Source organism: Ziziphus jujuba, chromosome 3 (assembly GCF_031755915.1).
Source record: "Ziziphus jujuba cultivar Dongzao chromosome 3, ASM3175591v1".
NCBI lineage: Eukaryota > Viridiplantae > Streptophyta > Magnoliopsida > Rosales > Rhamnaceae > Ziziphus > Ziziphus jujuba.
Genome location: NC_083381.1, coordinates 2,895,151 through 2,967,239, shown reverse-complemented (window position 1 = coordinate 2,967,239; position 72,089 = coordinate 2,895,151). Strand labels below are relative to the sequence as shown.

The following is a 72,089-nucleotide window of genomic DNA, read 5'->3' as shown; positions in this document are numbered from 1 at the left end:
ATATTTACCAACACATAAATATAAATATGATACGTATCATCCCAGGTCCATGATATTATTAGCAATAATGAATACAACCATAATAATGATGATAACAATTATAATACTAATTCCAATAACATTATCATTACTCAAAACGAACATAAGTACATATATGTGTGTGTGTGTGTGTGTGTGTGTGTGTGTCAATATGTATACAATCCCTTGAAGGTTTTGAATAACCTGCCCGAAGCCTGAAATGTCTACCTAAAGGCTGCATATGAAATATCTGCCCAAAGGATAAAATACCTGCTCAAATGCTAAAATACCTGCCCAAAGCCTTAATAACCTTAAGGATGTAAACCTACTTGTAAGCTAATATGTTCAAATCAAACTTTCACATCTAATACTATGAATCTACTATCCTTACATGATATCAATAGAACCAAAAAACATGCTTATATACATGTGTGTGTGTGTGTGTATAATAGGTATATAACTGAATTTCAAGGAAATGAAAATAAAACAACTAAGGAGCAAGACAAAAATCAAAAATCCTCCCAGTGAGTAAAACTAACATTAATGACAAAATAAAATAATAATAATCAATATAACAATTAATTAAACTTTGGTATCTAAAATCATTTTAAAACATTAATTAAAAACATAAATAAATCTATAAATACAAAACATTGAAATCATAATAAACCCATGTAAAAATATCTATCAAATAAAACTCAAAATCACCTTATGCACCATACTATATACTAGTGCATTGGCCCATAATATCAACAGCCAAAAAGCGTAATCAATACATGTAACCTCCCATATGCATACCACAACCAATACAGTCAAGGGTGAGCACCCTTGCTACCTAACCCGCTAATCCCGTAAGCAACATAAATATACTAATAAACCACTCATAAGCATAATCTATATCCAACTATCTATAGGCATAACCAAATCACTATCAGACTAATGTAAGGTACACCCAATACATAATATATATATATATATATATATTTATATATGTGTGTGTGTGTGTGTGTGTGTGTGTGTGTGTGTGTGCATGTGTGCGCGTGCATGCATGCGTGTGCATGTCAAAAAGAAACTTGATGTACCATACAATATACCAATGATATCAAATGATGTTTAGTGTCTCAGACACTACCTAACAAAAGGGAGGAGAAGAGAGACTTGCACGCTAGCCTTTTAGCATCTCAAATGTACCACTGCTAAATAACCTGCTATTATACGATTAAAGGGAGGACGGCTAATGCTATTACCACAAAGTATTCGTCTACCCTTGCTTACTATAGCTCCCATAGGATAGCTAAATATAACTTGTCATCCTTCGGCCATAAGAAGGATGTTTAATTCAATCACTGCAAAATACCTATCTACTCTTGCTCATCATAGTGTATAAAGGATAACTATGTACAACTTGCATGCTAAATAAAGCATATGTATCGAGAATACTGGTATTATATGCTACATTTAAAACCAAATAATCATGAATAAACATACCAATATCAATACATCGATTTTTCATTTAATTGTTAAATTATAAATGAAAAATCATTACCAAACAAGATATCTTATATAAAAAGAAATCATCCCCATAAACCATTTTCCTCAAAATATGAATCAGCATATAAATAAATAGACAAAAAGAAAATATAATTAAACATAAATAAATAATCTTACCAAATCACAAATATAATCTGGCGATATATATATATATATATATATCATATTAAATTCAAAAACTAGTAATAAAAATATTTTATAATTCCAAAATATGAGACAAAAAAAATAATAATAAACCATCCACATCTAAATATCATATATATATATATATATAAAGATATAGTCCGTCTATGGTGCGGACAGTCCTTATGCGGACCACAGTATTGGTGATGGTTTTTCATAATATTGGTAACGATTTTCTAAGAAACCGTCATTAATACTATGAAAAACCGTCACTAATACTGCGGTCCTCATACGGACCGTCCTCACCATAGAATTTCCGTATAAAGATAATCAAAGAAGGTTACTGAAATATTTTAAAATAAAAATTATATAAAGAATACTCCTTAATTTTCCAAAAGCGGCCTAAATAAATAAATACAGCTATACCCCTCTTCTAAACAAAAGCAGCCACAACTTTATCAAACTAAATTTTAGAGGGAAAAATACAACAATTTATCCAAGTTATCAATTATATTATCTTAGAGCCAAAATTAAACTTAACATTAAAACATAGTTTTAATCGCCAAACTACGATTTCAAATAATATTCCAAAACCACTAAATCAAGTAAATATAACTATCCATATTATACATACACACACATGTTCATATGTGCACACATAAATTCCAAAATCACACATAATAAGATTTAAAGCATAAAATTAATAAGCTAGCAAGCCCAAAACACAAACTACAATTCATTCTATATACCATATTTGAGGTATTCACTCCTGCTCCATAATACGCTGCCTCCTAGCTTAGTATTAAGTGTCTAATATATTATTTGGTTTCCATAAAACATTTAGAAACACAACTAAAATCCTAAGGTCCCAATTTTTATTCCATATCTCAAGAATTACCAAAATTAAACACCAAATTGGACAAATTACATAGTGAACATGTTTGGCCTAAAGCTCAAAATTAGGGATTTTCAATATCTTGACAATTAATTGAAATTAAATCTCTTCATACGAGCGTGAATTGAGCAAACAGAACTTGGAATCGGACTCAGGAGGTCCAAATTAGTGGGAAATGAGCTAATCCAATGATTAGAGCTCATCATCGGTCACTAGTTTTGGCGCGATCCTGGTGGTTTCAGGCAGTTTCATGACAACATAATAGCATGTATGAGTTATATGATTAATGGGCTTTCAAATGGTGGTGGTGGCACGACATAAGGTGATCAAAAAATGGAAAAATTGGCGAGTAGCTGCCAGTGTGCTGCATTTTTTTATTTTTTTATTTATTTTAACAGGGGCGAGGGTCTGTTCATCTGGGAAGAGGAAGGAAAAAAAAAAAAAAGAAAGTGGGAAAGAGAAAGAATTAAAATAAAATAATAAAATATTAATAATATATATATATATATATATAAATATATGTATAGAAACTGTGTTTATGGGTTTTAATTAATCAAGATAATAATAGTTTAGTAGTAAAATAATACAACACTTAAATATACAGGTTAAATTGATAAATGATCAAAATACCTTTAACATGGTTTTGATCATATCTTTTTTTATCGTATCTTAAAATTAAATATAATATCAGTTTATAAACTCATGTTAAGGAGCATTCATAATAGTATGCTAATCAATATCAAATCTTGACCAGATAAAAGTCAACTTTGGACTCCATTTGGTGAATCCAATCAATTTCGATCAAATTTTGTCAAATATTTAAATTTTAGCAATTTTTTTTATATTGATTATTATATTATGCATATTAATATATTTATTTGTTAACTCTAGCATAACTTATAAAATAATATTATTAATATTTGGAACTGTGTTTTTCTTACAGTATGAAACGCTTGGTGTAATTATCATGCATGATTAAGAATTTACAATCCTATAATATCAATTATTATTTAATCTATTGTATGCTTTCCTATACAGAAAATTTTGATAGTTTTAATGTTCTAAATTTCTGAATACTTTAGTTTATTAAAAATAAGTTGGAAAGGAGGAATTTTATCACCAACCTTGTACCCAAGACCTAGAAATTATTATTAATTTTTATTGCCATGTAATTCAAATAATGCAACTAAGCAAAATAAATCAATATCTTAATTCACACTACTGTATTGTCAAAGGATTTGTAAAACTCGTTGTTTAGGGTACATTCCGATGATTCGGATGATAATCACTCTAATCGTTCATTTAAATGGGATTTTGTCTTTAAAAAAAAAAAAAAAGCAAAAATGAAGCACCTTTTTTTTTTTTTTTTTTTTTTTTTTTTGGTAAATCGAAGAAAAATGGAGCAAGTTGAGCAAGTCTATCATCAAAAGTTTTCGTGTAGAAAATTTATCATAACCTCATGCTAACATTGTACATTTATGAGACTAGGAAAAGATATTTAGATAGTGGCAATGTTGACACTCCATATGTGAGGTACTGGTTCAAGCAAGCCTAATTATTAAACACAAAAGGGAGGGAAAAAAAAATACAAAAAACAAAAAACAAAAAACAAAACGAAAAAACAAAAAAACAAAAAAAACAAAAACAAAAACAAAAACTTTGGAATCTTTTGTTTCCAAAAGTGAAAAAATAATAATAATAATAACCTGGACTTTTTGGACTACAGCAAATTCTGATTTGGGTTTGCTTGGGCCTAAAATTGACACAAATTAGCACCATGTTGGAAACAAAACCAAACAGGTGGCTCACTGTGGCCTACTGAAAAAGAAAAAAATTTGAGATTTTCTAGTTTGACCTTTACCCATATAAGTCTACTTGAGATAGTCCAGAACTCAACAATACCTTACCATCCCATAAAATTATAATTTGTTCATATCATTCACATTAGAGAGAACTTTTATAAAATTTCATTGTACATTGTAACAAATGGAAGAGAAAAGCTTCAAGACTAAAACAGACCAAATATAACATTTGGCAATTGAAATTACTTTTGATCATACGATGATATCTATCTGACATCCACATATCTTCAAAAGCATTATCCAAAAATACGTCTCCAAGAATTCTCTCTCAAGAAATATGCTCAAAACATTCAAAGTTACTACTACCGATTGTATAGAGACAAACAATGTAAGACTGTTTGATTTTAAGAGAAAAACACAAAGTTCGAATTAGATCATTTTAGTAACCCTGAGAATTAGATAGGTTAAATCAGTTCGTCATGTACTGCTAATCCACTTGCAGCCATGAGTTGAGAGTTACAATTGCACCAAAGAAATTCTTGGTGAGCCAATCATCATCAACGAGATGAAAAACGAAAGAAAGAGAATAGGAAAACAAGTCCAATGAATAATAGAGCAAGCCTATATAGTTGCCTGAATATGCTTGCCACGGTCCTTAACTTCGAGTCTAAAATTGACACAAATTACCATCATATTGGAAACAAAATCAAACCAAACCTTGTAGCTCACTTGTGGCCAATTCCAAAGAAATTATAAGATTTTCCAGTTTGACCTTACCCATCTAATTCTGATTGAGATATTTAGACAATACCTTCTCATCCCATAAAATTATACAGCTCAATCACAAATATTAGAGGGAAGTACTTTTACAAATTTTTACCATACGTTGTAACAAATGGTAGCAAAAACCTTCAAGACTAAAACATACCAATATCACATTTTGCAACAGAAATCACTCTTCAAATGATGATATCTAACTGACATCCACATATCTTTAAAAGGAATATCCAAAAACACATGTCTCCAAGAATTCTGTCTCAAGAAATATGCTCAAATTTTTTCAAAGTTAATAACTACCAATAGATCGACTCAAACAACATTGTTTGATGATAGTCGCTAATACAAATTTAAAACAGATCAAGTTACTAACCTTGAGAATTAGATAGGTTAAGTCAGTTCTTCAAGTACCTGCTAATCCACTTGCAGGAGAGTTATTAATCATGTTATACGATTGGATCACTAAGAAATTCTTGTTAAGCCAATCATCATTAAAGTAAAAGGAAGAAGAGAAAAGGAAAACAATTCCAATGAATAAATAGCAAGCCTATGTAGTGGCTTGAATATGCTACCGAAGACAGTATAATATGCGACGGTCCTTTACAACTAAGCCATAAAACTACTTTTTGGGCACTAACTATTTGCTTTAACACTAATTATTTTCATTTATATGCAACAAAATACTTGTCCGTCCTGATCATAAATATTGCCACCACCTCTTTCACAATTGGCTATACAGATTCATGTAATTCTTCCTCCCTCCCCCCCCAAAACCAATAATGGCTTATTTGATACGAGATTTAGACAAATGACTGTGGTGCATATTAAACTTGCTTGCAAAATATTCTAAGGGATCTCCAATGATCCATACAAAACCACAAAAGCTACATAGTTTCTGTCCTTTTTGTACATGTTGCAATTAAACAAGCATATTACCTGTGAGTAGTTGTATGTGGCATGGGGTATGGCATGGGACCCATGTTCATTGGTGCACCAGGAACCATGGCTCCAGCCACAGGTGCTCTGACACCATATGCTATGTGTGGAGCCGAAGGAAGATTTACTGGGGTGCCAACTGCTGAGACAAGCGGTCCCCCTACTGGTTGTCCTATAGTGGGGGCTCCATACATTCCAACTCCAGGAGGACCAGCTGGAGGTTGTGGGGGTTGCTTGGTTGATTTGCTTGCAGATCCTCCGGCAGAACCATTTGCTTGACCAGTGATTGGCCCTTGAGCTCCCGAAATGTCTGTGTTGCCCACACTGGTGATATCATGAATGCTTGATCGCCTCCTATCTTTGTTCATTGAATTCAAACGGATGAAGTACTTTTGTGCATGGCTTGCCACTTGTGTAGGTGTTCTTGTCACAACAAAGTTTCGAGATATACTTCGCCAATCGCCTTTCCCATATTTATCCAAACCAAGAAGAAATAACCTGCCCATCAAAAAAATAGACTACAATTAATGCTAAGCGCTATTAAAACATACGAGCATTGCAAACTTTGAACATCATAATAATCATTTCAGTAATTGCTTTAACAAGTCAATTGGCAAAAATAAAAAGTATAAAATATAAAATAATAAAAATAAAAAATCTATTTATTGCAAGTCATGCTGTTAACAATTGAAAGATTTCAAAGCAATATTGTCATAAAACAGCTTAAAATCAGACAAGATAATGTAGTGTCAATTCCAACTTTTGGAACTTCAATAGAAAGGTCAATTTTGTATCTTATTTCCAAGCATAGAGCTTCTTCTATTTTTGCAGCCATCATACAGTAATTTAAAAATCAGATCATCAAACCTTACCTCAAGATGATACTTTGAAAATATTGTTAAAAACACCAAACACAAACGATTACAATGAAATATATAGTTTTGTCATAGTTGATACCTAAAAACTAAGGCAATCATGGAAATCTAGAACTTGTTAACCAGAAAAGATAAAAAAAGAAAAAACAGTATTGTCAGAAAATTAAATGCATCAACGTAGGGATGAGATATCATATAATTTCGCAATTCTATAACAAGACAAAGCTGATCAGTGGAATAAAATATGATATCACATACCCAACCATAAAAGGAAAAAAAAATGGAGGAGTTCGAGAGGGCTTAGTAAACGCAACCAATAATGGGACTCAATAGCAATTAATAGTGCCATAATGCTAAATTATAATAAATTTAATAAATGTAGATACACACATATCTCAAATGAAATAGAAATAACGCATTGCAATAGCTCTTTCCCTGCTGGGACAGCTCAACTGGCAAAAGCTATGGTGAAATAAGTGTCAGGTCAAAGGTACAACCCATGACCTGAGCATTAAAAAACACAAGTTATATAACAAGCAATAACACAATCCTATGCTCTAGAAGAAAAGATACAATGAAAACCAGTAAATTTTTTACCCATAACTTTCTGTACTATCATGGAGAAAGAAAATACATCTCCCCAATAGAAGAAATGTAAACTACATACCAAACGAGAGAAAAACCGTTGCATGATCAGAAATAAATCTCACATAATTGCAAAACAAAGATTGCAATTACACACACACACATATAATAAGGGAAATTTTCTCCTAGGCAAATGGAGTCCAAGATATCCTAAGCGAAACACACATATCCTTTTTAGGATATGCATTGAAATTGATTTAAACATGTATCCTGAAAAGTATACGTGTATTTCACTCAAGATAGTATACGTGTATTTCACTCAAGATACCCTGGGCTCCATCACCCAGGAGAACAGAACTAAATAACAGTTCTCTAAATAAGATAATTAATGAAACTTCTAAACAGTATTGGCATAGCACGATTCATCAAATAAGCTGCTTAAGTGAGGCAATCAAGTTACGAAATGCTAAATGAGAAAATGTTATCATTTGTCCTCCATTCCACTCTTTTTGCCCCTTCATGTATTGTGTCTTGATTTTTTCTTTTTTTCTTTTTTTTTTTGTCCAAAAACCAAATACTCTACTTTGCAAGGAAGAAAGGAGACATGGAAAGGATAAGAGGAAGGCTAGAGAGGTCACTGGGGTCCCTTGTGTAGCATGAGAGGAAGGAAAATAGCAAAGGAGGAACCAAAGAGAATATGATTTTCCAATATAACCTTGCGTCAGTTGTTGTAATAAGAAAAGAATACGTAATTTTATGAGATATATACTTGCATGCAAAGATATATATATTATTATATTTTCAGAGGGACAATCTTATATGTGCCCAAAAGGTACTCTAACCCTCCATCTCTTTACCCTCCTCCAATCTTCTTAACCTAATATTGCCTCTTTTTCCTCCACATGTCCCTCCAACTCCATCCCACCTACCAAACACAGTGTAAAGCTGCTAGCTGCTTGCATGAAGACAACTATGTGTCATGCATCAAAATCATTTGCTCCACTTTCATTAAATATTTCAATTCGCCTGAAAAAACACGCATGGATGGAACTGCAAGGTCAGCACACAGGGACAGCATTTCAATGCTACAACAACAAATACCCGTAATTGTTGAATGCCATGCCATATATAGTACCCTAGGGGCAGAGAAGTCAATGTAATTGCTTCTTTGGAGATAGCAAAGCTACAAAATGGTATTACTATATTTTTACCTTTATTTCTACTTATTTTTTAAAATAAATTAATTATTTATGTATACAATCTTTTAAAAGTGGGGCCGGGGGGGAAGGTGGGGGGAGAGAGAGAGAGAGAGAGAGAGAGAAGGCTGGTTCTCCATAGGCTAATGAACTCAACCTATCTGGCAACCTATTTAAATCTTGCCAACTCATAACCACACATATTATTCATCCTAGTATGGTGCTGTATGCACTAAATTTTTTTTTTTTTCCTTTGGGGGTAAAACACATTAAATTTAAATAGAATACAGAAATGTGGACATCCTTATATGTTACTCCTATTATATTTAAACATGCCAAACATCCTTCACACTACAGATGATGTAGGACAGCAGACATTTTCAGTTTTTGACCGTTTTAAAGGCTAATTGAAAGTCAAAAGGTTGTGTAAGAAGTTCCGTACAGGATTACGAGGGGTAACAAAGAGAAAGTGACAATCAGAGGCTTCAAATGATATTGAACAAAAGGAAAGTGATATGCTAATGCAATTTTCAGATGCTTTCAGGATAGGTTTGAAATTAGATTCTGAAATGTAGGAGCATAGGTTTTGGAGAGACTGACCAAAAAGGAGAATAAGACGATCAGGCATAAAACCTACAATTTATTGGCATCATATCTCATATTAGCATTGAGTCACACAATTCCTTTAGTACATGGAATATATTTTCAAACCAGTTTCCTAAGTCGATTTGAAAAGCATATAACTTAATGCAATCATAATCCTAATATAACTAAAAATTTTTAAATAAGAAGCAACTAATACTGATCTAAGACTGTAAGAAAAACTACAATTTGATATCTCATTCTAACTAAATTTTCAAATCCACCAATGAACCCAACAAAATTACTATTATATCCATGTCCAGGAAGAATTATTTGCGTACAACATAAAAGATTATTTCTCTTGCAATGAAACTCTTTCTTTTTTTTAGTAAATGTTTCATACTCAAGTTACATTTACAAAGATATAAACTTTTAAATAACAAATCTTTCACAATAAAATATAAATCTTTTTGTTGAGAATATTCTTGAGAAAGCATTTAACTATACTTTTAAAAAGCATAAATAAATATTGAACATTTGCATTAGTAAGGGAGATTAAGATGTAATTTTCCCATCTACAAGAAACCCCCAAAAAAAATAACATAACAAAACAGAAGAACATGGGCCATAACTACAGCAAGCATCCAAAAAATAATGATTTTTTTTCTTTTTGACAAGTTAAATATGGAACTAAAAAACGAGTCCAAATGCAAAAATTTGAATAAAAAATGAGCTAGAAACGTAACAGTATAGAATGAATCTAAAATATTGACTTAATAATATGAACATCCCTTGTACCAATTGGAACACATGTCAAAATTATTGTAATATGGTTTGCAGTTAATTTCATTTCTTTAAAACTATAGTCTATATTCTATGCGTATTTATCTTTAGTATCTAGATCAATTTGATTTTATTACACTAGAACAGAAAAGAAAACAATTGAAGCATTCTATGAAATTTAAATATGTCAATGAATCTAAAACAAAGACCTAATAATTTGCACACCCCTTGAGCCATTGGAACACATGTCAAAATTATTGCAATATAGCGCAGTTACTTTCATTTCTTTTAAACTATAGTTTATATCCTATGCTTATTTATCTTTAGTACCTAGACCAATTTGATATTATTATGCCAGAATAGAAAAGAAAACAATTGACTTTATCCTGTGACATTTAAATGTGACAATGTTGACATAACCATTCATATGCTGTCTCAATTTGGATTGGAAAAACGAAGAAACAACGAAGAGTCATAGTCTTCTCTTACAATATACATACTATTACTAGGATTCAGTACAAGGAATTCAATTCCCAATCTGAAAGCTATAAACCAGCAAAAGGCTGTTATACATGTAACAAAAATAAAGGATCAAAATCCGATCATGGAAGCATACAGATCATTGTTTAAATGCACCAAACTGTTTATAATCAGTGACGAACTGTGAAAATGGAAAAACAAAGGGACAGTTTGAAATGCAAAACAAGCCTAGATTGGATTGGACTATTTTAAATTTAGCCAAATTTGATTGGACCAGACTTAAAATAGTCCAGTGCAATCCAAAACCAATCCCTTATTACAAAAAAACCCCAATAGGATTAAATTTCTATCCAAATTAGTCTACCATTGCTTAGATAGCTTGACCAGACCTACTGAGACAGGTCTTCCAACCTGTCTAAGACCTAATAAATGTGGTTTTCTACAATGCTGCAAAATATTACACATTTTATAATCGATTATGATATGAGAAGCTTAATCATTCATTTGAAATAAAGATATTGCAGTAATCAAGTGTTATAAACCATCACAACAAAACAATATATCCATAATATTTGACACTTCATTTCCTACATATTGGTGACCAAGACCCACCACAAAGGGACCAAATTAAGGAACACATTATTCATCTAACCCTGAAATTCTTGCTCTGTCAATATCCTACTTGAAGGAAGGTCAGCTGTTGAAGGTGAATAAGTAACCAAATTATAATGTAATCAATGATCGGGTAAAATGTGTGACAGTGATTGAGCCCAAACCTTGGAATCCTAGCACGTTCTAGGTTGCTTACATGAAGCCAATTCATTACCCATGCCAAGCCCAATATGGTACTCAGAACAGATTTTCCTAATGAAGTTCATGGCTAAGTGCAAGGGAGTTCAACCAGCGAAGAGTTTGACACTGATCCAGACCTCTTAACGTTTCATTTGCATAAAATGGGAGTTAAGATATTTCTTCAAATATCCTATAATGTTTCAGATACTGTTGTCTCATTTAGTAGATTAGTTACATCAATTGAAACATTGAAAAACATCTATCTCCAATAGAGGTTAAAATATTTTGAATAAGGAATAGAATTTCATTTTTTTTTTTTTTTAACCAAATAAGATTACCAATTTTTTAAAAAAATGATTGTTACATATAATCAAGAGATAATAAATAATAACTAAATTGGCACCCACCAATTCAAAGACAACTTTTATTTTTCAAAGCCTCCGAGGCAAATTCTAAGGACCACCTGGCTTGCAAAATGGCCACTTCTGCACATACCAAAGTATGCAATACAGTTTTACCCTGAGTAGAATAGCCCACATCTAACAACAATATTACAGAAAGGGCAAAATGCTACAAATTTAAGTTCTTTAATTTATATTGGGATATTCTAAAGCCAGTAGAAAGCCGAAACGACCAATGAGCTCAACAGATATAGGAGAAACAAAAAATTAAAACACTAAAGACAGAACTATGATAGAGGTGGAATGAACATTAAGAGATCAGGAAACAAAACTATCTGAACACAAAAATGTTCTGAATTACTTAAGAGGCAGAAAACTTAACCTAATATATATACTATATGCTATTTCCAAAACTATTTGATTAACTTTGGAAAAAAAATAGTAGGACCCTCCCTATTAGTTTTGGCTTTTGAAATGGTAACTAACTCACCATCAGCCTAGTGGTTTGTTTGGTCCTGCGGTATTCTTCAGCACATGTAAGGTGGCTTTCTGACCCATTTTAGGACAGGCCAACAGGTGAAGAGGGTTAAGCATCTGTTATATTGGCTTAACATATGTTTATGGCTCCATTTCCCATTACCTTAAATTTTGGGATGCATGGTAACTTAACGCTTGCTTGTGTTATAATGATTTCTATTTGCGAATACCCAGTTTTAGGTATGGACCTTCAAGCAAGTAAGGTTTTGTCATGTGAGCAATCATTTAACAAACATAACAATCAAAGCTAATTCAAGAGCAAAAGGTAAATAATAAATACAGGCAAGGAATGATCCCCTATCATAAATCTGTGAGCAAAATCTTATTAATACTTGATGATGATGATGATGATGATGCCTTCGTCCTAACTTCCAGTAAAGCACTTGGTTTGTTATGGTTCTGGCAAATCACTACATTTTTCTAGATCATAATTAAGCTTTCTATATGTTTTCAGTTACAGTGAAAAATAAAGGTATAAAAAAGAAACAAAGAACCACAGTGTATCTAGCCTGAATGCCCTACAGACAATGGGTGCCACAGAATATCAATTGCAGCAAGAAATATAACCCAACCCATAATATCAGAATGCAGATCCATCCATTAAGAAGATTAAAAAGCTAAAAGGGATAAAGGCTCACCAGAGTTATGTTTTAGACAATTCATGTCGCCATGTTAAGATTGTTTAACTTGATTTTTTTCTCTTATTTTTAAGTCACTAATGGTTGAAAACATATCCATGGCCACACAAAAATGAAATAGCATATGTCAAATGTTTTCGAATAAGTATCATCACACTAAAAAACAGTGACAGCCACACAAAAATGTAATCAATGTTTGAAAAAATTACAATGATAGAAGTTTAAGATGAAGTTTTTATTTAAACTAAAAAGCCCCTAGCTTTTTCACTAACCATTACTATTCACAATACAGTACAGCAGTAAAAAAGGCTAGATGCTGAAGTATAGAACATCATTGGTATCACTGATGTTATATACCACAATGCTTGAACAAGAAAATACGTGCAGAGAATCAGAGCTCACAACTGAACCACCTAACATTACCAGAGTTTTCTTCCGTTATTAAAAAGTAACTCCAGTAGGAAATAATATTAGAGAAACAAATCTATGATGATAAAGCACCAGCAGAGAAAAGTTCTAAGTCAGAATGATACGATTGTTCAGAAAACCATATATAAGTATTAAATACAAAAACATAAAGACACAATAATTTAATAAAGTGTCAAAGGACTCATTACTGTTTGACATAATTGAGATACTTCCCAGATGCCACCCATGAATAGAGCAATAAATTAAATTATAAAATCATTATATATACCTGTGCTCATCCTCTGTCCAAGCAATCCCTTTCCGGCGTTCCTGATCTGACCTTGAAGTCTTACTTCCATGATTAGACTCACTGCTATAATTCCCAGTATGTCCACCCTTCTTACCAGTTCCTTCATCACCGGCATGACTCGTTGAACCCTCTGAAGAAGAATTGTAGCATGGTAGAGGCACACAGCCGGATTCGATCTGTTTAACATCTTCAGCCAAGAGCTCATAGTGATGTTTAACTTCCTCTAGGGTTTTTCCTGGTACATCAGCAGCAATCTTCTCCCACCAATCTGAAGCATCCTCAGGATGAGTTGCCAATGCATTCTCAAATGCTTTATCCTGCTCTCGTGTCCACAAGGAGCTACTACCCTCTTCATCCACAGTCATCTAGCTTTCTTTATATCAGCTAACCAGTATATTATCCACAGGAAGAAGAGAAAAAGGAATCTGCCAAACTGCTGAAAAAATTGATGCTAAACTATTTTCAAAACTATGTATTTTCTAGAATTATACTTGGAAATTGGATCCAAATTATTTCAGAAGTGCGTATCAACAACAACTTTTTTTATGGTAGGCTAAATAATGGGAAGCAGATGTGTCAGCTCAGACCATAGAAGTAAGCAAAACTGAGAAAACGCCAAGGTAGCTGAACCAGAGATCACCTCCAATAAAAATTATATGAAGATTTCAATGGTGATTTGCTCCACAATTAAAAAATTGGAATCTTGTGAATTGCTGACCTATTGATGAATGAAAAGGCAATAAGTATCAGTTAGACCATGAGAAATATCTGAAAGCTATAATAAATTCAGAGATGTAATAAATGGCAGTTTTTGAAAAGGGAAAAAAGAATAATTTTATGGTGATGGTAAATACAGCAGTAGAATGGTAATTAGGGTTTTTGGATTGTGAAACGTGAAAGAGACCATGGAGAGAATCAAACAAAGAAGAAAAACCCAGAAAGCCTATGATGAATACACAAGAGCACTCATACTGCCATTACCAATTCTAACAAAAACAAAATCCCAGTCACCAACGGCCTCATGATAAGAACAGTTTCAACAGTGCAGGCCCACAAAAAAATTGATCCTTTTCCATTTCTACCACACCTTGAGTGTTTCCAAAACTCAAATTTACAGCTTTTACTGCAGCCTCCTTGCACTGTGGATTTTCCCTTCTAATATATACAGTCAGACAGTAAAATCACCATAAACCACAGATTGGATTCCCATACCCAATAAGTAACAGGCAGGCTCATGACTATAAACCTTCAAAACTAAGAACAAAAAGTTTGCAAGAGAGAATAGAAATCCTTCAGCAACCTAAAGATCAGAAATGGGCAAAAAATTTTCAACTTTGAGCAGAATCAAGAGTTCCTGTTTCATGGAAATTCAAATTACAGGGGGAAGAAGAAAAATGCTGCTTTGAGATTTCAGATCAAAAAATATGTCCCAAAAAATAAAAATACAAAAACCAAAGCGGTAAACTGCCCACCTTTTTGCCCACCCACTAAATCCAAAAAAAGTGAGTAAAACCCCTAGAAAAGATTCCTTGGGTGTCAGCCACAGGTTCAAAACGCTCACTAGGTCATTCAGGTTTTAACCCACATGGTAATTCCCCCATTTTCAACCCTTGTTTGGAGCAGCTCATAAAAATCCTTCTCTTCTCACTGCCTAATAAACTTCTAAAGCACCAATGAAATTGACAAAAAGAGAAAATTAAGATTACCTAAAATTCATGGTAATACTGCTATCAAGATTCTGACAGTTTAACCAACAACCAAAGCACTTCTCTTTTTAGAACCTCTTTAATGCATTGTATTAATATCAAAGTAAAAACCTAACCTTGTGTGAGCAAGACCTTACTTCAAATATCTTTCTCCCTCTTGAATTTTTTTACCAAAAGTGAAAAATTATAAATTAACTTAAATGTAGAATATTTAATATTTTGAAACTAAATTAGAAGCTTAGTAAAAACAAAGTAGGAGCATCCAGAATCCAGAAAAACCCAAAAATAAACCCATCAAAAGAAAACAAAATCTGAATTTAAAAAAAAGCCCAAAAATGGTGTCGAAATTTACAAAGGGCAGGCATAGAAATTATGAATGATGTTGATGGGTTATCCTGAAAATATCCAAAGGAGGTGCAGAGATGGGTCAATTGGTCCTATCCCCAACAACTACTTGCTACAAAGATGGACAGCTGGGATTGAAAAAGGCTCACCCCCAAAATTACCCAAGTTGCCAAACACTGGAATCTGATATACCCATTAATATCTGACAGATAGAAATACCATCCGCAAAGAGAGAGAAAAACCAAGGAACAATCGAGCAATAGTAAGAAAATATGAGAAAATGTTTGATATTTGTGCTTATTTTTCTTTGCTTCCCTTTTATTTTCATTTCCTTGTTCTTTTCTTTCTGTCCAAACATCCATAAAAAAAGACAACTTTAGATGTCAGGATATGAGATAACTACATGCAGTTGAAGAACAAAACAAATCAAAGAAGTAGAAAAATCGAAAGAAAAGTGTGACATGGGAGTATCAGAAAAACCATCACCTTTTTTTTCTTTTTCTCTCTTTTTCAGCTGCACAGTGAATGAAATCATGCAAAGTTTCAATTTTTCCTGGCCCCCTTTTCTCAGTTATGAGAGTATTGCACCAGAAAAGAATCCAAAAGGGGTATCTATATCCATAACATATAAAAATATTAAAGACCCTGTTAATATAATAATAGTTATCAAATTTTACTTCTTGTTTTTTTGTTTTTTTTTTTTTTTCTCCTTTTTTCCCAGTAGAGTATAACAGTGGAAATTATGCTATTTTTAAGATTCTATCCAATCATCGAACTTTCCTTTTATATATTCAACCTTGGCAATCAATTATAAAAAGCTTTCTATTTTTCATTTTGAATTATCTCTTTTCTGTTGGGTGAATAAATCCATACTCAATGTGCAAGTTGCCAGTCTTGAAAGTGAACCAATAATGATTTGACACGTCACTGTATGGTTAAAGCTCACGAGCTAAAGCAAGCACATGACAAAACTCCAATACTGAATGTGGGTATGGCCCACTGTTTTCCAATTTGCAATTTGATAATTGCGGCTGTGAAGCATGACATGTTTGAATGCCCTCCATATTGAAAAGCTTGGGTCGGTTTTTTCATGATCGCAAAAGTCCAATATTTTTTTTTTCTTTTCTTTTTTAGTTTCTTTAATAAAAAGGAAAAGTTTTTTTTTTTTTTTAAAAACCTTTTTCATAGCAAAGAAAAAGGTAATTTGTTTCAATAAAGTTGTGATTTTCTTTTGACCAAATATATGCTAAAGTTCAATTCTTAGTTTTTGCAACCAAACGAAGTTCAGAATCACATACAACGTGAATTTAACCCCCCAAAAAAAAAAATTACATAGACTGTAAAGTTATAAGGAACAAAATTACAACAAAATTTATGAAAATCATTTTCATAGATTTTGAAACTACATTATCAAATGAGCTACTAGCCTATACCATTTTACAAGTCTTTTTATATGGGATTTGGAAAAATATGAACAAATATATTTTAAAAATACTGTGAAGATTTTTTATTTACGATATTGGATGGGTATATGTTTTTAATCTTTTTATTTATCCATCTATAATCGTATATATAACCACTATTGTAGCAGAATTCGCCCATCACATGATAGATGTCAATAATTGATATAAGTATGATATGTGCAATCATATAAATCGGATTGTCCACAATAGCTGTTGTTCATCATTTGATAAGTGAGTGTTTCTACAATAACAGTTATTATAATATATGTCTATGTATATATATAGGTTATTTTGTTATTTTAATGTCTAAGTGATTTTATCATCAACATTTTTATTGCAATCTAATGATTGATATTTAAAAATATATTAGTATATAGATATATCAATCTTATATAAAGAAATGTACAAATTCTTAAAATTTGTTTATTTGTATTTTTTTGGGAAATTCATTCAAAGTTAATTAAAAATTTTAATATTTTTAACCATGAAGTTATATTTAAATTAATAAAATTAAAGAAAATACATTTTGAGTAATATATCATTTTCTTAAAAGATTATATTGTTCCGTTTAAATATAGATGAATCAAAATACTTACATTTCCTTTTATATTTAGATTGAAAAATAAAAGTCGAGATCTTTACTCGAGAAAATTGTGATATGGACAGAAAGGTGCAAAAAACCACAACAAATGGAAAAAAACCGACCGACCGACCAACAAATGGTTTTGATTTCTAAGAATTATAAACTAACAGTTATTAAAACCAACAAATAACATTTTCTTAGTAGCTTTTGTTACGAAATACACAAAGCGAAGTCCAAAATTGAGGCCCAGTGTATAGAAGTCCAAAATACAGGTTGGTCATAACAAAGAATAGGCCCAAAACAAATACTTGACCAGAAAGTTCGGCCCAATGAGAAACGACTCCAAAACTACTCCAAAAACTAAAAGCCAATAATTAATGTTTGTTCTATTTGATATACTGCTAATTATAGATTTTTATCTGTAAACGAATCCTCGGTGCCAAAAACTCGTACAATGTATTAGCAATCCGATGCTTTTGTCCACTCAGCTATCTCTCTCTCAATTGAAAGGAAAGGAGGTAATTACTATGTTACATCACAAAAACTAAAGCTTGAAAAAAATTATTTTTTTTCTATTTTTTTAGTGTTTTTTCTATTTTTTATTATTTTTTTATAATATATATATATATATATATTTATATAATAAATGCCGAATAATAATGATATAGAATCAAATTCCATTTAGATGATTTAGATAAAATAAAAGTATTTATATTATATAATTAGATTATATAAAATGTATAAATATTTGTGTAATAGATATTTTTTTTAAAAAAAAATTAAAACGTTAGTAAATATTTTTGTTGTAAATAAAAAAAAAACTATATTAAATATTTATTTAATTTCTCACAAGAAGTTAAAAAAATAATTTCTAAAAAAATTCAAAATTTAGACTTTTTTAAACTAACTTACAAAATTATTTTTTTATTAACAAATACTTATTGTTTCTTATTAAATATTTTTATTTTTTAACAAAAAAAAATTTATGGCCATCAACTAGAGCTTCTAAGTTAATAAAAACTCTACAAATGAACTTAATACTCGGTTGGTTTGAGCAAGTTTTCAAATGTTCAAAATTGCTTTCAGCTTGATAACCAATCGCCAAAAAATTTCAATGCACAACCCTAAACATAAATTAAAACATTACCTCATTAAATTTGGTATGATTTTGTCATTTTTATCCATTAAGTTAGCTCTTCTAATGATACTGCTTAATTGGGGGAATCAATATGGAATATTAAAGTGCAACCAAAAGTTAATTGTTTTCATGGAATCTATTTATAACGATGCATTACCTACAAGAAGTTTACTTCAACAAAGGCTCCTAGTGCTTTTTGCCCCCCTTTTGGTCTTCAAAATGTAAGGATTGTACAAATAATTTTGGATGGGTTCAAGCTGTTTGGTTTGGGAGTCATTTTAATTTGCGAATGGCTATCCATTAGGTTGCTTAATTTAGTCCTTGATTGCATGATACAGTTAGTTGGCAAGATAATGTTGGAGATAGATGTGAAGATCGTAAAGCTTTTGTTGCAAATGCTTGTTGACAGATATGGAAAGCAGTAAATAAATGGGTTTTTAATCATGAGGTTGTTGTTAATCCAAGTTTGGTTATTAAATTAGCACAAGATGCTAGTTTTTAATTATTTGATTTTGGCTTTCATTGTCAATTGCATGGCATACCTATTAATGGTAGTTAATCTCTATTAATTTTTTTTTTTTTTTTTGTGGCTAAAAATCTCTATTAAGTGTTGGGATTCTTGGGAATTGCCACCTAATGTGGAAAGTTTAAAGTGAAACCGTGATGGATTTTATACGGTTGGTCATGGCATAGGAGCTTTGGGTATTTTGTTTAGAGATTGTGCAAGTTATGTGATGGCTGCTCAAAATCTAAAGGTTACAATAAGTTTTGCACTTTTTTTGGTAAATAAAAAATGGATCTTCTGGTGATTGTCTTCAATCCAGATTTTAGAGAACTGTGAACCATTAGTAGTTATAGCTTTATAACCATACAGAGTCTACACACTGTTTAACCCACCATTGCGAAGCTATGCTTATCGTCTTCTCCCATAGAACTCAGCACATGAAATCCACACCAAGACTCAGATAGGACTTACCAGGAATTGAATTCAACTTCTGCAAATAAGTGTAATGCCTTCGTCGACTTCTTACCATCTGATCCATTTCCTTGGGTGTATAATAGTTTTGCGATTGCCATTGAAGCTCATGCTGATTTAAATGGAGTTTTGATTGCCAAAGAATTAGGTATTTCTTATCTTGAAATAGGCAATCAAATTCTTGTTGAAGCTATTAATGATGTTTCTAGTTGTCCTTAGAAAATCCAAACTTTAGTACATGATATCAAATTAACTGTATCTTTCTTTATTTTTGGAAAACTTTGTATCTCCTGAGGTCTACAAATTGGGCAGCAAATTAGATTGCACAACAATATTTGAATAGTTCTCTCCAACCTATTTGGAGTTTGAATTTATCGTATTAGTTGCTTTGTGTTAATTCAATTCCTTAACAATAAAATTAAAAATTTAATCAAGCCATGTACAAAGCATATCCAACAGATTCTTTTAAAAGTTTCTCTTTTTTTTTTTTGTTTTATCATCTCTTTTTCAACAATTCAATGTGTTTTGTAAATTGAAATGTTAAAACAAGAAGTAGAGTTTGATTCTTCAAATATAAATAGTTAAACTTACTCTCTATATAAAAGTATTTTCAAAGGTACTTTTTAAAATAAGAAGTAAATTTTTCATTATAAATAACATCTTTTAAGATAATAATGAATTTTTGAAAAACTCGTAAGTTATTTATATTTTTTAATTTTATTTTTCTATAAATATTTATTAATTTATTAGAATATCTCCAAACGAATTTTTTAAAATAAAAAGCATTTTCTTAGTAATAAAAAACATCTTTTAACATAAATAGTATAATTTTAAAATGTTTTCTAACAATATTTTTTTATTTTTTATTTTTATAAACATTTATTGTTATGTTTGCTTCCCTCATTATTTACTTGAATTTTCTCTCAACTATTAATAATTAAAAGATATAATAAAAAAATAGTAATTAAAACATGAAAGTGGTTTGAGAATTGATTCCAACATTAAATTAGATTATATAATTTTGAATATAGAAAGTAGATTTCACTTTCTACATTTCGATAGCAAAATTTATTTTTTATTTTAAAAAGTTAGAATAAAATATAGTTTGAAACAGAATATTAAAAGTTTATATTTTTAAAATGAATAATATAAAAAGGATAACTAATCATTTAGAATTACACTTATAACTTGCTTTTCTTTTTATATGAATTATTTATTAAATATTATAATAATAGTATAAAAATATATATTGTGTTCAAATATGTTAATATAATATTAAAATAGAAAAATTAATTCAATATTTGGAAAACCAAACCGATTAAAATAAAAAGTTCGTTGAACAATGTTTTGAGGGTTGACTATATGAAAGCATCTAGAGAGTTTCATGAAGATGCATTAAAATTTTTTTATGCAGTATTATAATTTAAATTTCATATTTCATTTTTCAGAATGATATTTTTTTAATATATAATTAATGAAATAAATAATAATTATAAAAAACAAGTATTATATTCAAATCCCCCCACTCTATTATAAATATATATATATATATATATATATAAAAGAGCAAGCAATATAATTGCTACCTATGTATGTGCCTAAAATTTGAGGAACAAGTATTATACTTTGGGCAATGGTACATATATTAAATTTATAGCAAAAATTTTGATATGGGATATAGAAGTGATTGATAGATTATTAATGTCCTATAATTATGAAAGAAAAATTCAATAACATGTTGTCCACTTATCATATATTAAAAATTTAATTAAAAAATTTGATAAATAAAAAATTACTCTTATACTTTTGCAAAATCTTAAAAAAAAAAAAAGAAAAAGTAAACCATATTACACAATTAATTAAAAAAAATCTTCTTCCTGGGAAAACTAAAGAGAATACTTTGATAATTCAAAGTACATAACAAAATGCTAAAAGACGATTTTAGCCAAAAAAAAAAAAAAAAAAAAACTAAAAGATGAATTAGAACAATGAATTACCTTTCTAAATTTGGTATAATTTAACAACCTTCAATTATAACTTTTACCCCAAAAAAAAAAAAAAAGTAGTTCAATTATACATTTTTTTTTTTATATAAAGTTTAGTGAAAAATTCATATCTATTTTAACCAAAATTAAAAATCAAAACTTTAAACATTTTAATTAAACCATTTTCTTCCTACTAAAAGAAAAAGATTCATGGGACTGCCCAAAATCTCCAACAGATCTGCAAAAACTTCAAAGCCTCCATTTTTCCTTCCTCCCTCTTCTCTTTCTTAGTCCAAATCGTCAACTCTCACTCTGTCTCTCTCTCTCTCTCTCTCTAAAACCGCCATTTCCACCACCTCAATATCTCTCTCACTCTCATCTCGACACCATTATTGAGGTGGGTTTTTGCTCTCTTCACTCCCAACCTCTAAATCTTCTACAATCCCCAAATCTTCCAAATTTGAGAAAAGCCCACAAAAAGAAAAAAAAAAAAATGGGAAAAGCCTCCATTATCATATACATTACGCTAGCATTGCTTCTCCTTTTGCTCATCTCATACTCTCCCAACAAATCCAACAGCCATCATCGCCATCGCCGCCTGAAGCTCCGCTCTAACTTCACCTTTTCCCCCCATGTCCACCACGACCACATACCCTTTGATCCCCTTGTCGCCGACATCGAGCGGCGGCGTGAAGACAAAGAGTGGGAGAAGCAGTATTTGGAGCATTCACACCCGGAACTGGTGACCCATGACCCGGCTCCGGGCCATGAGACTCAGCCGGAGTGGGAGGACTTCATGGATGCCGAGGACTACTTGAATGATGAGGAGAAGTTCAATGTGACGAGCAGGTTGGTGTTGTTGTTCCCCAAGATCGATGTGAACCCCAATGATGGGTTTGTGAGTGAGTACGAGTTGACTGATTGGACCTTGCAGCAGGCTCAGAAGGAGGTTATGCATAGGACTGAGAGGGAGATGGAGCTCCATGATAAGAATCATGATGGGTTTGTTTCGTTTTCGGAGTATGATCCCCCAAGTTGGGTTCAGAATGCAGGTTTATATGCAAGATTCAATTTTTATTTGTTTTTATATAGATAGCATTAATGAATACACAATGCAGGGTTGTTATATGAATATGTTTTTAAGTAGAGTTGGTTGTTGAAAGTGATATAAAGTTATTCATGCAATTGGGGGTTTGTTTTTTTTTGCTTGTGTTGTTTTTGAGTTCACTTAACATGTTGGGGAGTTCATTAAATCAATGCCTTCTATTGTCGTTGTTGTTGTTGTTGTTTTTTTTTTTTTTTTTATTTTATTTTATTTATTTATTTTATTTTTATTTTTAATTTTAAATTTTTTAATTTTTATTTTTAAGTTAGTATTCAATTTGATCTATTTTTTATAGAGTACTTTTGTGTATAAGAAAAGTTTCATTGTTTATGATGCATTTTTTTTAGTAGTTTTTAGTGGATTTGGTTATTGTTATCATTTAATTAATACAATACGGGAGGGATTTGCTTTGTTTTGTTCTTTTGCCCTTGTGTCTTTGAGTTCACTTTTTGTTTTGGAGAGTTCATAAAATTGGTTGCTTTCTGTCCCAGGGAAAACAAGAAGATGGAGATAAATGATAAGTTTACATCGTTCTGTAATTTGTTATGCTGTCCTGTCATTTGTTGTAGTCTATGTTTAGGTGGCAAAGCATGTATATGAAGTTGTGAGTGAAAGTAACTATCAATATTTGAGGTTTGTAGTGATACTGATAATTTGAAATATAGGCAAGGTCTGAAGGAAATTATGCTGAAGAATGAAGATTGCAGTATTGTTCTTGTTTTTGAGGTCATGAGGATTCTAAAGGAAATTATCCTTAGCTAATTATGTGATTATATCTATAGTTCTTTTTTTTTGGTTATAAACAGTGTCTTTGATGCTCAATGGAATGTCGCAGAAATTGTTTGTTGATTTTATAAGTACATGGCTGGGTTGGTTAGGGGTATTCTATTAATGGTTGAGGTCAAAGTTCCCCCTATCTCTAATTTTTTATTTTTTATTTTTTATTTTTTTATTTTTTTTATTTTTATTTTTATTTTTTTAACTTTGAGCATTATAGAGTGTAGTGGTAGTGGATGCTCGCATAGTTCCTTGTTTAACAAAGGATGACCTCCTCCTTTTGGTTGCCCTTTCCTTTTCAATCCCTATGTTAGTGTGATGCCAGCCATAGTTTCTAAAGGTTTTTGTATAGTTTAAGGGGATTAGACTAGTATGTTGAATGGATATTTGGAAATGAAAGAGTAATCTCAGTTGGCTGGTAATTTGTAGACTGTGCAAAGTACCAACTCTAGTGGCAATCCATGTATTCTATGAGATCGAGAGCCAAAATATGCAAATTACTCTCATGCTGTTAGAACCCTTTCAAGTTTAGGATAAGAGACTGCATTAGGTTTTAATAATGTGTAGTAGCAATGCATGACCCCCGAGGAACTACTAGTTTTCTAAGGATTATGGTGAGGCTGGTGACTTGAATAAAGTGGTATATTGATACAGTTTTGACAGTGGACTTGAGTTTATGCTAGTTTCCTAGTTTTATATCTATATTTCTATGTACATTGTGGCAATCAGTATGTGCTTTCAATCCATTCAATTTGATGCATATAACTGTTAATGTGTTGGAATGATATACATTGTTGGACCCATATTTTTCAAGCTTAAAGTTTTGGGATTGATAGTTTAAGATGGTATTAGATCATGGTTGTCTAAACCTTGTGTTTTGAAATTGGCTGCACCGCACCTAGGTTTGCTATGCATCAATCAAAATCTGATAGAAGATTCTTTTGAAAAATAATAAACTTCCTCTTCATCTTACTCTGTTTATGTAGAAATGTAGTACATGAACAAAGAGATATATAAGCCAAAAGATACATAATTGATCTGGAAAGATTACATAAGTGAAAAGATACATAATTGATCTGGAAAAATCAATCTAGACATTAAAATGTAGTTATCTTGCATGAACTTGTGAAATTAAGTACATATATTATTTAGACTAACCATTTAATGCATAAACTTTGTCTTTTGGGTTAGCTTCTAGAATGTATGCAGTATGCTATGCCAATACATGGTTGGGTTCAAAGAAGCCCGATATCTCTTGTACTTGGATCATATGAGATTCCAAGGATTCCAAACTTACCAGGCAATGCCAAGTTAAAGCTTAGGCTTTAAAATCTGGTATCCCTTTCCTTTGATATATTTTTAACAGTTGTTGCCACTTTTCTACATTATTCGGTCTTATAATGCTAATGACTTATTATAATTCCTTTCTTTAAAATATCTAAGATTGGAGGATCTTGTGTTACTGTATTTTTAGATTTTTCAGCTTGTATCTTTTTAGATTGTTGATACTTGCGCCATCGTTATGTCAAATTTGACACCGATTATTAACAAACTCAGTGTTCTTTAAGCCAATCTCATGTTTAGTGAAAAAACCATACCTAAATGTTATAGTTATTTATTTTAGCAAATTTATTACTGAAAACTTGTTTTTAAATTTTATTGAATATAAACCAGCTTATTTAAATCTATAGTCAAAGTATTAAAAAAAGACTAGGCACACAAATATTTATGTATGAGTCAATTCATGAGATTGTAAAAAGTTTATTTTCTTAAATATGCTTAATAATAAATCACAAGTAACACTTCCTCGAAGTCAGACACATCTATTCAACAGTCCTAGCTTAGGACAGAAGTAGTTAAACTCCCTGTGCTTTGGTGAATATGAAGTCGGTAACATATTTCTCATAGCATCTTCACTCATAAATGACAATCCACTCACATATGTTTAAATTCCTGGATTATTTGGGATGGATGAAGCTTAATTATGTCGCTATCTAAGATCATTGACTTATGATGATAGACTACAGTTCCTGCATCAAATTCTTGATACACAGAAGTTCACATGTAGAGTTTGCTAGTTGTAGCCCTATTTTCAACTTCTTCATTAAACCTTATCACGACATTTGCTTCTTAATTTTCCAAGTTGCCAAGCTACCGAAACAAATGTATAAGCTGTAATATTTCTTTTCGTAATGGAAGTTTATAACCTGTAATTGATCTCCTGTCTGTGAAAGATTCAACCCAGTTAGCATCTGAGTAACCCACACTGTTGGTAGTACATCTGAGATACTTTAAAGACTTGCTACACTTATCGCATATGCAGATTTTATTGTTGTGGTAATAGGATATTAATAGGTTGCCATCTGGACTTCTATTCTTTTATTATCACTATATTCCACCTTTACTTCCATTAAATTTAAGGCTCTGTTCCAGAGAAGTCTCAGCACCTTTTGATCCTGTCATACCGGTCTTTTTCTAAAAATATTAAACACATTACTTCTGAGATTACACTATTCCCTACTTTCTGTGAGCCACTTCTATATCCAAGAAGTAACTTAGAATGCCAATATCTAAGTGTTTCTTCAAGTGGCGTTTACTAGCTCAATCCCCCTCCCACCGACTCCTAGAGATCACTATGCCATCTACATATTCTATCTGTATCACAAATCCATATTTTCTCTGAAGAACAAAAAATGAGTGAACACACTGACGTACGCACCCAAAATCGATTTGAACATTTAACTTGTTATCACAAGTTTGTCATATTAGGAAAAATATTAACCATATTTAAACCTTGATATTCGTATGAATCCCCCTTATAATAGACACTTTTGGGACTAATGACACTTTTACATTGTATTTGAGTCTAATTATGTATGTTTCTTGTTTTCATATCCTACTTACCAGCATATCAGTTCATTTGTTGTGTGGCACATGCAAAACCCAATCTTTGTCCCTTTATTGGATGGGTATACACTTGTGAGTGGAGTGTTAAGTATATTGTTTGTGTTATTGACTTGAATAATTGGATTCAATTCCTAGCAATTGAAGCTTTTAGAATTTAAGAGCATGAAATGATGTTAGGTCTTTCCTTATTTGGGCAAGCACATTTTCGGTTTGAAGTTGGCAATAAAAATGTCAATCTGATTTTCTGTTTCATGATGAAGTGTTATGAATATATTAGCGATTTTGGACCTTTTGTTAACAAGAAAAGCCAGGTAACTTAAGAAGAGATGCTTCGAGTCCTACCTAGCACCTAGGATTTAGTTTGACGACTCATATGAGTACTACGTCATAAGATTAAAAAGATTCCCTTTCTTAAACATACAACAATAATTTGCTTGTAAGAGATACAATATACTATCTTTGCATACACATTCTTTTGTGCATGCACAAGCACACATAATGATAAATTGTCATTTTGACTTAGCTAGGGCGGCCATGGATTTTTTTAATTGGTCATTGATCTTGTTATAGACGATTTAACCTACTTTTTATGTATTTTGTGGCAGTTGCTAACTTCTATTTATTTTATTTAACAGATAATAATTCATTTGGCTATGATATGGGTTGGTGGAAAGAAGAGCATTTTAATGCATCAGATGCAAATGGAGATGGCCTCCTAAATATAACTGAGTTTAATGAGTGAGCTTCTACTTGTGTAGCATGTTTCTTTTTTATGAAAAACTTCTTAAATTACATATTTCATCGATACTGATGCCTAATTCTTTCACAACTGGCTAGCTTTCTACATCCAGCTGACAGCAAAAATCCAAAGTTACTTCATTGGTTGTGCAAGGAGGAAGTAAGGTGATATGAATTTCATCTGTATCTATTCTTTGATGGCTTCGATTTTTTGTAGTAAATTTTGTGTACTTCCAGAATTTAGCTACTGTTTCTTCTTCACATGGTACTGCAACTGATGCAAAACAAGCCAGCTTATATATATAATAATTAAGTTTCATGAGAGCTTTTAGTATGTTAGGATATTGTACTAATTTGGGTTTTAAAATAGATTTTTTTTTTTTTTTTTTTTAAGTTTTATTACCTTAGGTTTTAACTAATATGTTCTTTGTTACCAGAGATAGACAAGAAAGTTTTATTGGTGATTATTATAGATTCATTACTCCCTCATAGTTATCTCTATATATTTCATCTCCTTCATCTGTTTCTCATCCCCTTTCTCTCCTTGTTCTTTCCTGGTCCTGCATCAACAGTGGAGAAAACAGAAATGAGATTGTTTTCTAAAGAAAAGTCAGATGAACTTAACTGCTGATACTGTTCCTATATCATAGTTATGCAAATGCATGACAGTATGTTCATATATTAATCTACCAAATAGTGCATAAGTTAATTGTTGGAAGGAGTTCGTTTTTCAGTCTGTTTTAAGGTAAGTTTTGGTGTATAAGACATGTTCATTTAATAGGGGCAGCTTTACAGTGCCAAACTGTGTCTAATGTTAATTACCTGTACTATAATATTTAAGTTCAAAATTTATAGTTTGAGGTGGTGATAAATCATCTTAGTTAAGTTGTGATTAACCATAAAGCATTTGAAATGCACCAAAGTTATTATGGTGGATTGTATCGCCTAATATTTTTCATAAATCAGATTTTGTGGTGTTGAATTAGATTGTAACTGGTGACTGAAAACTCAGGCTCCTTATAGACTGCAGTTAGCATCAATTACAATAAGATAAAAGACCAATAAAGTATTTCTGACAAGGCAAGTCAGATAAAGTAATTATTAGAAGTTATATCAAGTATTGAGGCAATATTCTGGGGAATGGGGCAGCAAACTTAGATAAAGTTGATCATGCATTGTAGAGTTTGATGACAATATTATGAAATTCCTTTGGTTACCAAACTTAAATGTTCTGAGGCCATGGTTGGTTTTGATTGAGTAAGATTTTTCATTTTATTGCGAAAATAGAGAAAAAAAAGTCATGCATAAATCCTTGCTTACATTTCAGTTTGATTAATGTAGTTCCATAAGATCAATTTACGTTCCATTTTCAGTTTTGTTTGGTGAGTTCTTTTAGTGTCCTCTTTTGCCATAGTTTCACCTTTCCATTTTCAGTTTTGTTTGGTGAGTTCTTTTAGTGTCCTCTTTTGCGATAGTTTCACCTTTCCCTTATTTCAATTATCTTTGGTTTACTTTTCTTGTGAGTGCACTCCTTAGCTTGCTGCTTGGCTAACTTTAAAACTTGTCTCTTTGCTTCCTCAGAGAAAGAGATACAGATAGAGATGGAAAGATTAACTTCAAAGAATTTTTTCATGGGCTATTTGATTTGGTGAGAAACTATGATGATGAAAGTCACAATTCTGCACATGATTCTGATGATTCAATGGAGATCCCGGCTAAACACTTGTTTGCTCAGCTTGACAAAGATGGTGATGGGTACCTGTTAAAAAATCTTTTACCATGTATAAGTTTTATGATTTTGGAATTTCCTTTGTACTATTGCTTATTTTCGACCTTGTTTTTACTTGTTCAGATACTTGTCAGATGTAGAATTGCTACCTATTATTGGAAAATTACATCCATCAGAACATTACTATGCAAAACAGCAAGCAGATTACATAATAGGACAGGTATTCATTTTACCTGAACACTAGTTCTATTTTTCATTGTTGACTAGTATATCAATTTTTGATTGCTATGCCATTTGGATATGCATGTAATTTGGTAAGATCGATTAATATTTAAATCAAATTTTGATTAGATAAGCTAATTTGTTTGCCGTGGGGGTATATTTTGCACTGTTACTGATATGAATAGTAGGTCCATTTTTAAATCAAATTTTGATTAGATAAGCTAATTTGTTTGCAGTGGGGGTATATTTTGCGCTGTTACTGATATGAATAGTAGGTCTATTTTTTCTGAATGTAAAGGCTTGTTATTTAGTGGCTTGGTTTAAATTCCAACAATAATATATCAATGGGAAGAATCATGAAAATATTATTATATGACATGGATCAAAGAAACTATTATCTATACACCATTCCCTCTCCTTTGAAAAGTTTAAATCGATATTACTGGAGATAGGAAACTTGTTAATTGAATGAAAGCATAGTGTATGCATATACTATAATGTCCACTTGGTGAGGTTGATTATTGGAGATCAGTATAATTGCAATGTGGGTTTACTTCATTTTACTTTCTTAAATGAAAGTCACTAATGCCATCTAAGTCACGATGGGTATTTGGTACAAGTTATCCACCTCTTTACAATGTGTACGTTCAAATCTTTGTTGCTTGAATTCGGGTGTCAGTGTTGAGTGTGGGTATGTGTGTCGGATCTGTCTATTTTTAAAAGTTTTCACACTTATTGGGAGTATCCAACACCCACATACTCTTGTTATTGTCCAAGTATTCGACACGGGTATGGTGGGATAGCGTGAAGAGTCTGAGTAACATAGGTTCAAATTACCATCTTCTCGGGAGCTTCCTGTCATCTAAAGCATATTGTTTATGCATATGTCCTAGTAAACTCTTGATCTAAGCACCTGCTATAGGAGATGGGCAATTTTGGAAAAACCTTCAATAATAACATATTTTTCTTCTGCATTTGGACTTTTGAAAAACTTATCAGTTCCTAGCTAAGAAGGTTTTTTATTTTGGGATGTTTGGGGTGCTTTCCCAATTGCTGCTTTTCTTGGGAAAAGCATTTCAATTCCTGTCAATGTGACAAAATCTCTAGTTCAGTACAAAATCCCTTGAATTGGAGGTGGGAATTTAAACTATCCAATTTCTTTTATTTATGTGCAGCATTGCTATATCAAGTTGCCCCTGTAAAACGTTAAATAATTGCCTTGAATCTTTACATGATCTTGTCAAATTCATCGGAATCCGAATTAGATAGCTTTTTTAGTGTTAACACAACAAGGTTGATTGTTCCTCTATTTGTCAGCTTTATTCATTTTCGTTCTTTGATTTGTTGTGAATAATAACATAATGACAAGGAAATAAATTCCTCCTCAAATCATCGTATCGATTTTTCTTGCAGGCGGATAGCGATAAAGATGGGCGTCTGACACTGACTGAGATGATAGATAACCCATATGTTTTCTACAGTGCTATTTTCAGTGATGAAGAAGATGAATACGAGTACCATGACGAGTTTCGTTAGTTTCATCCTAGGTAGGGTCAACTTTGTTATTATATCATGCCAGCCCTGCTTAAGTGGTTTCTAATACAGTAACTACAGGGTATTTGATCAGAGAATTTGATAGACTTCATGCATTGTTTTTGCCATATAGAATCAGCAGCACTAGGACTTCAACAATTTTTCCGTAAAGGGTTGTGCCCTTCCAAATCACTATTCATGGTGAGTTCCAAGGTACTGTCAGTCTCAATTTTCATACGTGGCACATTTTTTCAGCGCTACTCATTTAACTGATGCGTTTCCATTATGTCACAGATATGAACCTTGACCCCAGTCTGAAAGAGTGATTTTACAGTCTGATGATGATAGAATATTTTAATTTATGAAAAACATTTTTATAGTATAATTGAATCCTTGGAATGTTTTAATATTTATATTTAGTGTCATACATGTACCATAAACACAAAAATTATCAGTCGTTTAAAGGGAAGAGTAGTTTGAAGGCCTTTAGCTTCATTGGTTGAGGCATTTTCGCTATGTTTGTCCACTTGTTTCTGTGCCATGGAAGATGAAAATGAAAACATGATGTGGCTCTTACAAAAATGAATTTTGTGGGTGGGTTTGTGTATGAAAAACAGTATTGGAAGCCTATTAAATATGACGCTATGACAGTCTTAATCTATCGAATATGGTGGTTTATATATATATATATATATATGTATATGAGAGGAATGTATGTTTTGTTTGTTAACATTTTTCTAATTTTTTTTTTTCAATTAAAAATGGTCCAAGTTGATAGACTTGGACATAAGATTATTCCATAAACCACTATTTAACCCCCCCCCCCCCCCCCCAAACAAAAAAAAAGGGATCTTTGATATCTAAATTTGGGGTCTAGTTACATCTAGATATGCCTACTTAAAAAGTGAAGATGGTATTTATTAAAAATCATTTTATTAGATATGTTGGTTTATAGAACCTTTTCCATAAATTGTGATTCTTAATTTTTTTCATAGTTATAATTCCCAATTTGCATTTTTCTTCCCTTTTTTTGTTTTCAGCATACAAAGATCACCAAATTTTGTCTAGAAAATGATGCAGCAAGATGTTAGTGTTAATGACACCAGATAGTTTTTTGTCAACAAGAAAAGGCAAAAAAAAAAAAAAAAAAAAAAAAAACTGCTGCTATATTATATCTTATTTGGTAAACAAAATTGGGGGAAAAAAAAATAATGGTAGCTGTGGCAGTACTGTTATCTTTTTTGGTTGTGTAAATATACATATATTTTATATATTTGATGTTTCCATTAAGAAGCATTAAACTAGCAATTTATTAACCATATCTTTAAGCAAAAAAATTTATTAACCATATCTAAAAATCTAATTGAGTGAAATTAAGAAAAAAAAAATTTCTGGAGGATTTCCTTTTTTTTTTTTTTTTTTTTTTTTTTTGGTTTATTTTTTAGAGGATTTATTGCCGAATTGCTCAAAGATCATGAATTTCTAATTTGATTCCTGGGTTTTGGCAAATTAATTAATAAAATACTGGAAAATTCAAAATTGGGATATTTGTTTCAAGTTGCAATGTTCCAAACGAAATGCAATTTGGACCTAAATTGCAACAAACTAAAATTTGCAACATTTTATCAGGAGAGTGCAATTAATACAAAAATTAAAATTAATCGATTGCAAAATATTTATGACAAGCAATTTTAAAATAAGAAACTCACTTTTTTAAATTTTTTTTTTTTTGGGGTGTGAATAAATAAGAAAGTCAAACTTGTCATTAACAAAAAAAAAAACAAAATAATAATTACATCAAATATATAAATAATTTAATTCCTCAATTTTGCGTTCTTTTTATTTTCCGTACGATGATCAAAATCATCATCTGAATCATCATCATTATCATCATCATCATCATCGTCGGACGGTGGAGAAGGGTCGAGACGAGCAGCGTCTTTAGCCCAGCGAATCAGCTTCTCAACTTCATCATCCTCATCGTCCTCTTCATCGTATTCGTACGCTCCTTTACGACTACTACTACTACTACTTTGATCCAACGATAAGGAGGAAGCCTTACCTTTTAAAGCATCGAATCTGGTGGACAGATCGTCTCCAACAACATCCGCCGGCCTCGAAACGGTGTCGTGGGGTTGAGATTTGGGAGTGGAATTGGATTTGGAGGGTTGGGATTTGAGGGCTTGGAATCGACGGTCGAGATCGGAGGGGATGTAGTCAGGGTAGACGTGGGAGATGTGGGAATTGACGGAGAGATCGAGAAGCAGCTCGTCGGAAGCTGCTTGGAGAAGCTCTTCCACGCCATCCTCTTCTTTATTCTCCTTCCTGTTGCTCTTCTTCTTCATCCCCTTCTTGCTTTTTCAGCCAACCAAACTAAAACCACCTCGAATAATATTCCTACAGCTGACTCAACTCTGTCATAGAATATATAGAATAATTACCCCAATGTAAAAAAAATAATTATTGTGTTGACTGATTTGAATTATATTATAATTTGTCAAATTAAAATATTTGAAATAATGTAAAAAAAATTCATTTTAAAGTAAAAAATAATCTATTTCATTTTAAGAAAATAATAAAAATAATTGATTTATTATTATTCTACTTGATTTTGAACTGTATTTTTTAGTTTTACAAAATTAAAATATCCTACATCAAAACTATATATATATATATATATATTTTATGTATAATATATATACTATTTATTTATTTAATTTTTGATATTAAAATGTGGGATTTGAATTCAAAACTGTCCTCACATAATGTTATGTGAGTAGTATTTATTTTATTGTTATTTTGAGTTGTTAATTTGTTGTTAAAAACATTATCATTGTTTCCTTAAAAAAGTATAGAATTAATTGCGTTAAAATGTTTTTTTTTTTTTTTGTTTAAACCAATTTTATGCATGCACTTAAAAAATAAATGTTAAATAGATCTTTTTATTATATAAATATATATATATATACACAGAAGAGTTTTACAGTGCGAACTGATCTGTATGCGGATCACGTCTAAACCTACATTTATTAAAAATAAACGCACCGTATAATTTTTCTCTATTTATATATATATATATATATTTTTTTTTTCTTCTTAATTTTTGATAACTTTTGACATCAATGCATCACATAACATGCTATATGAAACAATTAAAAAAGAATTATAAAATATTATCTGAAGCATACAATTTTAACTCTTTTTACTTTCTATTTTGCTATGAATGAAACTGTACTTTTTCCAATATTCCTTGCTAAATACAAGGAATAAATTAATATCACAAACTAATAAACATTGCTTCTGAATTTGATGTTAAAATTGAAGCCGCTTGTAGTTGTTTGTGATCAAGGGAACACAACTTGAAGTCTTGCAGTTTTTGAAGATAGCAGAGTACTTACTTGGCTTGATTTTACGAGCAATAAAAGGCATTAATTTCATGTAAAAAAGCCATGATTTACTACTGGTTTACTCGTCTTTCATTTATGACCTGCACTTTGAACATAAAAGCTACGTGCAACAAATACATCATCATCAACCTGGATTTAGCTTAATAAGAAACATTTAGAATTAAATTTAACAATAACCGATATTAAATGATCACCATGAATTTTGAGGCACACAAACAAAATTGTAATAATAATTATATTGCCTCAAACAGCAATAATAATTATACATTGTAGGTTCTACTGTGTTTGCTTCAAAGTGATTTGCTTTGGGCCATTCGCTCAATACTGGCAATGCAGAGTGCTTTGCTTGGCTCCACTTTGGAGGGAAATCTGATTCAAATGTGAGGACAAAATAGAAAATTCAGGTGTTCTTAAGAGCTAAAATGCATCAAATTTTTCCTCCTGATTCCATTGTTTTAGCTCATAGATTGGCTTGATCATTATCTATTTGGATTCTAATCAATATAATTATAATAAAAATAATATACTAATAATATAATTTAGCAGTTAAAAAACTATTGTGTGAAGGTTTCAGACCGATATTACACTATTTACAAACTATAAAGGGTGTTAACGTTAATTCGAAACAATAGGGGATATGTGCAAAAATATTGAAACTACAGGGGCATTGGTTCCTAAATCCTAATTAGTGCATATACAGCCCTGCTATGGTATGCACCCTAGAAAAATTATATATATATATATATATAAGTTCTCAGGCAAGAAGAGATCTTCAAGGAAAAACCTGAGATGGGATTTCATTACTTGTGTACAATGGAAGCAGTTCCACATGCTGCTTTTTACCCAAGAAGGGGAAGGTAAAAAAAAAAAAAAGTTTCATATGCTGCTGATGTGCTTAGAAATAGAAATTCCAGAACCAGCATCATCTGTCAGTAACTTCACTACGTATGTACAATGGAAGCAGTTCCATATGCTGATTTTTACCCCCCCCAAAAAAAAAAAAAAAAAAAAGAAGGCTCCATATGATGCTGACATGGCTTGCATTGACAAACAGAAATTCCAGAACCAGCTTCATGTCTCAATGTTTTTGATGAAAGCCAATCACACAAAATCCTGGTGGTTTCCTCCAACTGACAACATACCAGCAGATGTATAACAACCTATACTGCAAAATTGAAAGACGCCAGCAGCATTCATCAAAATGTAACCACTGACTTTGGATGGGATGAAGACTGAAACTGAGAAAAAACAGTATCACTTTCTTCACTCTCGTCAAATACAAATTGGTTTCCCAAGACATGTTACCTGTTGACCAAATGACTAAATGGTTAGAATTCTAATTCTGAGAAATCAATGGTCAACAAAAATTCAAAAATGATGAAGTGGAAAAGAAACAAAAGGCAAATGGAAGAAGGTTTCATTCAGAATTATAAACAGAAGGCAAACAGAATAACAATATCAGAAGTAATGACAAAGATGTACTGTCATTATATCTATGTCAACATAACAAAGATATAATGTTGTTACCAGCCATTATAAAGATGTAATGTTGTTACAAGATGCTGCCATTACATCCATGTAATGTTGACAAGGATGTAATGTTGTTACCAGCCATTTGCATCAACATCCATGTGATGGTGAAAATTATCAGAAGTTATGTAATGTCAACATTACCAAAATATTAATTTCTGCAGTGTCGACGTTGCCATATAACAAATCCTACCAGCCATGAGTACATTAACTTCTGGTATCAACATTTCCATCTAGCATGCCATGAACCAAATGGTTTCTACGTGAGGGGCATAAGAGAGTAAAACCAAATGATGGTAAGCATACCTCTGAAGTGACGACACTTCCCAAAAACAATGCCTTTTCAAGCCTTTCCTCAAACGGTGTCACATGCCATCGCACTTTCTGATGCTGAATGTAACAAGGATCTTAGTGCTTGTTTTAAAAACTGAAGGCCAAAAGAGGAGAAAAGAGAGTAGCATGACATACCTCCTCGTACTTATTGGTTGAATTTAGGATTCCATTCCCATCCCAACACCTAGGTGAGATACAAGAGGCCTCATCTTCATTCCAATAAGCAGCTTCTTCTCAGTTCACCGGGGTTCTATTAGAATTTGCTGCTATACCACTCAGTTCACTGCCGTTAGAGACACTTCCATTACTATGTACGTTTGATATACGGCTATGTAAAAGAAATGAACAGAGGATAAAAAACATCAAGAGCCACTTAAATGTGTAAAAATTATAGGTAAGAACAACATTCAGTACCAAACTCTCATCCATATAACTTCTGATAACAACATCCAGAAGTAATAACAAAGATGTAATGCCATTACATCTATGTCAACAATACAAAGATGTAATGTTGGTGCGAGCCACTCTAAAGATGTAATGTTGCTAAAAGGCATTGATATTACATCTATGTAATGTTCACAAAGGTTTAATGTTGTTACCAGCCATTAGTACCTCGGCATCCATGTATTGTTGGCATTGATGTAAAGTACCACAAGTTATGTAATGTCAACATTACCAGAAAATTAACTTCAGTAATGTCAAAAAGACCATATAACAAAGCGAAAGAGAGTAAAACCAAATGATCGTAAAAACCAACTTTCAATTTAGAAAGAAAGAAATTAAGAGAGTAAAACCAAATGATCGTAACCATACCTCTGATTGATGACTCTTCAGACAATGCCTTTTCAAGCCTCTCCTCAAATGGTGTCGCATGCCATCTCAATTTCTGATCCTGAAGGAGTAACAAGTATCTTAGATGCTTCTTTTAAAAACTGAAGGCTAAAAGAAGAGAAAAAAGAGTAGTATGACATACCTCCTTGCACTTAATGGCTGAATTTGGGATTCCATTCCCATCCCACCACTTAAGTGAGATACGAGAGGACCCATCTTCATTCAAATAAGCAGCTACCGGTCTTATAATAGGTCTGTCGACCGGGGTTCCACCAGAATTTGCTGACATACTACTCAGTTCACTGCCTTCACAGCTGTTAGAGAACTAAATTAGGTTAGACCAATATCTTTACAAAGTTTGGCCAACAAAAAGGAAGGGGTAAAAGAAAAAAAAAAAAAAAAAAAAAAATTCCTTACAAAGAACATGATAAATCCAAAAACACTTGCCTTCAAGGTTCATTACAGCCAAATAGACAACGATCAAGCTAAGCTAAGCTAAGCTAAAATTAATACTTTATAGCTCTTAAAAACATCTCAATCTCAGCTTCACAACTTGAATCAGATTACCATCTAATGCCAAGAGAAGACAACACTATGCATTACTAATATTGAGCATTTGAATAGCCCAAAGCCAATCACTTTGAAGCAAACACAGATACAAGTCCAAGTAGCTAGATACCCATTAGCTGCAGAACTTCCTTCAGTGCCAAAATCTCAGTAACCAGGAGTTGGAGGCGATTCACTCAGCTACAAGGATACTGGTAATAGATCAGCAATTTTTTTGGGTAAACAATTAGACAATTGGACGATTAAACTATTAATTATCAGCAATTGGACATTAAAGACCTGTCAAAGTAGGGCGATAGTTTTGGGCCAAATGAAAATAACAATGGATAAATGATCCATTTCCATGTTGCGGATTATTTTAAAAGTCCAAATGAAAATTTATTTTGATCTTGAAGATCAATATGAGAAAACAATTTTAGAAATTTTTTATTGTTATTTCTTTTAATTTACTGTTTGAAGTCTGTGTTAATTACTTTCTTCATTATTATTAGCAGGGGTTAGATGCACTTTACAACATTTTTGCTAGGGCATATTTTGATTTTGAGTCAATTTAATCTTTTTTTGCAATATTTGCATGTGGTGCCTAAGTTTCAAAAGGTTTACAAATCCGTCGCAAAACATTGAAGAACTGTTTTTTCCCATCTATTTCAATTTAACATTTTTAATTTAAAATGCTCAAATTTTAAACAAAATCTAATAATAAAGATTAATAAAATATCACCTATAATCATTAACTAAAACTATGAAGTCAATGTGTACAAAAACAATGAGAAGAACAGTTTTCATTTGTTTATTATTTACTTAGAGTTGATTTTTTTATATTTTTTTTATTTTTTTGCTTTGAAAAAAAGATGTCTTCTGGTTGTATCATAGACATTAGACCGTCATCTGCACCACATAGCATTACGGTATGGGATCATCCGAGGTAATAATAGAGCTTGACATAACTCGAAATTCAACTTCAGAACTCCCAAGTATAAAGGCTAAACGATTTCCTTCTGCTAAACTACTACATTTGGTGATTACTTATAGTTGATTGTGAGGGTATAAATAGGCTAGTTAGATTAGATTAAGAGATAAGTACAAATTCTTTGATATAATATTTTACAAAATAAATTAATTGGGGTCCACAAAATTAAAAATAGAAGGGCTATAGAAAAGAATTCATGGCTCTGCTCCTGCCTCCTACTACCCTGTCGATCTGTACGCCAATGTTTATGAATATGTGCATATATGTTTGCAGCTGCTTTTTTGTGGAGATTTCTACAAGACTACGAGTCTTTGCATGATAAAACCTCTTTTTGGATTAAACTTTTTGTTGTTTGTTTTTTTGATAGGTTTTTCGGTTAAACTTGGATAAAACGTATAATTCTTGTTTTATTCATTTTTTATTTTAATTTTTTGCTCTAAATAATTTCAATAAAACTAAAGGATATACATATATATATATATATATATATATATATAGGCACACCATTAGATTCAAATTAGATTTTTAATATTGGAATTAATATAAGGATTTCCTTTTTTCACCTATTGGATTGCATAAATAGTTGAGATTTAAAATTATATTTATTAATTATCGGATTTCAACAAAATTTATTTTTTCTAACTAGAGTTTTAGTATACCACTAAACTCATGTTTAATTACTTTTTAAATTTTAAATCTTAACACTTTGTAATTCAAGAGTTAATGAAGAAGACCTGATATTAAATCTATCAAGTCGTCTTGATGTGAATCTAACTTTATATACATGTTAAATGAGGTTAGATAAGGTTAGTTAAGTTTATATGCACTCATACTATAAAGTTGTGGGTTCAAAACACGGAAAATGTGAAATTCATAAACAGAATTCAACCCTTATGAGTTATGTGGCCTAGTTGAGTTTCACTCCTTTGTTTTAAGTTCAATTAAGCCCCATGCTCTAGCCCAATATAATGGGGCCTCATAATTTTTTGTTTGTTTATTTTATTTTATTTTTTTCAAAGTTATTCAATTTAAAAATTTTATGTATAAAGATGTTTGGACATTACCACTATTGTCCTCTAAAGTTATGTGGCCTGGTTGAATTCAACCCTTACATTCTAAGTTTAATACTACAAAATTGTATTTGACCTATCATGAGTAAAGTGGGCCATTTACATTTGGTCTTGACAAGTTTGGTTCCAATAAATGTTGCATTAGGTCTTAAAATTTGTTTTGTAATTAAGGCGTGCATTAGGCCTCTAAATGGAAGGAAATAAAGCAAATGCTAGAGGAACTTTAACACCTCGTACTAAAATGTATCGAAATTGTTTACATTTTGACCAAGTTTGGTTGGAATTGATCGGGGTTGACCAAGTGGATCCCATAGCTAACCTTTTGTTATGGAAGGAATGTCACTTTGACCAAGGTACCATTACAAAATATGCATTATCACGAATTCGTAGACTAGTAGCACACCGAAATTGAAATTGAGATCAGAAAGTTATGATCAAAACAAGATATGGTTCAGACTGATCGAGCAGGTCCGAAGTTGACTTTTTATTTGTATGGATTATGATTTTGACTCATATACCATTACATAGTGCTCGTGGATATGATTTCATAGATTAGCAGTACACTTAATTTGGATTTATGGTAGAGAAGTTATCGACTTGTATAGTTTTTAATTATTTTTTGGGATTAACTTTACAAGATATTTTTGAGCAACATGTGTAAAAAGTGGGAGCTTGGCCTCATCTAACAGGTGCCATATGTCAACGCCATAGAGCCACTCCTCTGCATGCACAATGGCACCATGGATGGCTTTAATTTGATCGCTTGGTCAGTGAGAAAAAGAGGGAGAGAGTGAGGGGGCAGCACATTTTTCCAGCCAAATCACCCACCTTTGACTGTCTCCTAGCCACACATGCCACAGATTGCTCACTCGGTGCACCAACTTGCCAAATTTCACTACAATTGAGATTGAAGCAATTTTTGACAGAGGAAACCATTTGCTTTGCTGGCCGATTTCTCTCTTTTCAGCTATTGTCTTGCCTCATTGCCTCCACCATCTTGTTACCCACTCAAAAACCGACCTTCCTTTAAATTTTCAAGGTTAATGGACATCTAATACGCTAGCACCGATGATTTTTTTTCGGCTATGGAGGTGTCTCACTAATCCCCCATCTCCATCAAGTTTTTGGTTGACCCACCACCCTATTCCATCATTTTTGACCCTCCTAAATCTAAATCCATGGTCCGTTTGTTTGGCTCAATTTGAGTTAGTTTGTGAATTCGGGAACAATAAGTTGGTAGGATCTTTCAAGTGGGATTTTGGCTACCGCCCTACTGAATCTCCAACAAGTAAAACCTGATTTGTGATCCTGACATCCTAAGTTTCGTTTTGGTATATAGATTGCTAGTTTTGGTTTAGGTTTGTGTTTAATACTTGGGTAAATTGTGTGTTAAATTCCTAATCAAATGATATTTTAATGGGTATTGTTTTGAGCATCCTGTGCAAATCGAGGAACGGATCCCGTAGAAGATTTAGAGTGATTTGCATTTTTAGGTAAATGGTACATTTTCCAAAAACTATTTTTGGGAATTACTTAATTTTATGTTGTTATGAATATTGATAATTATTGTGTTATTTAATTAAAAAAATAGTTATTTTATATATGTACGACATATATGTTTTTATGATTATTTTTGTAATAATGATTGGCCAAGATTTATAAAATAAATTTTTGAAGGAAAATTTTATATATTCGGTGATGTATTTTCTGTAAAAATCATGATTTTTATAAATGATTTAACTTAATCAAATAAATTATATGGATTTGATATATAGTGATAACCCATTAAAAGTTTATAAAAATGGTATTGTGGTAAAATATGTAGATTTTTATTATTTTTAAATGTACCATGCAGTATTAGTATTCTGTATTATTATTATATTGATTAATGTGTAGATATTATTTAATCATTCTAGGGAAGCTAAGTGAGAGAGTGTTGGCAGGTATTCAACATTTGTTAGCAATAGTCATCCTTCCCTTATTCGTAGAGTGACAGGTTGTTATCATCGACATCTTAAGAGTCCAATGTGTCCAATTGTAAATATCTCTCCAAATCTCTTTTTGTCAAGGGGTGTTTGGGACGTCAAGTGTTGCCTAGATTCACTTGATATATAGTGTGATCATCGGATACACATCTTGTACATATTTTAAAAATATATGTTTTTGAAATATAGGTATTTATTAAAATTATGGCTTTAAATTGTTTAATTAGTCATTTATTAAATTTATTTAATTGTTTGAATATAATATTTATTATATCATATTATTCTTACCATCGTTGTACTTTCTTCTTTTAAATGAATATTTTTGAAATATTTATCTAAATAAAATTTTGTTTAATTTTAATCTTGATTTAAATTTTATTTTATTTTATTTTAATTTTCCATAATAATATTTAAATATTGGGGATACACAATCACGAGTTTTTGTGAAAAATGATTATGAATAGGGGAACTTTTAAATGGAGTGAATTAGGGAGGGTTTTGAGAGGAAATTATTTTCTAAACTTAAATTTCTTAAATTACCTTTACCATTATTAATTCTGTAATTTCCTAATTATTTATTTAGATGTTTGTTTATTTATTTATTTATTTTTATTATTTAATATTACTGTTAGAAATTAGAGGGATGTCACTCATGAGAATAATTAGCATCTCATTAGTTTTTTTTTTTTCCTCCTTTTTTTCCAAATCTGTTCTTTGGATCCAAGTAATTACTGGATTGACCATTCGGTTGTGAATTTCTCTAATTACCTCCTTCCATTGCTACATTCAAGTAGAGACTCTTCTTTCTATCTCTATGTATTATTTTTGTTATTATTATCATTTCTCCTATCGTGTAATATATATATGTGTTTTCTAAAATAACCTTAGAATGCTCTGGTACTGAATTGTGGTATGTGTTTATTAATTATTATTTTGTGCTTTTTTTTTTTTTTTTTAGAATGCTGTAATCTTATAAAAATTTTATAGTAAGCGAGGAGAAATAAAATGGTTGTATTTTTTTTGAAGTGTGTTTTCTATGTAGAAAAGTTTTGGAAAAGATCCAATTCCAAAGGAGATGCTGTTGGATTTTTTATAAAATTTTCAATAGAATTTTCCGGAGTCAAGGCTAGTGGTTCAAGTAGGAAATCCTATGATGGTCTTGATAGGAACAAGCTAAGCTTGATAAATTCTGTAGATTGTTGTTGCAAAACTAATTGAAGAGTTTGGATTAAAGAAAAATATTGGATATGAGTTAAACATCAATTTGGTGAAGTAAACAAAGAAATTTTATTTTATTTATATAGTCTAATGAAAAATCCTATTTTTGGTTAGGTTTTAAGTTGAAAAGGAGTTACCTAAATGCTATAAGATGGATTGGCAAGTTACAATTTCAGTTATATCAGGAGTGGAGAGATTTGAATGCTCCATCCTCTATGTTAGACGCTCGATCAGACCTGCATGCAAATATGGATAAAAGGAAAGTTGACACCTATTAAGACTGAAGATTTGAAGAGTCAATTACATAAGAGGTGCAATTAGACACTCGTTCAAGCTTTCAAGTTTTCAAATTCTCAAGCTTTTACTCTTCATCTATTCTTCCCTTGTTACTTTTTTTTCTCATTAATTGCTTTTCATTTTCTAATTAAAAATTTCCATGTAAATTCCTTTTATTTTTAAATGCTAATTTTGTGGTTTATATATGTACATAAACATATGCATACATATTCATCCTGCATATATCTATATCTATATAATATATAAAAGAAGAAGCATATGCGTTATGTGTTAGTATATCCTTCTTTCAAATTCCCTCCAAAAGCATTTTTATTTTTATTTTTTCATTATATATTTATTTTATTATCTTACCTTTATGTTTATAACCAAATATGTATAAGATCAATTTTTGATATAACTATCAAACAATTAAAAAAATGATATATGATAATAATTTTGAAATAAATTTAAAATAAACAAAATATTTGATTTTATTCAAATAAGTCAAATAAGTTAAATACGTAAAATGTATTATGATTAAGAGAAAATTAACAAAGATATTTTTTTATTTGGATATAAAATGTAACACCCCATCCCGAACCATGTTGGAATTTTTGCACGTTGACCGAGGTTGACTGTTGACCGTTGACCGAAGGGGTCAAAAGTTGACTTTTTGTTCCGGTTGGAATTTTAGGTTGACTGAGTTACCGTTACGAAGTACATGTTGGCACGAGTTCGTATTCTGGTAGCACGTTGAAAACGGAGCTACGGTTTGAAAGTTTTGAGCAAAACAAGTTGAGGTCCAAACTGTCCAAGGGGTGCTGGAGTTGACTTTTTATTCATGCAAGGTTGAGCTTTGACTCATGCATGGTTGTGAAGTGTTCGTCGATACGAGTCCGTAGACTAGCGGCACGTCCGATTTGGACATGTGGTTTGAAAGTTATGGACCTGTAAAATTTTTTCAAGTACTGTATTATTTTAATATTATTTTTACACGCATAACGATGTGCCACGTGTGACTCAATGAAGGTGGCCATGTGTCACCATGGTGAAATGCCACATGTCAACCATGTGTAAAAATCAAATTGTTTTATTATTATTTTAAATAATAATATTATTTAATCATTTTTATTTTATTTCTATTTCTTTTTTTCTTTTCTTTTTCCCCACGTGGGAAAACACCATTTCTTTTTTTTTTTTTTTCTTTTTCTTTTCTTTTTTCCTTTTTTCCTTCTTCTTCCCCGAGCACCAAAACACAAAAAACACGCAGCAAGCTTTTTCTCCCTTTCTCTCTCCTTTGACTCTTTCCCTCTCTCTGTTTGACCGGCGTTTCGCCGAATTTCAGTCGCCGGAATGCTACACGCGCCGGCCACCAAGGAAGCCCGCCACCTCGCGACCTCGGCTACCAAGTTTCCCGGCCAGCCGCTGCCGGACGCTCCCAGATCGGGTCGGCGAAGTCACGGCGGCGAGGTGAAATTTTTCCGGCGATTCTCGCCGTTTCCGACCAACTCAGCCCGTGCCATACCTCTATCCCACTATTTTTGACCCCTTTGAGTCCATTTCCAGGGTTAGTTTGCCCAAAATCCCCACCGTTTGAAAGATCCCTTAAGATCAAAACCGGCCGAAACTTCCCGACCAAATTCCGGCCACCTCCAGCGGAATTGGGGTCAATGGAGACCGGTAATGCGCTCCTCGTTCCACGAGCTTCGATTCGGTATATCATTCGACCATTTTGGTTAACGTTTGTGTTTTATCCCCGGGTACCGGGTATTATTTATCCGATTAAAATATTAATTTATTTGACTGTCTGTAAATTTTGTTCTAGGAGCACCGGTGAGTCGTAGAATTGATCCCGTGGTGGATCATGGGTTAATTGCGTGCTCTAGGTGAGTGACCCACCTTTAAAAATATTTTTGGGGTAATTAATTGTATTTATGTGGTATTAATTGGATATCTGTAAATTGTGCTCATGTGGTGTATTTTAAATACAATCGGGAAAAAATATTATTTTATATATATATTTACCCATTGGTGCTAAATGAAATTTTGGGGTCATTAAGAAATTCCCGATTATTATTTTATTGTGATTAAATGGTATTTATTACACATGAGCAAGTATTTTCAGTAATTGATTGTGTATGAATTTTATATCATTTTTGGTCAATTAATTATGTTTAAATTGGTATTTCAATTATGCTCATGTGGTGTGATTTGATTATGAATTATATTGTGGTTTAATTTATTATGCATGAGCAAAGTGTATTTCGGTAGTATTGGTACGTGGTTTTTAGTATAAATTTTTCGGGCATAATTGCGTTAAATATTTTACGAAAATATTTGGTTATATTTTATAAATTATGCCCGTGGTATTTTTATGGTTGCATCTCGTATTTTGAGAAACTTGTGGGTTGTTGGTTATCAATGTTTCGTACCGGGTTATTGAATAAAAATATGTGGGATGGTAAGTGTGAGAATTTAATGTATTTCCCACGGTGGTTTTTGGAAAAACGGTACGGTTGGTTATTAATGTTTATTTTTAGACGCACTCATACAGTATTGGTGTTCTGGTGTATGGTGTATGGACACGTGGTAGCACGCGGTTATTATGTGGTTTAGCGTGCGGTTATTACTTCACCCGTGAGTTGCCATTGGACCGTGGGCAGGCAAGGTTATTGTTGTGCACAGCCGCCCCCCTCCTTGGCCGGGTTGATGGTTTTAGCAGGTTTCTCTCTTTAACCCCCCGCCAGTCGGTGCTCAGGACGCTGGGTATCGGAGGGCATCACCGGTATATGGTGTGGTGCGTCGGTGTAAATTGCAAATAAAGTTTAAAACCCCAAAGGTGTTCAAAAAATTATTTATTATAATTTATTACATTTTATTTATATTTGGGGTATTTATTTATTTGTTTGTTGTTATTAAATTATTTGATGTCTTGGTTTTTGGGAAGTACGTACAAGGGTTTTGTGAAAATGTTTTAAAAGGGGAACTTTTCCAACTGAGAGAATTGTAAGGGTTTTGAGAGAAATTATTATTTTCCCATTTAATTATTATCTATCTACTGTATTACCGTGGTATTATATTTGATAGTAGATAGGGTCACTCATGGAGATGATTAGCATCTCACACTCTTAAATTCCGTTCCCCTAGGTTCAAGTTGGAGACGTTGATTGTCCGGGGCGAGCCCAACGTCTCAGTTCGTTGCCGAAAGTCCAAGAAGTTTTTCTTCCATTTTTCCTCTCTATCCTGTATTGCTTCTTTATCCGTCATTTTATAAATTCCACATTTGTTGTATAACGCTCTGTATACTGTATTGGACGTGTAGTTTTTATTTATGCACTGGGTTGCTGCTGTTGTTTTATTTTGAAGTGCTGCAATTTGTGGAACCAATTTATGGTTTGTGGGAGGAATAATGGGATGTTTTTAGAAGTGTGTTTTCAGTGCAGGTAAATTTGTGGTAAGTAAATCCCTTAGGGGAGGCTCCGCCGGATTTTCCGTTGGAGGGTCCGATAGGGTTTCCCTGGGATCAGGACTGTCTAGGGTTCCGGGGAAGGAATTCTGGACGGGTCCTGACATAAAAACATAATATCATAAATAATAATTGTTAAATATAGCAAAACAAGATTTATTTTCACAACAAATTATTTGATCTTATTTTATTATCTATTAATATATTTTTTTATTATTATATTAGATGGACGGTTTAGGAAGATTAGATTTTGATAAAGTATACTCGGACCAATAGAGAATATTTTGGAGATCATTACTTAAGAACGCATCTATTACCTTTTTAAATTATATATATTTAAAACTTATTATTATTATAATATTATATAATATATATTATGTAATATAATTTTAAAGGGTAGATTATTAATTGCAACATTTATTGCATTCAATAATTACATACGATAATAATTTTGATATAAATTTAAAATAAATAAAATATTTTGATTTTATTTTATTTACCAAATAAATCAAATATATTTGGTTATAAATAAGTCAAATAGATTTCAATTATAAAATTAATTTTCTTATTTAATCTTCTTAAATATATATGTAAACATAAATAAATTAGTAATGAGATCGATATCTTCATTTGTTAAAAAACATGTATATTAAAAATGATTTTTTTATTATTACTAAATATATTTTACCTAAAATTTGCATATACTAATACATATTCATATATATAAATGGAATTACACTATAAAATAATAAAATAAAAATAAAATAACTAATAATGATATTGATCTTTTACTAAGAAATTTAAGGTAAATAATACATTCTTTTAAATATTTTCCAAAAAATGTTTAAAATGTACACACACACACACACACACACACACACACACACACATATATATATATATATATTTATGTTAACAAAGGAGCATTTATATATATATATATATATATTTAAATTTATTTTTAAAAGATAATTTCAAGATTGTGATAATATATATATATATATATAGTAAATAATATTGTATATATATATTCATACCATATGCTTAGTAAATAATATAAAATATTAAAAATACAAAATAAAAAAACAATGATAAAAAATATTGTATGTATATATTTAAATTGGAGTACATAAATTTTATATACTTATAAGAAAACATTAAAAAAAATATAATTTATATACAAATATTTTTTATTAGTTTTTATTTTTTTTGGCAAAATAATAAGAGTTTACATAAAGGAATTGAGAATGAGATTAATTTCTTTATTTTATTTTATAATAAAAGATATTATTTTTATTAAATATATTTCACATAAAAATTCCATATACAAATACATATTCATATATGTATATATAACAAATGAAATTTCAATATTCTAATATATAGATATCAATTACAAGATTGATATTTTTATTTGATATTCTTGAAATATATGTAACCATAAATAAATTAATAATGAGGTCGAGCTCCTTATTTTAATTTTTTTTATTGGATATAAAAAATACAATATTATAAATAATAATTGTTAAACATAATAAAATAAGATTTATATTTAAAAAAATTATTAGTTAATTTGAATTTGAATTTGAATAGATAAACATTTTATAATTTGAATTTTATAAATAATTTATCTTATAAGATAAAAATATATTTATAGGATGAACAATAATAATAACAATAATTATTATTTAATTAAATTACATTATGAGTATTTAATATATGGAAATTAATTATTTGTAAGGAATCAAAAAATAAATTTGAATTTGAATTCTATAGATGTAAAACATTTGAATTTAAATTAAATTATATAAATACATTTTAATTTGAATTTAAATTTTACAAATGAAAAAAATTGGATAAGAAAATTCCATAGATGAAAAAAATATTTTTAAATTTGAATTCTATAATTGAATAATATTATATATAGATGTCAAATTTATAGTTATTAACAATCTTTTATAGTATAGATTTAAAAAAAAAAATATCAAAATATATTTATTAACAATAAAATTTTTAAATATAATTAATTATTAATGACTATTTTTATTATTTATTATGATTACACACATGCCGTATATAGTAAAAGAATTGAAGCTAGTATATATATATATATATATAGGATAAATTCAAAGTGAAATGCTTACATATTCATTCTGTGTATATATATATATATATATATATAGTCAAAGTGAAATGCATAGTTACCACAGGATGGTTAATTAAGTAAAAAACATATTGCTTTGTTTTAATTATCAACAATTTAAATTTTGCAAATTAAATTTCAACTAAATAAAAGTATAAGGTTTCCTTCCTTATTAATCCACCCTTTTGGAACAAATCAAGAAAATGTATGATATAGTCGGCAAGACGAGCTGGACAAAATAGTGGCGTACGTGGACATGACATGTATGTCAATTTCCTTAATTTAACCCCAAAAAAAAAAAAAAATTTGATTAAAGTTTTTTCTTTTCATTATAATTTCGTTTTTGGTCAATAAAATGATACAAGTTGGGTCATCATGTCCCATCTTCTCTCAACATGTGTCCTTTCAGTGAAAGATGTTAGATTCATTCCCTCGTTCTCACTGGTTCAATGCTGAGATGGGCGGTTTGGAAAGTAGGAATATATATATATATATATATACATATATATCTTATCTTTCTAGGTCTAGTTGTCAGGGCCTACTGCCCCATCACTAAGTCCACAAAAAAAAAGTTTAATTACTAATAGAAGTTACGTAGGATGTGAGTGTGTTCCAGTTAAGCACATGGGCACTTGCCTGTCAAGATATAAGCCTTTGTTTTTGACCAATCGTTATTTTTATTTTTACTTTTTAGTCCATATTGTTGCAGTTGCCGTTGTACTTTTCAACCAGTTTAGTTTCTTGCTTGTTTATTAATTTTAATCAAATCAAATACTCATGAGTGAAACTTTTTGGACTTAAATCAAATTTAATCCAAGAAGTATGATGTCAAATTGAGCAAAATTCAAGAGAAACAATATGCTATCAATGTATAAATCAGTGTTATATTTTCTATTTTTCTTTCAGATGTCAACATTTGTAATTCTCATTTAATTTAACCGGTATATTTGATATCTTAAAAAAAACAAAATGGTATATTTACTTAAATTTGTGTTGAATTTAACTATATATGATTTTTAGTTTGATAATACCAATTAAAGGGCAAAGTTGTACATACAATTCAATTTCATAGGACAAAAGATTCAATATATCTTTCCCTCTGTCTCTAAAAAGCTATCTTTTTATGAAATCGCAGGATTAGCTAGCCCTCCCATGGAAGTTGGAGTACTTCATAGCCATAAAAAGCAAAAACATTATTCAAAAGTTGGGAGAGAGAGATTGTCAAATTCTGTGAGAAAGACCAAGTATATGAAGGCAGACATACAAAAAGTTGTAATGCATGAACAAATGGCTTTTGCCCTTTTGCATATCTTATCTTGGATGGAATATAAAGGAGTCTTGGCTACATGGGAATTGGATCATAAAGCTAAAATGCCAGCTCAAAAGGCTTCAATTACATAACCCTCTTACCCTTTCAATAAACCCCATCATATTGCATGAAGCTTGTTTACTACTTCTTCATTCTAAAGTTGTCCCAACTCATCTAGATACTTCTTATCCTTGACCCCATTTGCATTTAATGCCTCCGAATATAATATGATACAGTATTATGGGTACATATAACAAACATGGAAAAATAATTAAATGTAATGCGGGATTTTTCCAAAATAGTCAAATTTGGATTCTCTCCTTTATCACAAGAGATTTTTTACACAATTTTTTTGGTCTGATTTTACACCTTGACCTTAATATATATTGAATTTAGCAACTATAACCACCTAAGTTACTTATCTACATACAAATTTTGTCCCCTAAACTATTTAAAATGGTGAACTTCATTTCTTTATTTATTTATTTTTAATTTGACCAAATTATCCATCACTCAACCACCCCATGCTTCACATGCATTTTGATTTACGTACACAAACCTTCATATTTTATTATGTAGCAGCACTATCTACTTTATTCTCCATGGAGTTATGTGCTGATCGATTATTTAATAGATAAGGGAGCAATATGCAAATTTTGGATAAATTTCAAGAGGCATTAGTAAAATTATGATTTCTTCTAATTTGTGTAAATTTATCAACCATGAGGAGAAAATATTGTCATTTTTGAATTCTTAATATTCTAGTGGAGGGAATTTCGAAAAATGACATAGGAAAAAAGAATTCATGCTTTAATGTTTTCTATGGTGAACAAAAAAAAAAAAGAAAAAAGAAAAAAGAAAAATGCAGTATTATTTTATTTGAATATTGAAATTAATTAGTTAAAAGAAGCATATGATTATATATTTCCAAGCTTAATAAGGTTGGTCTACATGCCAATGCCAACTCTGAAACCGTGTCCCATTTATAAATATGTTTCCATCCTCTAATGCTTGATTCGAAAATTCCATGAAAATTAATTAGTTAAATAACAAAATAGAAATTTCAATCAATCAAATCCAGAAGACCTTGAACCTTTCCACATTGTCTTTTCCTAAAGCAACCAAACACCCCATCTTCTTATCACACTCTTTTCTTTTTTAAAAATTAATTTAAATCTTTTTTGTTCCTTTATTCTCCTTGATGAGCCATGCATGAGTCATGCAACAAAAAAGCTTAAGATCGCATCACCATGTCTAAATGTTTTCCACCCCTTTAAATACATTCCATTATCATCAAAACCTCATTAAGCAAGCCATCTCGATCTCACTTCCTTTTTAGTTCTTCAAGTAGGTGGAGTGGAGTGGAAAAAATCTTCAAGCAATTGTTTAGTGTTGGAGAGGAAGAGAAATTGTTGAAGGCTTCCCAGTGCTATTTATCAACCACAGCTGGTCCTATTGCCGGCCTCCTCTTCACCTCCAATGAAAAGATTGCATTTTGCAGTGAAAAATCCATCAAATTTTCGTCTCCCACTGGAGAATTGATTAGAATTCGATACAAGGTAATTACAATGTAAATATACAGAAACGATAGTAAATTTTATAACTAGGCGACTGATGCTCGATTGCATGTGATTTATGGGTATATTGCAAATGAATTACATGTAATTGAGCAATAGAATAGAAAGGGACTATACATATTATTGGTTTTGGTACTAATTAATAATCCTAATATTTATATGATCTTTTACCTTGTGCAGGTGGTGATTCTTCTAAGTAAGATAAAGAGAGTAAACCAGAGTGAGAATGTGAAAAAACCATCACAAAAGTACATGGAAATAGTTACTGTGGACAATTTTGATTTTTGGTTTATGGGTTTTGTAAATTACAAGAAAGCTTTCAAGTATCTTCAACAAGCACTCTCTCAAGCTTAGAGAGAAGCTTACAAAGTCCAAAAAAGAATGTATAAAGAAGAGTTTTTTGTTTTAATCTGCTTTATATTGTTTGTATTTATGTGAAGCTAGGAAGAGCTGAATACAGATGTATAAAAATATGTATAAATTTTTTATTAAATGGAAGGCTTCTGTTGTGATTCTTTCACAGATATTATCATTTTAACAATAATGCAGCTTAGATGCCACGAAAATTTCATAACTTTTTGAGTAAAAATTATCAAATAAAAAAAAATGGAAGAAATATATTTATACACTTTAATTTACTATAAGTAAAAATGGCTTCAAACTTAGGTCAAAAGGAATGAAGCAAAATTTAATATATAATACTTAAAAGCATATTATTTTAATAAATCCGAATATAATTATTGTGGAGTCTAGCTTTTTCCTTAAACCCATCTTATTAGGGTTTTAACTTGTTTCCTAAATTTATTTAATGACTAAGTTTACTTTGTTGTCGAGTTATTTTGTGAAAAAGGCAACCTTAGAAATTTTATAAGTAGGTGCCTAGTTTTCATTCTTATACCTCACAGATAACTAACCACACAAATTTTCCTTTGAGACTTCAAAGAGAGTTTTTAGAGAATTTTTTTTTTTTTTTGTGTATTAATTTCAGAGAGAAAAATGATACATCTTTTTCTTCTCAATATTTTTATGTTTTGTCTTTCTTTATTTTAGTGTTTCTTTTCTATATTTTTTGTAGTAAGAGAACCACAACAAGTGGTATTAGAACTTTATTTCAAAGATAAGGCCTGTTGCCAACAAGCTTTCACAAAGATTTGAGCATATCAAGATATAGATCTTGCCGAGATAAAGAGAATGAGGCCAATTAGACTCCACACACCGTCAGATGTGTTGTCACATGTCGGTCAAAGGTTTTTGCAAGTTTTCACATGTCAATCAACAAGTCACGCACATCCCACATGCCTCTAAACCAAGCCAAGCCACTAAGCTAAGCCATTGAGCTAAGCCCCTGAGTCAACCTGAGCTGTGACACATCGTCGAGCCACATCAATAGCCAACTCATTTGCCACATGATGATATGTCATTACCATGTTAGTTGGTCTGCCACATCATTTGCCACGCCAGCGATGGTCCTAAATTTTTCAAAAATTATAGAGATACCCCTATATTTTTTAGTATTTACAGTTTGGCCTAAAATTTTTGGAAATTTTATTTTTGCTTTAAATTTTTTTAAGATTCTAAATTTTGACTTGAGAAAAGTCAAATTCTCCATTTTTAACCATTACAAATGCATTGGCTGGCTCTGTATTGCTAAATTTAGCTTTAATATATATTTTTTAAAGCTATTGTAAAGTGAAATGTTAATGGAGGAATCATATTAGAGAGCTATGATCAAGCTTACAGACACCAACTATACACTTTAGACACCTCGGATGGAAGATCTCCTAAACTGCAATGATTTGTTTGATTGGATGTCAAAGGAAAGAATCTTGATTTCACCAAAGACACAAAATGGAAAAAGCTGAATAGAAAAACGATTAGTTAAATCTGGCAATGGATTGATCATAGCATTTTTTATCATGTTATGCACGAGCCAGATACATACGCCTTCTAAAAGAAGTTGGAGGACATGTACCAAGTTAAGGCTACTTAGAATAAAGCCTTGTTGATGAGATATTTGGTGGATTTGAAGTTAAAAAATAGAACTTCTATAACCGAGCACACTAGTGTGTTTTAAAACGTGGTAAATCAGTTATCCACGGTGGAGCTACAATTAGGGGATGAGGAACAAGCACTCCTATTTCTTAGCTCTCTTCCAAATAGCTAGGAGATGTTGGTAGTCTATCGCAGCAATTCAATTCCTAATGGCAAACTTACCATGACTATGGTAACGAATACCCTATTTAATGAGGAGGTTAAGAGAAATGACATAGGCAATGATCAATCACATGCTCTTGTCATAGAGAAATAAGGGAGACAACAAGAAGGTAGTTAGACAGGGTGTCAGGACCTGTCTAAAATTTTTTACCGGAACCCTAGACAAGCTTTGATCCCAGGGAAAACCTACTGGATCCTCCAAAAAAAAATCTGGCAGCATCTTCCCTAAGGGCTGGACTTACCACAAAATTCCCTGCATAGAAAACATGCTTCTAAATACACCACTTTATTCTTTCCATCTCACTACAGTTTATTTCGACAAGTTTTCAACATTTCAAATAAATAACAGAGAATCAGTGCATAATTAAATAAATAAACATCCAAAACAGTATATAGAGCTTTATCAAGATACGATTAAATATGAAATTTAATACAACAAAGGATAAAAAAAACAATACAAGATAGCAAAGAAAAGTAATTAAGGCTCCTTGAACTTTCAGCAATGAACAAGAGATTGAACTCGCCTCCGGACGATCAACGTCTATTAACCTTGGCCTAGGGAAATGAAATTTAAAAATATGAGATGCCAATAATCTCAGTGAGTGACCCTAACTACGACACAATTATAATAATAATAATAATCATAATATAGCGATAAGATGAACTTGATTAATTAATAATAGATAATCAAATAAATAATAAGTAGTTGAAATATTGTTTTTTTTCAAAATCCTCATAGTTCACTCAGTTGGAAAAGTTTTCATTTTTAAAACATTTTCACAAAACCCAATATTTGTATACCCCAAAAATCAAGGCGTTATTAACTAAATATATTGCAAATAAAATACAATTATTTAAAGATCTAAACTTATAATGAAAACTAAAATTAATTTCAATAACAATTATTAAATTGTAACACATTGTTATAAATAGAATAAAACAAATCACAATAAAATTTATATTAGAAATAATCAAGGAATATTAAATAAATGGAATGCAATAATTTAAATATCAACTTGAAATAGAAAATGAAATATAACAAAATTCATGTCAAACCTCGCTTTAAAATAAATAATCAAAACGTGAATAAAATTCATTAAAACAATAAATTGAAATAAATTATAAAACACCATTAAATATATTTTATTTTTGAATACGCTTTTAAAAACATCATTACCAAATCAATTTAAATAATAAAATCAAGTCAAATACCTTTTAAACATTAATGAAAATAGGTAATAAAATCATAATAGCATTTCCATAAAATTTGTGTAAAAATTTAAATTTAAATAAATAATAAAAACATGTAATATAATCATTTGATGCACCAAATTATATACCAGTGGCACCGACGATACTTAGGATTCTGAGCACCGCCAGACAGGGAGGTTAAAGAGAGAAACCGGCATATGGTCGCGTGGCATCCTACAGCGCCGCTGCTAGTAGGCGTCCTGGCCACGGAGGGGGCCGACTATAATCATTATGAAACTTGCCTACCCTCGGACCAATGGCAACCATAGGACAACCCTATAACTCAACCTGCGCGCTAATCACATTCACATCCACCTGCATGCTAATTATATCCACATATATAGTACAGAACACCAGTACTGTATGGTGCATCTAAAAATCATAAAATCAGTATATTTTCCAAATCCCAAAATCTCATAATACCACTGGATTTAAAGACCTCTTTTCAATCCATATTTCTTTAAACCATTATCGTAATTCCATCACATTAAAATTCATTCTCACAATCTCATTGATGCAAATATACCAAGTTTCCAGAGGCATAAAATTAATGCATAATATTTAAATGCATAAAAATATTTTTGAAGCATAATACTTTAAAACAATATTTTTGTTTAATCCTCAAAATCAATTTAAACCAACATATCCTTAAAACCATGTAAAATTCATATATAATTAAATTCCACAATTCCTCACTACCATAAAATAATTTCCACAATTATTACAATGCATAATGAATTTAAATAATTATTTTTCTACGAATCCGTAAAATCAACACATATGAAAAATAATATTAAAATCACATGAAATTCATATATTCTTAAAGTCATGTAAACGCATTTATTATGCATCATAAAATCAACATCAAACTCAACAATAATTTATTAAAAACCTTAAACCATAATTTCTTAAAATTCAAGATATGATTTTTAGGCAACATATATTTTTATTTCATTCCAATTTGGCATCATAAATTCAATAGAAGTTTTTATTGAAAGTTCAACAGATAAAACATTTTTATTTCCAAATAACCAATTAACACAAAATATACATAATTTAACATCCCAAAATAATTTTGAAGGTGGGTCACTCATCTCGAGCAAGCCATTAAAGCGAGATCCTCCATAGGATCGATTCCATAAATCACATGTGCTCCTAGAACATTGACAATACACAAACCGATTAAAATAATATTTTAATCAGATACATTATACACGGTTACCTAGAGGATTTAACACAAATGTTAACCAAATTTTGCAAATGAGGTACCTATAGAAAGCTAATGAGACAAGGAATACATTACCAACCTCCATTGAGCTCAAAGCCATCGGGATTGGTCGGAAAATAAACGGAAAGTTTCGGCCAAACACTCCCCTCCATGTATCTCACAACTGGCTTACAATTTGGGCAAATGGAGGTCATTTTTGGAACCAGAGTATTGAAAACTAGGGGGAGGACTAACCACATGACCGGTGGCCACCGGAAAATGGGCCAACCAGTATCACACCGGCCACAGGCTTTGGACGCCGATCCCAGTGTGTCTGTTGGCCAACCGGCCGGAGACTAGGCCATCGACGTTGTCTAGTTGTGGGCTCTCAAGCCCACCTGCTTGTGTCACTGTCTAACCACTAAAACACAGCCAAAAGGTCGATCAAAGGAGAGTCAAAGGAGAGAGAGAGAGGGATTTGTGTGTCTCTGTTTTTCACTCTCTCTGTCGGGCTCGAGGAAGAAGGAGAAGAAGAAAAGAAAGGAAAAAGAAAAAGAAAATAAATAAATAACATAATATTAAAATAATAATATAATAATATAATAATAACAAAATAATATAATATTTAGTTATGGTTGACATGTGGCACTTTTATAATATTACATGTGTCGCATCCCATTTGGTGACATGTGGCACAAACTGTTCACACGTTTAAAAATAATATTAAAATAATATGATATTTGAAAAATTTTATAGGTCCATAATTTTCAAACTGTAGCTCCGTTTTCGATATGCTACTAGTCTACGGACTCAAATCGATGTGTACTTCACAACAGTGACTCAGTCAACTTAGAATTTTTATCGAGTCAAAAAGTCAAAGTTTGATATTTTTCGGTCAACGATGGTCAAACCCGATCAACTTGAGAAATTTTTGGCATACTTCAGGAGGAGTGTTACATAGGGGGAGAGACTAGAGCCAGAACAGAGGCAAATCCATAAATGGAAGAAAGTTGACTATAAATGTCATTATTATGGTCGAGAAAGTCACTTGAAGAAGTACTATGGGAAGATATTGTGAGACCAAGGATAGAAAAACAATCATCTAAAGAAGGATGGTGAAACTTCAGTCATTATTAGAGAAGAAGTGGTATATTGGTCCACACACAAAAAAACATGCCTTTACATTTCAAGCCAAGACATCGAGTGGGTAGCTGATACTGTAGCATCCTACCATGTTACTCAGCACATAAAGTTTCTCAAAACATACAAAATATGAGACTTTGGCATAGCGAGATGGGAAATACTATTTTGCTATGATTGTTGGAACTAGTGATGCTCAGATAAAGACCAATTTTAGACATATAGCTACTTTGAAGAATGTCTGACATGTTCCAAACCTTCGACTCAATCTGCTATAATGAATAGCCTTTAACAAATAAGGCTTCGGCAACTACTTTTACCATGGCACATGGAAAATGAAAAAAAGTGTTATGATTGTCGTTCGAGGACATATTTGTGAAACACTTTACAAGACTCATGTGAAGATTTATGCAAACAACCTCAACATTATAGAATGAGAGGTATCTCAAAATCTATAGCACTAAGGACTTGATCATATAAGTGAGAGAGGATTGTCTACCTTGATGGAAAAGAAGTTTATGATTATTTCCAAGAATGCTATGCTAGATCTTTATAATAATTTTTTGTATGGTAATCAAAACAGATTGTCATTTAAGTCTTCTTCAGTGAGAAGATCAAAGTTGCTTAGTTTGGTGCACTATAATGTTTATGGTATTTTGGAGGTGGAATATCTAGGTAGCAACAGATATTTCTTGACCTTTATAATTGATATTGCTTCTCTGAAGGTGTGGGTTTATTTTCTCAAGATGAAGAACCAATTTTTAGATCACTTTAAAGAGTCCCATGCACTAGAGAGTTTGATGTCTATAGTAGAAGACAAGGTATTCAGCATAAGAAAATTTTCCACTCCACAACATAAGGTGTAGCCGAGAGAATGAATCAGACAATTATGGAAAAGATCAAAAGCATGATCAATATGGCTAAGTTGTTAAAGCCGTTTTGGGGAGAAGTTGTTTATGCCACCTGCTATTTAATTAATAGATCACCATCAATACTATTGAATTTTGAAATTCCAAAAAAAAAAGTGTGATCTTATAAGGATCCCTCCTACTCCTTTTTAAAAGTATTTGAATGTTTAACATTTGCACATGTATCAAAGCACTCAGATAGAAGTTCAACACAAGGATTTGGATATGGAGACGAAGAATTCGTATTCAAACTCTGAAATTTAAAGACAGCGATCATTATTAGAAGCAGGGATGTAGTATTTTTTGAAATCCATATTATATCAGGGATGTAATAGTGCCTATTGTTTTGTTCCTAATCCAGCACCAGTATAAGCACAAACTGCCATAAATGACGAGGTGTGGATAGAGAATTACCAGAATTACCAGAAGCATAATAGAAGAAAGAAGAGGATGTTGAGCAAGGAGAGACTCAAATATCAGAAGCTGCAAGAACATCGTAAAGGTCAAATGATAGTACACCTCTTCTAAGATCTGAACGAGACAATATTTCATCAAAGTGATACCCAAAGTCTCAATGTATTCTGCTTACTGAAGAGGGGGAGCCAGAGAGTTTCTAAGAAGCTAAATTCCTTTAGGACAGAGAAAAATGGCTGCATTGCAATGTAAGATGAGATGGGATTTTTGTAAAAAAACCATACTTATGAGTTGGTTGAGCTTCTAAAAGAAAAAAAAAAGCACTAAAGAATAAATAGGTGTTCAAGCTTAGGAAATATGGCAGTGGATGGGTGGTGAAGCATAAAGTCTAACTAGTTGTCAACTGTTTTCTTCAGAAGAAAAGAACTGACTTTGATGAGATTTTCTCACCAGTGATAAATATAATTTTAATACAAGTTATTCTTGATCTAGTAGCCAGTTTAGACTTAGAGGTTGAGCAAATGGATGTGAAAATAATGTTGGTTATCTACATGAGGAGATTTATATGGAGTAGCAAGAAAGTTTTGAGGTTTTAGGGAAATAGAACCATGTTTGCAAGCTAAAGAAAAGCTTGTGCCTCAAGCAAGCACCTAGAAAATGATACAAGAAGTTTGACTCTTTTATGATAAGTTAAGGATACAAGAAGACTGATGCAGACTAGTGTATTTGTATTCTAAGATTTTTAGATGGAAAGCATTACACTTTTGCTATGTTGAACAAGATCCAATGAAAATTAGTCAGTTTAAAAAGAAACTTTCAAAGTCATTTAATATGAAAGATTTGGGATTAGCTTAACAAATTTTAAAAATGCAAATAGTCTGAGATAGGAAGAATCACAGGTTATGGCTATCTCAAGAGAAGTATGTCAAACGAGTTATAAAGAGATTCAACATGGATAAGGCCAAACTAGTCTGCATTTCACTAGTAAACCATTTCAAGTTGAGTAAGAGATTGTTTCCTTAATCCAAAGTAGAAATAGAGGAGATGGCTTCAAAGTTTTATTTTTCAGCTGTGGGAAGTTTTTGGATGCAATGTTGTTACTAGACTAGACATTGTTCATACAATTGGTACTGTGAGCAGATTTCTTTCAAATCCCAGATAGGAAAACCAGGAAGCAATCAAGTGGATTCTCAGGTATCTTAAAGTTACATCGAAGATTTGCTTATGTTACAGAGGAGGTGATCCAATTCTAGAAGGTTATACAAATGCAAATATGGTTGGAGACTTTGATAGAAGGAAAACTACTTTATGTTATCTTTACACTTTTACTAAATAGCCATGTCATGGTAGTCAAGTTTGCAAAACTGTATAACTCTATCTATGATGGAAGCAAAGTACATTGCCGCTATAGAAGCTGATAGGGAGATGTTGCAGTTAAAGCGTTTACTCCATGAACTGGATATCAAACTGAAGGATAATAAAATACATTGTGATAGTCAAAGTGCTATGGATTTGAGCAAGAATTCAATTTATCATTTCTGAATAAAGCACATTGATATCCGTTATCATTGGATATGCGGTGTAATAGAGCATAAATTGCTTAGATTGATGAAAATTCATACAAAGAAGAATCTTGTAAATATATTTACAAAAGTTGTGGTACCAGAGAAATTGAAGCTGTGTAGAAACATAGCTGATATAAATAGTAGGTAACCATCAGTTTTTGAAATGCAGTTGATGGAGAAGAATTGTGGGGTCCAGTTTTCTTCTAAAGTCCATCCCATTAAGGTTTTTATTTGTTCCCTTAATTTACTTAATGGCTAAGCTTATTTGATAGCCTTTTTTTTTTTTTTTTTTTTTGGGAAAAAAGACAACCTTAGAAACCTTATAAATAAATAACTATAACACAATTTTTTTAGAAACTCTAGAGAAAATTTTTAAAGAAGTTTTTTTTTTGTATATTAATTTCATAGAAAAAATTAATACATATTTTTATTCTCAATATTTTTATATTTTATCTTTCTTTATTTTTTGTATTTGTTTTCTATATTTTCGTGATAAAAAATCACATCAATTATGATTTTAATTTCAGTATTGAAAAGCCTTTTAAAAACTACTTTTCTTTATTTTTAAGTTAACATTTGTACCACGTAGTCAAGTGCTGTAAAAAGTTTGAATTGCAAAAGAAGACCGTAGAATGTACTTTGGTCGGAAAACAAAAAAGACTACGATCCTACCTTTTTCATTGAATGGTCCTCCGATATCAGAAAGCTAGGTTGCCACCTCAAAAGTCTATCATCACACATGCACCTATTAAAGAGTCTAAAACAAAACTATATTATATACATCAAATTAAAATAATAATAATAAATATAATAAAAATGTTTAAGACAAAACAACAAGCATTATATATTGTTATTGGAAATCGACTGGGTTACAAAAATATTCGAGGATTTTTTATACGTTTGGAACTATTTATTTGAAGATGTTTTAGCTTATTAGGAATATATCACAATGGGATTCTTTTTGGCACACTAGAACTCTTCCATAAAATTTATTACCATAAAAAAAAAAAAAAGGACTTTTCAATGAAATTCATTATCAAAAAATTAAAAAAAGAAAAGGACTCTTCAATGAAATTCCAATTGCGTGTTTGAATTATTTATTTTAGCAATGCTAAGGGTATTAATTCTATATATCAATTTTGGATATTAAATGATATGACAATTTATTAATTGTTGACATTTTGACATAACTTAAGTACATGCAAATCGAACCTAAAAAGATAATCTAAGTTATTTGGTATAAAAGATAAATAGACAAATTTTGTAAATCTGTACCAAATTTATTTAATTAAATGCCTACACATTGTTATATATCAATCAAAACTTTAAATAAAAGCATTTCTGATGGAGATATGAATGGTGAGAATAGATATTATATATAAAAGTATTTCCAATAATTTTGTCTATTTATTGTTATATATATATATATATATTTTTTTTTTTTGCAATATTAAAAAAATAAACAATCATTAAAAAAAAATCTATTTAATAGGTCCTTTTTAAACATCCTATTAAGCTAAGGTGGGTAACCTTTTATTTTGGGATCGTTTGTTAGACATTCTATAATTTTCTTAAAAATAAAATTGTTGTTGCCGAATTTTGGTTATGCTGAAAGATGGGTATCCAGATCTGGTTGTCCACGAGCTATCGCTGAATCTATGTTGTCGTTCACCATGAGGTCGTGGTAACGATCTGAAAACCAAAGAAAAATCGTCAGGGGATGCTGGCGGTGGTGCCAATGTAAACCCTCTGATGCTCAATTCAACGATGAGCTAAAGTAGAGAATCCTAAAAAAATACCTCTAGAGCATCTTGTTAACAAAATTGGAAGAAAGAGATATGGAGGATTGAGGAGAGAATTGAAGAAATAGAGAGAGTCCTGTGTTAGAGTGAGCATGTGCCTCTTATAGATTATTCTCAATACTTACAGACATGGATTGCAATGAAGTCTTCCACAAGGCTTGGCTTTGCTAGCGCTCGGTATTTATTAGTTCCTACTTTCAAGAAATCCAAGAATATATTATCATTATTACTTTTGGTTTTTTTAAAGTTGATTTAAATGTAATTAAAAATATGTGCATGTTTATTGGAAACAAGGTTAGCTTGTAATTAGAAAAATATATATTTAGTATTCCAAGAAATATAAGGATGACATGACACCTAAAAATAGAAAACCATTTTCCATCCAACTTTCTTCAATATAATATTTGGAAAGCCTTACAGATTCACATTTACCTCTTGTAAAAATTACACAAACATTTGAAAACTTCATTTTTCCAAAAAAGTCTCATATTTTCACTGATGTGATTTCAAGAATAAATAACGATCGATCCTCTATTTTTTTTTTTCAATAATTATCTATGTTTGTTTTTCAATCATAATTGTAAAAGGATGATACAGAATCATTTTATCAAAAGAAAAAAAAAAAAAGGATGATAATTTGATTGAAATGATACGCTTCAAGTGAAAAAAAAAAAAAAAAAAAAAAAACCACACACGCACACACACAAAGGCTAAGTTGCACAAATCCCTCCCCCTCCCCACCCCTCCCCTCCCTTTTTAGCTTCAAGTTTCATATATGACTTTGGTTTTTTAAAATGCACATACTCCGCCTGTAGTTTCAATTTTCTTTCATGTAATATCCTTATCTACGTTGAATTTTGATTTAATTATTGACTATCAAATTTCAAAGTTTAACAAAAAAGGGGATAATAAGAAAGAAATTTGAAACTATAAGGGATTATGTGCAACTGTTTAAAAATTGAGGATATTTATGAAGGACCTTGAAATTAGGGAGTCTTGAAACTAAGAAGGGTGTCAGTGCAATTTACCCAAAAACAAGAAGTAAAGAAGCTGGGTCCTTTCAGAGTAGAGAATTCTGACGATATAATAAAAGTCTTTCTTTTTATCAAAAATAAAAAACATAAAAGTCTTTCTTAGTATTATGCTTTGAGGAGCTTTATGAGTCCTTGAATATTGGGTTCTTAACAATATATACATAGAAATCCAAATTGGACCAACCATCCAATGTATTAATAAATTAATATATTCCTTAATTTCTCTCATGTGGTAAATCGAATTATTATTATTATTATTTTCTCAATACCAAGTTCTTTTTCTCGTTTTCGTTGTCGGATTGTGAACTTGCAAGTCAATGACAGAATTCATTACAAAATTCATCTATTCATTTCAAATTGTCCTTTCTATCTCCTTGTTTTATCTCTCTTATTTAAAATATATTAATTATTCTTAATTACTTAATTGGACCATCACATAATCTTGAAATATTTTAAAGCACATGTTATTTTCCAATTGTTTAAGGTTATGAATTCCCACGAAATTAAAGCGAGCAGGACCATTTCCATCCAATAGAGAAAACATATGGTTTTTTCTTTAAAATCTTACACATGTGGATCCAAGTAGGGGTTGAAGTGTCTATAATGTGGCAATTATGAATCTATAATTTTTAAAAAAGTAGACTGTAGACTATATATCTCCACATTTGCATTTAATGCCTCCGAATATAATATAATATAGTATTATGTTTACATATAACAAAAATGAAAAACTAAAAGTAAAGAGGGATTTTATCAAAATAGCCAAATTTGGATTCTCTCCTTTATCACAGGGGATTTTTGCACAATTTTTTTGTCTGATTTTACACCTTGACCTTAATATATATTGAATTTAACAACTATAACCACCTAAATTACTTATCTGCATACGTATTTTGTCCCCTAATCTATTTAAAATGGTGAACTTCATCCCTTTATTTATTTATTTTTAATTTGACCAAATTATCCATCACTTAACCACCCCATGCTTCACATACATTTGATTTAAGTCCAAAAGCCTTCATATTTTATTATGTAGCAGCACTATCTACTTAATTCTCCATGGAGTTATGGTGCTGATTGATTATTTAATAAGTAATATGCAAATTTGGATAATTTCAAGAGGCATTAGTGGAATTATGATTTTTTCTAATTTGTGTAAATTTATCAACCATGAGGAGAAAATATTGTCCTTTTGAAGTCTTAATATTCTAGAGAAGTGAATTTCTAAAAATGACGTCAGGAAAAAAGATGAAAAAGATGAATACTCTTTAGTGTTTTCTTGTGAACCAAAAATAAAAAATAAAAAAATGCAGCATTATTTTATTTGAATATTGATAACTAATTAGTTAAAAGAAGCATATGATTATATATTTCCAAGCTTAATAAGACTGGTCAACATGCCAGTGCCAACTCTGAAGCCTTGTCTGTAACACCCCGTCCCAAATCGCACCGGAATCCGTGCACGTTGACCGTTGACCGTTGACCGAAGGGGGTCAAAAGTTGACTTTTTGACTCGGTGGGAATTTTCGAGTTGACCAGGGTACCGTGGCGAAGTGCACGATGCCACGAGTTCGTAAACTGGTAGCACGTTGAAAACGGAGCTACGGTTTGAAAGTTATGGACGAAACAAGTTGCGGTCCAAACTGTTCAAGGAGTGCCGGAGTTGACTTTTTGTTTATGGGGAAATAAGCTTTGACTCGTGCATGGTTGTGAAGTGCTCGTCGATACGAGTTCACAGACTAGCAGCACGCTCAAAACGGACATCCGGTTAAAAAGTTATGGACGTTTGAAGTTTACCGGATACCGTATTATTTTAATGTTTTTGGGTCGGTGAACAGTGAAATGCCACGTGTCAGCTTCTGATTGGTCCATGTGGCATGAACAGTGTCACACAGGGGTTTTTATTTGTTAAAATTCTCGGAGAGGAGAGAGAAAGAGAGAGAGGAGAGAGAAAGAGAGAGAGAGACCGCCGGCCACGGGAATTTTTCAACTGTTCCGGTCGAGTTACTGTACACGCACCGACCAGCAAGCTTGCCCTCCCCATTTCAGGCAAAACCTCCAAATTTCACGGCGAACTGCTGCCGGACGCGCCCGGATCGGACCTCCAAAGATCGGCAGCGAGTTTTACCCCTCCACCGCCGGCCACCGCAAATCGACCCACTTCCGGCCATTTTCCGGCCACACGCGCTGTACACCCTTGATCCTCTTTTCAAGTCTGGCCTACCCACCAAAAATCACGGCCATCGGACCACCGACGCGCCGGGATCGGAGCGTTTTCCGGCGAGGGGCCGGAAATCTTCAAACGGTGATTTCTCCGCCGTCCGACCTCCGTTTTGCTCACCGCCTGTCCCGTTGGGTTGCTCTCCTCACGATCTACAAGTCTGCAAAATTTCACGACCAACGGCCACCGCACGCGCCCCCGCCGGCTACGGTTGCCGGTGACCGTGGCAGCTCGCCAGAAAGTATTGTTCCGGCGAGTATCCAGTTTTCCAGCCAGCTCCAGTCAACTGTGTTCGACCTCCTGAACCCGAATCCGGCTTCCGTTTCTGCCAATTCGCGACGGTTTGGGAGAATTGCGGAGCTGAAACTCGAAAAGTTTTCCGACGAGATTCCGACCCCGTCGGGTCCGATCACCGGAAAATAAGACCGAATCCGTGATCCTCATCACGCGAGCTTTGATTCGGTGCACGCGCGAGTAGCGGAGTTGATCCCGAGGAGGATCTTAGTTAATTTGCGTGCTCCAGGTGAGTGACCCACCTTCAAAATTATTTTGGGCAATTAATTATATTTAATTGGTATTTAAATTGGTATTTAAATTATGCTCATGTGGTGTGATTTCATTGTGGTTTTATTGTGGTTTAATTTATTTATTATGCATGAGCAAAGTGTATTTCGGTGGTAATTGTACGTGGTTTTCAGTATTAATTTTCCGGGCATAATTGGTTTAAATATTTTACGAAAATATTTGGTTATATTTTATAAATTATGCCCGCGGTATTTTTATAGTTGCATCTCGTACTTCGAGAAAATTGTGGTTTGTTGGTTATCAATGTTTCGTACCGGGTTATTGAATAAAAATATGTGGGATGGTGTTTTGTGAAAATTTGGTATACTTCCCACGGTGGTTTTTGGAAAAACGGTACGGTTGGTTATTATTGTTTATTTTTAGACGCACTCATACAGTATTGGTGTTCTGGTGTATGGTGTATGGACACGTGGTAGTGCGCGGTTATTATGTGGTTTAGCGCACGGTTATTACTTCACTCGTGAGTTGCCATTGGACTGTGGGCAGGCAAGGTTATTGTTGCGCACAGCCGCCCCCCTCCTTGGCCGGGTGATGGTTTTAGCAGCGGTACTGTCGGGATGCCGAAGTGACCGTTGCAGGTTTCTCTCTTTAACCCCCCCGCCAGTCGGTGCTCGGGACGCTGGGTATCGGAGGGCATCACCGGTATATGGTGTGGTGCGTCGGTGTAAATTGCAAATAATGGTTTAAACCCCAAAGGTGTTCAAAATGATTTACTATAATTTATTATATTTTTATTATATATTTGGGGTATGTTTTCTATTTATTTATTGTTTATCAAATGGTTTAATCCCTTGGTTTTTGGGAGGTATGTACATTGGGTTTTGTGAAAAGGTTTTAAAAAGGGAACATTTCAAATGGAGCGATTGGTGAGAGTTTTGAGGGAAATTATTATTTTCCAACAGTTATTATTATTATTTATTAATTGTTGGTATTTGTTCTATTCCTTAATTGTTATTACTATTATTTTTATTATCACAAAAGGTGTTCAGTAGTTCGGGTTACTCACGGAGATGATTAGCATCTCACACTCTTAAATTCCGTTCCCTTAGGTGCAAGTGGTGGTAGACGTTCTTCCGGAGCGAACCAAGTTTTTCGCTGCTGTTGTGTTTCGAGAAGTACTTCTGTACTCTTTCATTTCAGTGTATTATTTCTTTTCAGCCCTGTTGTATTTCTGTTGTTTAGCACTTCTTAAAGCTCTGTATACTATTGGGGTACTTCTGTCTTATTTATGCACTGGACTGTTGTTGTTTTTGAGAAGTGCTGTAATTTGTGGAACAACTTGTAGTTTGTGGGAGGAATAAGGAGATGTTTTTAGAAGTGTGTTTTCAGTGCAGGTAATTTATGGTAAGTAAATCCTTTAGGGGAGGCTCTGTCGGATTTTCCATTGGAGGGTCCGATAGGGTTTCCTTGGAATCAGGGCTGTCTAGGATGCCGGGGAGAAATTCTGGACGGTCCTGACATTGTCCCATTTATTCATATTTCCATCCTCTAATTCTTGATTCGAAAATTCCATGATAATTAATTAATTAAATAATAAACTAGAAATTTCAATCAATCAAATCCAGAAGACCGTGAACCTTTCCACATTGTCTTTTTCTAAAGCAACCAAACACCCCATCTTCTCATCACACTCTTTTCTTTTTTAAAAATTAATTTAAATCTTTTTTGTTCCTTTATTCTCCTTGATGAGCCATGCATGAGTCATGCAACAAAAAGATTAAGATCCCATCACCATGTTTAAATGTTTTCCACCCCTTTAAATACATTCCATTATCATCAAAACCTCATTAAGCAACATCTCAATCTCACTTCCTTTGTAGTTCTTCTCATAGTGAAGGGAACCATCTTCTCTCCACCCAAACACCCTGTTTGCTCAAGTACTAGTGATAGAAAGAGATCAAAAATCGTCTCCGACGTATGCATCAAGAATGAAAGCTTCAGTTAAGGGACAAGTTATTGGAATTCCAATCAGCTCAGTTGCATTCCCATTTGAGAAGTTAGCCAAGAGACTCTTGCCTGATCCTTCTGGACAATACAAAAATCAATATGATCCTCCAACGTTGAAAAAAAGTAAATCCCTTCCCCCCTCCCCCACCACACAAACCACCACCACCCCCCCCCCCCTCAGTGCTAAAAAGAATGAACAAGCTTGGAAAAAAAGCTGACAGCTTTGCTCATGGAGTCAAAGAGCATGGTAATTAATTAAGCTTTCTCTTGCTAACCTAAATTCAGATGAAAATGAAAGAACGTCAACTTCTTTATTAATCGGTTTGCTAAATTAGTGAATGACAAAACTATTAATTTATTGAAATTGCAGTGAAACTTGGGCCTAAGATCAGTGAAACTGTGAAGGGAAAGCTGAGCTTGGGGGCTAGGATTCTTCAAGTAGGTGGAGTGGAAAAAATCTTCAAGCAATTGTTTAGTGTTGGAGAGGAAGAGAAATTGTTGAAGGCTTCCCAGTGCTATTTATCAACCACAGCTGGTCCTATTGCCGGCCTCCTCTTCATCTCCACTGAAAAGATTGCATTTTGCAGTGAAAAATCCATCAAATTTTCGTCTCCCACTGGAAAATTTATTAGAATCCGTTACAAGGTAACTACAAAGTACATATGCAAAGACGCCGCTAAATTTTATAACTAGGCGATTGATGCTCTATTGCATGTGATTTATGGGTATATTACACGTGAATTATATGCAATTGAGTACTATAATAGAAAGAGAATATATATATGTATATATGTATAATATTTATAATTATTCAGATTATTGGTTTTGGTACTAATTAATAATCCTAATATTTATATGATCTTCTATCTTGTGCAGGTGGCGATTCCTTTAAGTAAGATAAAGAGAGTAAACCAAAGTGAGAATGTGAAGAAACCATCACAAAAGTACATGGAAATAGTTACTGTGGACAATTTTGATTTTTGGTTTATGGGTTTTGTAAATTACAATAAAGCTTTCAAGTATCTTCAACAAGCACTCTCTCAAGTTTAGAAAGAAGCTTACATAGTGCAAAAAGGAATGTATAAAGTAGAGTTTTTTTGTTTTTACTCTGCTTTACATTATATGTATTTATGTGAAGCTGGGAAGAGCTGAATACAGATGTATAAATTTTTTATTAAATGGAAGGCTTCTCTCGTGCTTCTTTCACAGATATTATTATTTTAACTATAATACAGAAAAGATGCCAAGAAGATTCCATAACTTTCGGAGTAAAAATTATCAAAGGAAAAAAAGAAAAAAAGAAAAAAAAAAGAGATATATATATTTATACACTTTGATTTAATGTAATTAAAAATGACTTCAAAATTTAGGTCAAAAGGAATGAACCAAAATTTATTATATAATACCTAAAAGCATGTTATTTCAATAAATCCGAATATAATTATGATTTTAATTTCAGTATTGAAAAGCCTTTAAAAACTATTTTTTTCTTTATTTTTAAGTTAAACATTTGTACCGGGTAGTCAGGCACTGTAAAATGTTTGAATTTCAAAAGAAGACGGCAGAATATACTATGGGTCGGAAAACAAAAAAGATTATGATTTTCTTTCGATTTTTCCTACCTTTTTCATTGAAAGGTCCTCCGACATCAGAAAGCTAGGTTGCCACATCAAAAGTCCAAAATCACACATGCGCCTAGTCAAGAGTCTAAAACAAAACTATATTATATACATCATATTTAAATAATAATAGTAAATATAATAAAACAGTTTAAGACAAAACAAGAAGCATTATATAATGTTATTGGAAACCGACTGGGGTACAAAAATATTTGAGGACTTTTTATACACTTGGAACCATTTATTTGAAGATGTTTAAGCTTATTAGGAATATATCACAATGGGGTTCTTTTGGCACACTAGAACTCTTCAATGAAATGTATTACCATAAAAAAAAGGGAATATTCAATGAAATTCGTTACCTAAAAATTAAAAAAAGAAAAGGACTCTTCAATGAAATTCCAATTGCGTGTTTGAATTATTTATTTTAGCAGTCCTAAGGGCATTAATTTAATTTTATTTATCAATTTTGGATATTAAATGATATTAATTTTATTTAACAATTTTGAATATTGAATGAAATGACAACTTATTAATTGCTGACATTTTAACATAACCCAAGTACGTGAAAATCCAACATAAAAAATTAATCAACATTATTTGGTATCAAAGACAAATAGACAAATTTGGTAAATCTCTACCAAATCTATCATTTTTAATGTACATATGAATTGTGAGAATATATAATATATATAAGATTATTTTCAATGTTTTTGTTCATTTATTGTTGTTTTTTTTTTTTTTTTTGCAACATTAAAAAATAGATATTCACTCAAAAAAAAATTTTTTATTGGGTTTGTCTAAACACGTTATTAAGTTGATATGCCCCCCCAAAAAAAATAAAATGAAATAAAATTAGACACTATGAAGGTGACCCTTTATATTCGAATGGTTTGTTAGATATTTTAAAATTTCCTAAAAAATAAAATTGCTGTCATTGAATTTTGGTTATGCTGGAAAATGGCTTCTCATCCGGATCTAGTTGTCCGTGAGCTATCCAAGTTGAATCTATATTGTCATTCACCATGAGGTTGCTGTAACGATATGAAAACCAAAGGAAACTCTTCAGGGCCCTGGTGGTGGTGCCAACGCAAACCTTCTGACGCTTAAGTCAATAATGAGCTAAGATGGAGAACTCTAGAAAAGTGCCCCGTAAAGTAGCTTGTTAGCAAAAGTAGGGGAGAGAGAGAGAGAAGAGAGAAAAAGGATTGAAGAGAGAATCAAAGAAAGAGAGAGAGAATCCCTGAGTTATAGTGAACATGTGCCTCTTATGGATTATTCTCAATACTTGAAGAAATGAATTGCAATAAAGTCTTCCTCAAGGCTTGGTTTTGCTTGTGCTAGGTATTTGTTAACTCCTACTTTCAAGAAATTCAAGAATATTTTATGTTATTACTTTTGGTTTTTTGTAAAGTTGATTTAAATGTAATTAAAAATATGTGCATGTTTATTAGAAATAAAGTGAGATTGTAATTAGAAAAATATATTAAACTAGTATTCCAAGAAATATAATATTCGGAAAGCCTTATAGGCTCACATTTACCTCTCGTAAAAATTACACAAACACTTGGAAACTAAAGGACCATAAGACTAACTGACTTATTATTATCTTGTAAACCTAAACTGCTATATTGTCATGTGTAAATCTTATCTGTTTAACTACTTAGACATATGGTTGTGCATATATTAGGATTCTTATTTTTTAATAATACTTGAGCTTTTTTTAGTATCAATTGTGTTCCTTTATGGTATCAGAGCACAAAGTGCACTTATGTTTTTCGATCCTTTGTTTTCTTTCTTTTCTTCCATCATGACCTCTTAATCTTCTTCTGTAACAATCTCCAACGATGCTCTTAGCATCGATAATCAAACACTAGCTGTCATAAACATTGGAACACAGGTTCCTTTTTGTCTTATTTCTACCACATACTTTTCTTGGTGCGCACAATGGGATGCTCTCCTTGTGGCTTATGATATTTATGGTTATGTAGATGGTTCTCTTTCTTGTCCTCCTCGGATCATCACTGCATCCAGTGGCTCCTCATCGGCTACTAGTTCTTGTACCAATCTAGTGTACATATTTTAGATTACACAAGATAAGCTCATTCTAAATGCTCTTCCTGCATCTATTCACACAGATCTTTCTAATCTTGTTTCTATTGCCAAAACATCTTACGAGGTTTGGAACAAATTAGGACAGACTTTTGCTAAGCCTTCTCGACCTCATTTAATGTGTCTACGTGAAAGGCTGATTAAAACTCAAGGTTCATTATCAGTTTCAGAATATCTTGATGTTAAAGCTACTGTAGATGAACTTACTCTTCTTAATAACCAATTGAAGAAGATGACCCAACTTTTTACATTGTTAATGGTTTGTCCCCTGACTTGAAAGACATCTTTGCTGCTTTTCATTCTAAAGATACATCTATGTCTTTTGAAGAACTTCATGAAAAACTTGTGGAATATGAATCCTATCTAAAAAGGTTAGATTCTTTCTCAGATCATTTATTAATTACTGTTAATTCTATTAACAAAACAGGTTATGGCTCTTCTACTATTAGCAAGGGACAATGGCTTCAACGCACTTCCTCTGCTTCATCCAAT

The 72,089-nt window shown here is 31.7% G+C and overlaps 5 protein-coding genes and 1 long non-coding RNA gene across 15 annotated transcripts; 3 read left to right on the top strand and 3 right to left on the bottom strand.

The window, feature by feature from the left end:
- Nucleotides 1–5,674: 5,674 nt before the first annotated feature.
- On the bottom strand, nt 5,675–16,377 carry LOC107421964 (transcription factor SRM1). 4 transcript variants are annotated; one of them, XM_016031332.4, is made up of 3 exons: nt 16,227–16,377; nt 13,669–14,407; nt 5,675–6,600 (listed from the first exon to the last, which is right to left on the bottom strand). In XM_016031332.4, exons 2-3 carry the CDS (start codon nt 14,052–14,054, stop codon nt 6,099–6,101), a joined length of 888 nt encoding a protein of 295 aa, XP_015886818.3. In that variant the 5' UTR covers nt 14,055–14,407; nt 16,227–16,377; the 3' UTR covers nt 5,675–6,098. The 4 variants fall into 4 exon arrangements, with proteins under 4 accessions (XP_015886818.3, XP_015886820.3, XP_015886819.3 ...); XM_016031334.4 differs by lacking the exon at nt 16,227–16,377 and adding an exon at nt 15,162–15,321; XM_016031333.4 differs by lacking the exon at nt 16,227–16,377 and adding an exon at nt 14,671–15,123.
- A 5,675-nt stretch (nt 16,378–22,052) lies between these two features.
- Nucleotides 22,053–31,557, top strand: LOC107421954 (uncharacterized). Of its 3 annotated transcripts, none has more exons than XM_016031318.4 (8): nt 22,054–22,937; nt 27,310–27,412; nt 27,512–27,577; nt 28,994–29,167; nt 29,265–29,361; nt 30,777–30,910; nt 30,978–31,097; nt 31,191–31,557. In XM_016031318.4, the coding sequence occupies exons 1-6, from the start codon at nt 22,379–22,381 to the stop codon at nt 30,897–30,899; spliced, it is 1,122 nt and encodes a 373-aa protein (XP_015886804.2). In that variant the 5' UTR covers nt 22,054–22,378; the 3' UTR covers nt 30,900–30,910; nt 30,978–31,097; nt 31,191–31,557. The 3 variants fall into 3 exon arrangements, with proteins under 3 accessions (XP_024931525.2, XP_015886804.2, XP_015886803.2); XM_016031317.4 differs by having other exon boundaries at nt 22,055–22,937; nt 31,030–31,097; XM_025075757.3 differs by lacking the exons at nt 30,978–31,097; nt 31,191–31,557 and having other exon boundaries at nt 22,053–22,937; nt 28,994–29,160.
- Nucleotides 31,558–32,680: 1,123 nt separating this feature from the next.
- On the bottom strand, nt 32,681–33,307 carry LOC107421957 (uncharacterized). Its single transcript, XM_016031324.4, has one exon. The coding sequence runs from the start codon at nt 33,239–33,241 to the stop codon at nt 32,711–32,713; it is 531 nt and encodes a 176-aa protein (XP_015886810.3). The 5' UTR covers nt 33,242–33,307; the 3' UTR covers nt 32,681–32,710.
- A 1,767-nt stretch (nt 33,308–35,074) lies between these two features.
- On the bottom strand, nt 35,075–37,945 carry LOC112492348 (uncharacterized). 5 transcript variants are annotated; one of them, XR_007242206.2, is made up of 7 exons: nt 37,415–37,945; nt 37,140–37,311; nt 36,980–37,058; nt 36,302–36,449; nt 36,140–36,223; nt 35,978–36,066; nt 35,075–35,608 (listed from the first exon to the last, which is right to left on the bottom strand). It is a non-coding gene; the product is annotated as an uncharacterized LOC112492348 (long non-coding RNA). The 5 variants fall into 5 exon arrangements; XR_009638357.1 differs by lacking the exon at nt 35,978–36,066 and having other exon boundaries at nt 36,302–36,494; nt 37,415–37,944; XR_007242204.2 differs by having other exon boundaries at nt 35,978–36,223; nt 37,415–37,943.
- An 11,162-nt stretch (nt 37,946–49,107) lies between these two features.
- On the top strand, nt 49,108–52,100 carry LOC107421958 (putative GEM-like protein 8). Its single transcript, XM_060815848.1, has 4 exons — nt 49,108–49,165; nt 49,828–49,936; nt 51,311–51,560; nt 51,759–52,100. Exons 1-4 carry the CDS (start codon nt 49,108–49,110, stop codon nt 51,930–51,932), a joined length of 591 nt encoding a protein of 196 aa, XP_060671831.1. The 3' UTR covers nt 51,933–52,100.
- Nucleotides 52,101–67,706: 15,606 nt separating this feature from the next.
- LOC107421959 (GEM-like protein 7) lies at nt 67,707–69,053 on the top strand. Its single transcript, XM_060815927.1, has 4 exons — nt 67,707–67,984; nt 68,025–68,113; nt 68,237–68,511; nt 68,743–69,053. Exons 1-4 carry the CDS (start codon nt 67,848–67,850, stop codon nt 68,914–68,916), a joined length of 675 nt encoding a protein of 224 aa, XP_060671910.1. The 5' UTR covers nt 67,707–67,847; the 3' UTR covers nt 68,917–69,053.
- Nucleotides 69,054–72,089: the final 3,036 nt, after the last annotated feature.

Bases quoted from the DNA above. Each gene is read 5' to 3' on its own strand.
- LOC107421957 (XM_016031324.4), bottom strand. From the start codon at position 33,241: ATGAAGAAGAAGAGCAACAGGAAGGAGAATAAAGAAGAGGATGGCGTG.
- LOC107421959 (XM_060815927.1), top strand. From the start codon at position 67,848: ATGAAAGCTTCAGTTAAGGGACAAGTTATTGGAATTCCAATCAGCTCA. The intron at 67,985-68,024 runs AAAAAGTAAATC...ACCACACAAACC, and splicing joins TATGATCCTCCAACGTTGAA to ACCACCACCCCCCCCCCCCT. The intron at 68,114-68,236 runs GTAATTAATTAA...TTGAAATTGCAG, and splicing joins TCATGGAGTCAAAGAGCATG to TGAAACTTGGGCCTAAGATC.
- LOC107421964 (XM_016031332.4), bottom strand. From the start codon at position 14,054: ATGACTGTGGATGAAGAGGGTAGTAGCTCCTTGTGGACACGAGAGCAG. The intron at 6,601-13,668 runs GTATATATAATG...TTTGATGGGCAG, and splicing joins TGGACAGAGGATGAGCACAG to GTTATTTCTTCTTGGTTTGG.
- LOC107421958 (XM_060815848.1), top strand. From the start codon at position 49,108: ATGTTAGATTCATTCCCTCGTTCTCACTGGTTCAATGCTGAGATGGGC. The intron at 49,937-51,310 runs GTATATGAAGGC...AACCTCATTAAG, and splicing joins AATTCTGTGAGAAAGACCAA to CAAGCCATCTCGATCTCACT. The intron at 51,561-51,758 runs GTAATTACAATG...TACCTTGTGCAG, and splicing joins TGATTAGAATTCGATACAAG to GTGGTGATTCTTCTAAGTAA.
- LOC107421954 (XM_016031318.4), top strand. From the start codon at position 22,379: ATGGGAAAAGCCTCCATTATCATATACATTACGCTAGCATTGCTTCTC. The intron at 22,938-27,309 runs GTTTATATGCAA...TTTATTTAACAG, and splicing joins AAGTTGGGTTCAGAATGCAG to ATAATAATTCATTTGGCTAT. The intron at 29,362-30,776 runs GTATTCATTTTA...TTTTTCTTGCAG, and splicing joins CAGATTACATAATAGGACAG to GCGGATAGCGATAAAGATGG.